A 72,089-nucleotide genomic window follows, 5' to 3' on the forward strand; every position below is an offset into this window, starting at 1 on the left:
ACATGTCTACAATGTGATGGAGTCTGTGGCTCTAGAATAGGCTTCATTAGTGGGCCCACATCCTTGACTTTGAGGAACCACCAATGTTGATGAATTGCTAGCTGTTAAGAGTTACCACACAGATCTTTGTGAGCAAGCACATTTATTATTAAGGTGAAAGCATTACAGAAAAAAAAGATATTTAAAACAATAAGAGAATTTAGACACTAGCTAATAAGCTTATCAGAGATCACACACCCCAACTCCAGCACAGACTGTGATAGAAGTTAGTCCTTCAAACCCCAGCAAAGGCTTTTTCTGTGGTTACCATTTCATAACAGCTTTAGTTCAGAACAAGCACACCCATTCAGAGACAAGTCTTTCCTTTATGTAGCTTGTGCCTTTGATCTTCAGATCTGAGGAACAGGTAATCAGCACACAATGGTCCCCTCTTCATGGTATAGCTCCTAAAACCTGGGGTTTTGCATAACTGGAGGTGGAAATTTGCATTTACCTCCCCCTAGAAATTTCCTTGGACACTGTCTAAAATTCCATTCTTGCCCATTGTTGGATATAGTCCTCTTACGTTCATAACACTTCCTAGGACTGACAACACACAACCTTTCCATTTAATACAGTAGACTACAAAGATGCTTAAACTTAATTCAGTAATGTTTTTCAAGGATATTGCAAGAAGTTCCCATATTTGTCACAGACTATGTAAGAAAACACTGGAAGAACCCAAAGAAGTTAAATATTTCTTTTCTCTATTGTTTTTCTTAGAGAATGTGAGAATTATTTAATTTGAATTTCTGCAACTGTCATGAATGAAATGTAAGTCTTCCTTAACCATACACACTTTTTGGTGGAGTGTGGGGTGAGGAATATGCAATAGTGGCTTTCAGTTAAAATACTTGGGCCCCAATCCCCTTTGCTTCAGTAGGTGTGGATGGTCAGGGGGATATGATACTGGACTAGAACTAAGAAGGGGTTCAATTCTTGGCTCAGCCTTAAACTTTTTCTTTGACCATGGGGAAGTCTCTTAATCCACTCTAAGCCTTAGTTCCCCATCTGTAAAATGGGAATAATATTATCGTGCTTTGCAGTCTTGTGTTCTTTCTATCTACGGATTTTTAAAATTCTTTTATTAGTACTAGGTAGATACTAGGACTGTGTGAACAATGTATCCAGAACCTTACCAAATTCAAGTTGGGTACTAGTTGAACAATTTTATCTACCTGGGCTCTTATATTGGCTCCCATCACTACCGTATCAGCCAAGTCATACCTTACCAGTCTGGGAAGGACTAGTGGATGAAAGTACCATGAGGAAGAAAGCAAAAGACTCACTGGTATCAAGAGCAAAAAGACCCTGCAGAATATAGTGTGTACAGCTCACATGAACTGAACCTTGCAGGGTCTATTCAGCTGTAATACAGACCTGTACAGGCTTAGACAGTAGGTATGGCTAGATATTGAACACAGTTGACATAGGCACAAATATGGAAACTGCCCAAAGCTACAGTCTGCAAAATATGACTGGAGCAGGACATGCTATAAATTGTGTTGCCTTTACTAGGGCTGAACCAAAGCTCACTGATGGCACTGGAAAGACTTCCATTGACTTCAAGTGGGCTTTGAATGGGCTTGCTGCACAGAGATATATTGACATTAAAGATTTCCAATTAAAATAATTATAATAGAGTTCTATGAAAATACATGTTTTCAGAGCATCTGGACAGTTTTTAATAGCCTTTCAACACATTACTCAGCTTTTTATCATAGATATTTCCTTCTGTATGTAAATTTTCAATGTTCTTGTTTATGCATGCTACACATGAGCAAGTGTTGAAAATTCATGTTAAAACTTGACTTGACTCAATTAGTTGACACTTTCAGATTTTTACATTATAGTTCCAGAAGTGATACTCCCAATTCATAAGATCCCTGGGAACACATTAGATAGGCTATTTTGATTATCTGGATGCTATTAACTGACATTTTTAGAAATGATATAACTTGCTTTATTTAGAACATTCCATCCTTTAAATAACCTTTGTAATGTTTAGGGACACAGTTTTATGAGAGATTGGCTATGAAACCTATGTTTGCTTATGTTAAGAAAATGAAATGACTTAGATTTTAACATCATCTGATTGTATTGAAGACGGGCAGAACTAATTACAATAGTTTACATTTAATAATATAACATAAGAGCAAAGGAAAGCGTTACATACCTTTATGAAAACAACATTAAGTCATCCTGATAAAATTTACCCTTGGAATTACCATGCCAGTATTATTTAACCGCTCAAAAAAAATCTCTCATCCTTGTTTTAGTTTATGGCATTCAAAAATAAAATTGAAATAGACTCAATTTTTGTTATATCTGCACTCTCTTTTCACTTTAATTATTTTATTGCTCCTTTTCCCCAGATTAGTTTTAAATATGTATACTTGAGAAATTAGAGTAAAATAGAAACAACAGAAATAAGCCAATACATATATAATTTTGACCTATAGCCTCTTTCATGCAATTTAAATCTCTTATACTTTCAAATTAATGGTAATTTATCTGAAAAAGAAACATATTAAATATTCCAACAATGCCTTTATTGCTAATCAAAGGAGAGTAGCAGTTTTATAAAATTGATGTTCCTGATTGTGCACCTATATTTCTATGAGCATGAAGATCTGTGTGAATATCCTGATGTTTATATAGTTTTGTGCCTGTACAGTGTATATCTAATAGGTACACATTTAAATCAGTAAGGTGACTGGTATGAATTGCATGCCCATCATGTTCTTTTAATTAATTCATGTAGTTTTGTACCCATTTTTCTTTTAAATGAGCAAATCACATGTTGCTCCCTGAGGACAATTTGTACTGAAACCGGAGCCTAGATGAAACTTGAAAAGGAGTACTTGTGGCACCTTAGAGACTAACCAATTTATTTGAGCATGAGCTTTTGTGAGCTACAGCTCACTTCATCGGATGCATACCATGGAAACTGCAGCAGACTTTATATACACACAGAGATCATGAAACAATACCTCCTCCCACCCCACTGTCCTGCTGGTAATAGCTTATCTAAAGTGATCATCAAGTTGGGCCATTTCCAGCACAAATCCAGGTTTTCTCACCCTCCACCCCCCCCCACACAAACTCACTCTCCTGCTGGTAATAGCCCATCCAAAGTGACAACTCTCTACACAATGTGCATGATAATCAAGGTGGGCCATTTCCTGAACAAATCCAGGTTCTCTCACCCCCACACCCCCCTCCAAAAAACACACACACAAACTCACTATCCTGCTGGTAATAGCTCATCCAAAGTGACCACTCTCCCTACAATGTGCATGATAATCAAGGTGGGCCATTTCCAGCACAAATCCAGGTTTTCTCACCCCCCCCACCCCCATACACACACAAACTCACTCTCCTGCTGGTAATAGCTCATCCAAAGTGACCACTCTCCCTACAATGTGCACGGTAATCAAGGTGGGCCATTTCCAGCACAAATCCAGGCTTTCTCAGCCCCCTCCCCTTTTCCCAGGGACACACACACACACACAAACTCACTCTCCTGCTGGCAATAGCTCATCCAAACTGACCACTCTCCAAGTTTAAATCCAAGTTTAACCAGAACGTCTGGGGGAGGGGTAGGAAAAAACAAGGGGAAATAGGCTACCTTGCATAATGACTTAGCCACTCCCAGTCTCTAGTTAAGCCTAAATTAATAGTATCCAATTTGCAAATGAATTCCAATTCAGCAGTTTCTCACTGGAGTCTGGATTTGAAGTTTTTTTGTTTTAAGATAGCGACCTTCATGTCTGTGATTGCGTGACCAGAGAGATTGAAGTGTTCTCCGACTGGTTTATGAATGTTATAATTCTTGACATCTGATTTGTGTCCATTTATTCTTTTACGTAGAGACTGTCCAGTTTGACCAATGTACATGGCAGAGGGGCATTGCTGGCACATGATGGCATATATCACATTGGTGGATGTGCAGGTGAACGAGCCTCTGATAGTGTGGCTGATGTTATTAGGCCCTGTGATGGTGTCCCCTGAATAGATATGTGGGCATAGTTGGCAACGGGCTTTGTTGCAAGGATAAGTTCCTGGGTTAGTGGTTCTGTTGTGTGGTATGTGGTTGTTGGTGAGTATTTGCTTCAGGTTGCGGGGCTGTCTGTAGGTAAGGACTGGCCTGTCTCCCAAGATTTGTGAGAGTGTTGGGTCATCCTTTAGGATAGGTTGTAGATCCTTAATAATGCGTTGGAGGGGTTTTAGTTGGGGGCTGAAGGAGACAGCTAGTGGCATTTTGTTATTTTCTTTGTTAGGCCTGTCCTGTAGTAGGTAACTTCTGGGAACTCTTCTGGCTCTATCAATCTGTTTCTTCACTTCCGCAGTTGGGTATTGTAGTTGTAAGAAAGCTTGACAGAGATCTTGTAGGTGTTTGTCTCTGTCTGGGGGGTTGGAGCAAATGCGGTTGTATCGCAGAGCTTGGCTGTAGACGCTGGATCGTGTGGTGTGGTCAGGGTGAAAGCTGGAGGCATGTAGGTAGGAATGGCGGTCAGTAGTTCTTACAACGACAATACCCAGTAGTTCTTACAACTACAATACCCAGTTTGAGTTTGTGTGTGTATGGGAGTGGGGGGGGTGAGAAAACCTGGATTTGTGCTGGAAATGGCCCACCTTGATTATCATGCACATTGTAGGGAGAGTGGTCACTTTGGATGAGCTATTACCAGCAGGATAGTGAGTTTGTGTGTGTGTGTTTTTGGAGGGGGGTTGGGGGGTGAGAGAACCTGGATTTGTGCTGGAAATGGCCCACCTTGATTATCATGCACATTGTGTAGAGAGTTGTCACTTTGGATGGGCTATTACCAGCAGGAGAGTGAGTTTGTGTGTGGGGGGGTGGAGGGTGAGAAAACCTGGATTTGTGCTGGAAATGGCCCAACTTGATGATCACTTTAGATAAGTTATTACCAGCAGGACAGTGGGGTGGGAGGAGGTATTGTTTCATGATCTCTGTGTGTATATAAAGTCTGCTGCAGTTTCCATGGTATGCATCCGATGAAGTGAGCTGTAGCTCACGAAAGGTCATGCTCAAATAAATTGGTTAGTCTCTAAGGTGCCACAAGTACTCCTTTTCTTTTTGCGAATACGGACTAACACGGCTGTTACTCTGAAACCTGTCATAGATGAAACTTGTCTACTGTGGAGTTATGAAACAAAAACTAACCTCTTATAGACCAAACCTCTTTGAAGCAGTTTGCAAATCTGAAAGACTTCTTAAGAACATCAGAAGATTTGAATGATGACAGCCATGGATCTCCCTCTTCCCCACACAACCTAGGTTTTCCTACATAATACATGGTGAGAATTAGGGGCCTAAAAAGGTGTTCATAGAACCCAGCATGCTGAGTGGGGATTTGCCTAGGATAGTCATTAGGAGATGCTGAGGAGAGGACTATGGCCTAAGCTGTGACCCTAACAGGGAGCTGGGTGCTAACTAGGGCTGGAAGGAGACACCTCCCTCCACTCAGGATTCACAGCCAGGAGCCCTGGAGTTAGGCGTGTAAGCCAGGTCAACCCTTTTTCAAGAAAAAAACAAATAGATAGTGGCTACACCTGCCTCCTCTTATTAGACCACTCACCCACAATATAGGAGACCTGAGTTCAGATCCCAACTCTGCTTGAGAGAAGCAGGGATTGAACTCAGGCCTGCTACCTCCTAGGTGAGTGGCCTAAGTACTGGACTATGGGGCATATCTCACTTTTCTTTTGGACCAGAGACAGATTCTATAACCTGGGATCAAGTTCCTACTTCTCTCAGGCAAAGTGGGGCTTTGAAACCAGGATGCCTACTTCCCAGTGCTCTCACCACTGTGCTGTTGGGTTTTGGGGAAACAACTAACATCATCACCTCCTCCTTGTTTTGCATGGGGCGTGATCCAGTAGGCATGCTCTAAGCAGCATCTGTGCATGTATACTGGATTGGGACCTGCAGGAAAGAGAAGTCGGGGAACACTTAGTTTGTGAATCCCATTGGGGTTTACATGTGAGTTAGGCACCATGCTGATCAGTGATGTTGGGGCTAATGCAGCTGTTTGTGTTTCCAGTGGCAGGAATTTTGGCATCATAGAAAATTTACCCATGGACATGTAGACACCTACAGGATTACGTGGCATCTCAGTAGGGATGTTGAGAATCTACATTTCGACTCAGTTGCCTAAAATTGGCAGTTAGGTAAATAAGTCCCCCTTGTGACTCCCATATTGGAGTTTTAGGTTCTCTTGAACCTGAAACTCTAAGGGCACCTCAATTGGAATCAGAGCACTATCACTACATCAAGCCTATAACTGCAAAAAAAAAGTCACAATATTTTAGTCTTCCTTAACAAGCACACACTTAAATCAAGTTACCTGATTAATATTTCTGATGATCTTTCCATTTGTATAAACATAATATTTTTTCAACTAAACCCCAATATTCATTTTTGTAAAATTATTTTATTAAATAGCAATACCACTGGAATATCTACCTAACAGTAACAGACATAGAGGTAATTTAATTTGCTCTGCAACACTTTGCCACTCTGATCAAAATACTGCAACTTTACTCACTAAAATAAATACAGTAGTAGGACTTGAAAATTATTAATTCTTAGTGGCAGATGAAGTAAGTGCTGCTATAGGTATCTGAAAAAATTCATTTCGCATTGATAATCTGTCTGCCCCATTCTATTATGGTGACATTAAACATATTAACCTCTCTATAATGAAGTCCTTCTTTGGGACTGATCATTTGGATATCAAATCTAGTTTTGGCTGAAACATGCAATTCTATATAAACATATTTTTTACTTTTCTTTACAAATGTTGATACTTTTCTAACCAATACTGGTTGAACTTTGCATGTCATTGGTCTGCAGTGATAGCAAATGCTATTTTTATTTATCACAAACTATGAAAAATGTAAACTAGACACATTACTTTGTGTGGTTTAGAGAAATGACCGTGTGATTTTTAGTGTGGAGAATTATATTTCATGTTCAGATCAACAGAAAAAAAGTGTAAAACAGATAAAACAAAGAAAGATGGACAAAAATGATCATGACTGAAACAGTGTCTTACCAGTCATAGACAGGATTGGCTACTTGCACAGAAAAAAACTGTAGGAATCAGTAGGTAGCAAAGAGACCAGATCACCTAGAAAATTGTGTGTGTTGAGGAGAAGATACTGGGGAAATGGCAAAGGATAAATAAGTAATAAAGAGAGTAGACGAGAAAGCTGGGCCAGGCTTGAGGTAGTACACTGCACAGCTGTGTGGATAATCCAACTTTCTTTTTTGAACTCAATATCTAACTTTTCAGGCTAGCAGAGGTTAGATGTGTTGAGGAAGAAATCCAAGCACATCTGAAAGAAGAAACATGTGCTTCGTATTGCACAAGAGAGACTTGTCTTTCCAGTTTCAGAATAGCAGGGGCAAGCTTTGAAGAGTGGGATGATAGATGCTGGGTTGAAGAAGCTGGAAAGTAGAAGGATAAAGGTGAGCAAATGGAGATTGAAAACAATGATGTTTCAGCATGAGTTTGGTTAGAGAAAACAGCCTTTCTTGGATGCTGAGAATGTGGATGTGGTGAGTGGAGGTTGAGGACATGGTAAATGAGACTTGTTTGTAAAGTATCACTGTACATGAGTACAGAAATCCATTACATTTTGTTTGCTTTCAATACTGGCATGTCATTATACTAAGGAAAATAGTTTCTTGTTATGAAAGGAATGCCCAGGAGATATGTCCTCTAATAGTTCCAATAACTTTGTTTCAGCCCTGTTGGCAGAAAGCTTGTTCCTTAGATCTTACCAAAGTCCCTCAGAGCATTCAAAACATCACTGACTAAAGTTAATATGGCTGACAAATCTCTAGATCACTGTCCATAACTTTTGTACCTGAGCTGAGCCCTAATTCTAAGGCTTCAGAGTTTGTCTTTCCCATTAGAGAGAACTAGGTATTCCTACTCCACGTCAAGTGTTCTTACTTGAGATTTTTCATGCTGCTGAAAGGTTGCTATTAGCTGGGAAAATCTGTCTATCTGATATACAAATTGCACAGAAAAAAACCATCAACTTTTGAATTTAAAGGAAGACTGTTCCTAGTTCAGGAGCAAAAATAACTACATATAAAAATCATTGGAATCAAAAGGGAAAACAAAGCTCCTTTACTAGTGATGGACAAAGTACAGAATATCTATAGTCATTCCTTCAGCCTTTGATGATGTTGACCATGAGGTTTTATTCACCTGGCTGAGGACTCTGGCAAAGAAGGACAGGATAGCATTTGAGTGATACCATTCCAGCATGTTTTCCACATAGGACTTTCACCTCTGGTATTTCAATTTTGTTTGTTCAATTTTGTTTATCCCGAGATCATAGTACATAGCCCATCTGTGATTTTGCCTGAAAAGGCAAACTATAGGGTATATTTGTGCTGACATATGAAACACAAAGTTGAATCTCTTCATATTTAAGTGATGTTTATCAATTAAATGTTGTATATTTATTTTCAGTAAATTATATCCATGTGCCCAGAGACACGTGATTGATGCACATTGACATTGTAAGTAGAAATTGAAAAATAAGTGACTGGAAATCATCCATGCTTTTCCTAGTATGCATCAAGCATTTGGCTGGCATTATTTTTCATAGATATTCAATGTGATTTATTGATGTGATTTTTCTGTTCAGTTTTGTGAATGTGAGATTCTGTTCTCCAAATTACAGAATTTCACTTTTCTTTTTATAGCAATAATTTCTCTGAACCTTCTTAAAATAATCAGGTCAATATTGAAGATTTTTTGTTTCTTTAGAGCAGGGAAATACTGCAAAAACTTCCCATAATTAGTCATCTCCTTATGTTAACTAATTCACTTTGACTGTGGGAGCACCTTTTGTACACAAAATGCCTGTAGAAAACATAGTGAAATACACACACATTAAAAAAAAAAAAGTTAAAAAGCCAGATAATGAACTTCTATGCTAAAACTATTAGAAATGTTAATTATACATAGAATCAATCTTAAATATTTTTGAGGCAATGTGATGATGAGCTAGCAGTGAAAGATTGGAATTGAAAAGTTCCTGGCTTATCATGGTGAGGATGCACTGATTTGCTGTGTGATCTCAAGCCATATCTGTCCATGAACCTCCACAAAGAGCTACTTTTCATTCAGGAAGATAGGGTGGAAAGAGAGAAGAGGAGAACCTCAAGGGCAGACAGGCTGAGAGTTCTAGGAGAAAAGATATTTCTCTTTCTGGTGAAAGAGAAAGTGGTTGCATTGTTCCTCTTAGTCTCTTGACATGGTGGAGATAGGGAGCCAAGTTCAGCCCTGATTTACACTAGAGATGAGTTTGGCCCATGGAGAATAAATCTTCAGTATGGGTGGGAGACACTTTCCTTAAATCTTTCTTTGTGACTGTGCAAGGGATAGCCACAAACTGTGCTTTTAAAAAGTTTGCTTCCTTTCTGGAACTTTTTGACATAAGTTTCCCCAAGCACTCTGTTCACTAATAATAGAGGGAAATAAAAAATCTGTAAGTTTTGAGCTGAAATGGAATTTAAGCAGTATTCACTAACACTCAATATTCAGCAGAAGTTAACTAGAGGCATTCTCAGCATCACAGTTTCTTAGATTTAATTGTTCACTTCAATGAAATAAAGAATATATTTAAAAAAATGGGCCCAATTTTTGAAAACTGGGTGCCTAAAGTGATGTTTCTAAATCCCCATTATGTAAATCCATATTAGGCTCTTAAATAGATGTGGCTTTATATTTAGAGATGCTTAGTAGCTGTAGGTCCCATCCAAAGTTAGTTAAGTACAGGTAAAGTTCCGTGATAGGATTGTGGGAATCTATGGTTTTAGTATAATAGTACATTGAACATGCTCTCAAAGCAAATTAATGAATTGGGCCTCATATCACTTATGCAAGATAAGTATTACTTCCCTTTTACAGATGGTTGAACTGAGGCACAATGAAGTTAAGGGATTTGTCCAAGGCTTAGAGGAAATTGATGGTATAACTGGTGATAAATCACAGATTTACTGATTCCCACTCCTATACTTCAACCAGAAGAATTTCAGCTTCAGTATCTCATTTAAATTTTTGTATAAAAATCACCAGCTACTTAACATACATTTATAAATTGAAAAAAAGTTAAGAAATTAAATTCTGCAAATTCGTTAGTGTTTTGCAGTTGCTTTGTATGTTTACATTAGATATAGAATGATTCTTTGCATTTATTTTTCTGTAACAGCACAAACTACAATAACATGATGATACGACTTTAAATGTCTGTAGTACCTTGTGGGGATCACAAAGCACTTTAAATATATGAATGAATTATTACTCAGATCTCTGTGTGGGAGATATCTCCATTATACAGATGGGTAAATAAGGCACAGAGAGGACTGGTGATTTGCTCCAGATGACAGATGAAGTATATAACAGAGGCAGGAACAGGATTGAGATCTCCTGACTCCCAGTGCTGTATCCATCCTTCCTCTCTGATAGATTGCAGAAGATGAGGAGAGAAAAAACAAACATATAGTGCTGTGAGCCTCAGTAGATAATTTGAGGGTTATAAATGTGGAAATCCCTAGTTGGTAACATAAACTCAGTCAGTCTGCAGATATTACACAGGCACAGCTGATGAACCTGTTGTTCTGTACTGTCTGGAAGAAGTTATATTATAAAATGGCACTTATTTGTATCCCCTGTGAGAACACAGCCCCTTCTGCTGCTTTCAGCTGATAGATCATTTTTTAATTAATTTTTCTTACTGCCCTATTTTTTTCCTTTTCACTTTAAAATTCTCCATTAACTTTAATTAACTTCACTAGCCTTGCAAGCATATGTGTAAATCAGCAAAAGGCATGCTGGTTTGGAGAGCAGGGTTTATCCAGCTTGACTACGAGTAGATTAGTAGTGAGTGCTCTCCATTTCAAATTTGAATTTTAAATTAAAATTTTGGGGGGTGAGGGAGAAGGGGTTAGAGAGACTATATCAGTGGCTTTCCAAGCACCACAAAGAAAGCAGGCCATCCCATAGCACTCAGGGAGAAAGGTCAGCCTACACCTGATACCAAAACAAATCAGCTTTGCAATGGCAAGAGCCAGAGTTGCTGAAGATGGAGAAGTCAGGCAAATGAGTTTCCATTCTCTTTCATTCCAATGCCCAATTCTATGGATTGTCCCTCCCTATAGTTGGAGCCATGCTGCCCATGGGAGTAAATTCCCTGATCAGGAGTCAATGGGGTAACAGGCAGCTCTAGTCTAAGATCTGTGTGTTTAAAACAAAAATATACAAAGATGATCTGGGAGCCAAGGCGTGCCCCTTCTTCCTCTTCTGAATACCAAGGTATAGAGAATGAGAGTCAAGAAGAGGAAGCTACTTATTACTATTGAGGAGTGCAAAAGGATCCTCCCTTCGTTTGCTAAGAAGTGAAGTGGGTCTGGCTCCCTCTAGCCCATATCACTGGGTCACATGGCCACTTGTTTCCTGTCCCAGGCTGATTTCTAGAATGGAACAGGTTTTTAAAATGTTTTGCAGTTCTGACAATCCCAGCAAGGCTGACTGCACAACCTAAGGCAAAACAGAAGTGTAAATACGGACAACCATGATATAAGGTTTTCGACTGTAAGCTCTTTGGGAGTGGGACTGCAACAACCTATATGTGTGTTGAGTACCTCGTGCAATCGATTCCAACCTGGTTGGTCTCTAAGTGCTGTCGCAGTATAAATATTTCATAATAACAAGATGGTGTGAAAAAGGAGCTCGTACCACAGCTACTACCAATATTATTCTTAAAACCAGGTGAGTTTTGGTTCCCAACATTTGAAGTGGAGTGCTGTCATAAATATAAAGGGAAGGGTAAACCCCTTTGAAATCCCTCCTGGCCAGGGGAAAGCTCCTCTCACCTGTAAAGGGTTAAGAAGCTAAAGGTAACCTCGCTGGCACCTGACCAAAATGACCAATGAGGAGACAAGATACTTTCAAAAGCTGGGAGGAGGGAGAGAAACAAAGGGTCTGTGTCTGTCTGTATGCTGCTCTTGCCAGGGACAGAACAGGAATGGAGTCTTAGAACTTTTAGTAAGTAATCTAGCTAGGTATGTGTTAGATTATGATTTCTTTAAATGGCTGAGAAAAGCATTGTGCTGAATAGAATAACTATTTCTGTCTGTGTATCTTTTTTGTAACTTAAGGTTTTGCCTAGAGGCGTTCTCTATGTTTTTGAATCTAATTACCCTGTAAGATATCTACCATCCTGATTTTACAGGGGGGATTTCTTTATTTCTATTTACTTCTATTTTTTATTAAAAGTCTTCTTGTAAAAAACGGAATGCTTTTTCATTGTTCTCAGATCCAAGGGTTTGGGTCTGTGGTCACCTATGCAAATTGGTGAGGCTTTTTATCCAACATTTCCCAGGAAAGGGGGGGTGCAAGTGTTGGGAGGATTGTTCATTGTTCTTAAGATCCAAGGGTCTGGGTCTGTAGTCACCTAGGCAAATTGGTGAGGCTTTTTACCAAACCTTGTCCAGGAAGTGGGGTGCAGGGTTTTGGGAAGTATTCTGGGGGGAAAGACGCGTCCAAACAGCTCTTCCCCAGTAACCAGTATTAGTTTGGTGGTGGTAGCGGCCAGTCCAAGGACAACGGGGGGAATATTTTGTACCTTGGGGAAGTTTTGACCTAAGCTGGTAAAGATAAGCTTAGGAGGTTTTTTCATGCAGGTCCCCACATCTGTACCCTAGAGTTCAGAGTGGGGGAGGAACCTTGACAAGTGCCTTGAACTGTTTCAATAGTCAGGACTGGACATGATCTTTGTGAGTCCTTCATGTTCCCTTGGGGCTGAAATGCGAAAGACTGTGGGTATATCTGTCTCCCCTTTCCTCTGAACCTGCCCAACTGGAATGATAAATACTTCCTTAAAGTATTGCTAGGGTCTGAATTAGCTCAATTATGTTCATATAAATTTTGTATGTAGCTTGTTTTCTGATTTTTCCAAAGTGCTGAACATCCTTCAGCTGACATTTATTTTAGTCAGAACTCCTCTGTGCTCAGAATCTTTGAAGATCATTTATTTGTTTGCCTAATTATGGGTTTTAGGAGGCCAACTTTAGGTATCCATTTTTGAAAATCTTGGTTGTAGTAAGTAAAAGTACAAATGGCATTTACCTCTCAGAAACTTTAAAATTTCCTCAGATCGGAAATCCTCTTTAAGGTAAAGTATTACTCAGATTCAAATTTTGTATTTATATACTATAATATCCGAGAGAGAACCTTGAGCAATGTGCACAGTGTTAAAACAGCCTTAAAAAAAAGCATTATTTGTTTCATGCCAGCAGTATTTGAATCACTATTATCATTGTTAAACCATAGTCTCCATGTATTTCCTCAAATGTCATTGTGCAGCTGTGGATTGTATGGAAAAGGATAATAATATGCATACAATACTTAGTAGAAGAAAAAACAAAATACATATTTTCTTTGTAATCCTAATAGACCACTTCTTTACAAAACATCAGGGAGTGTATACTTACAATGTGAATTACAGAAGCTACATTTTCCATTAATTATTTTGTAATTTGAGTTTCTTTCAACATCAGACATAAAAGTGAAGGGCTTTTTGTTTTTGTATTAATTGCTGTCTTTGTGATAAAGCACTTTTTGCTCCTGTGGCTGATAAAATAAATAACATTAGGGGTGCGTATGAGAATATTCCCTTAGGGTTCACTTCAAAGACTATAAATATGGCAGATTTTCATATGCATGAAGAATTGGTTTTAAACTGTGTGATATGTTGTTTCATAAACACTTCTGGTGCTCATATTAAAGTGCAACCTACAAACAAAATAGTATGCCCTTTTACATAGAATTATTATTTTTTAATCAGCAAAGCACACCTATTTTTGTTGTTGCGGTTTGCTCCAACCCCTCAGACAGAGACAAACACCTACAAGATCTCTGTCAAGCTTTCTTACAACTACAATACCCACCTGCGGAAGTGAAGAAACAGATTGATAGAGCCAGAAGAGTTCCCAGAAGTCACCTACTACAGGACAGGCCTAACAAAGAAAATAACAGAACGCCACTAGCCGTCACCTTCAGCTCCCAACTAAAACCCCTCCAACGCATTATTAAGGATCTACAACCTATCCTGAAGGATGACCCAACACTCTCACAAATCTTGGGAGACAAATCTTGTAGTCCTTGCCTACAGACAGCCCCCCAACCTGAAGCGAATACTCACCAGCAAACACCTACCACACAGCAGAACCACGAACCCAGGAACCTATCCTTGCAACAAAGCCCGTTGCCAACTGTGCCCACATATCTATTCAGGGGACACCATCACAGGGCCTAATAACATCAGCCACACTATCAGAGGCTCGTTCACCTGCACATCCACCAATGTGATATATGCCATCATGTGCCAGCAATGCCCCTCTGCCATTTACATTGGTCAAACTGGACAGTCTCTACGTAAAAGAATAAATGGACACAAATCAGATGTCAAGAATTATAACATTCATAAACCGGTCAGAGAACACTTCAATCTCTCTGGTCACGCAATCACAGACATGAAGGTCGCTATCTTACAACAAAAAAACTTCAAATCCAGACTCCAGCGAGAAACTGCTGAATTGGAATTCATTTGCAAATTGGATACTATTAATTTAGGCTTAAATAGAGACTGGGAGTGGCTAAGTCATTATGCAAGGTAGCCTATTTCCCCTTGTTTTTTCCTACCCCCCTCCCCCGACGTTCTGGTTAAACTTGGATTTAAACTTGGAGAGTGGTCAGTTTGGATGAGCTATTGATTGATTATTTTGTATATTATAGTATATACAATATATATATATATATATATATATATATATATATATATATAGTATAAATAATAGTTTGGATGAGCCAGCAGGAGAGTGAGTTTGTGTGTGTGTGTGTGTGTTTTGGGGGCGGGGGGGTGAGAGAGCCTGGATTTGTGCTGGAAATGGCCCACCTTGATTACCATGCACATAGTAGGGAGAGTGGTCACTTTGGATGAGCTATTACCAGCAGGAGAGTGAGTTTTTGTGTGTAGGGGGGCGGGGGGGTGAGGGAGTGAGAGAACCTGGATTTGTGCAGGAAATGGCCCGCCTTGATTATCATACACATTGTGAAGAGAGTGGTCACTTTGGATGGGCTATTACCAGCAGGAGAGTGAGTTTGTGTGTGGGGGAGTGGAGGGTGAGAAAACCTGGATTTGTGCTGGAAATGGCCCAACTTGATGATCACTTTAGATAAACTATTACCAGCTGGACAGTGGGGTGGGAGGAGGTATTGTTTCATGGTCTCTGTGTGTATATAATGTCTTCTGCAGTTTCCACGGTATGCCTCTGATGAAGAGAGCTGTAGCTCATGAAAGCTCATGCTCAAATAAATTGGTTAGTCTCTAAGGTGCCACAAGTACTCCTTTTCTTTTTACTATTACCATTATCAACCAATCAAAATGTTATTTTGATAGCATCTATTTTACATAAACTCATGTTGACTGGCATTAATTACATTACCCTCCTCAAAATCTTTATTAATTGAGTCCCTTATTTCCACTCCATTGTCTTGCCTGAGATCAGTGTCAGGCTGACAGGTGTCTATTTAGTAGCTTCTCTTTAACATCATCCAGAGTTGCTAGTGGAATGGAAAGTGTGTTGTCTTCACCAAATAATGAGACTTCTTCATTTGTGTTCCTTTCTCCCCCTCCCTTCCCGATACAGGACAGAAATAATTATTGAATATTTTTATTGAATATTTCTGCCTTTCTGCATTATTATTGATAATTCTACCATTTCCACTTTTAATGGACCAATACTATTGTCAGGGTTCTTCCCTCCCATCCTTATTGTCCTTAACTCCACGGATCATATATTTCTCCTTATGTCCCTTGGCTTTCCTCATCAATTTTCTACAATTTCTAACTCCTGAGTTATATTCAGCACTATCAACTTTCCATTTCTTCCATATGTTACATATTCATTTTAATTTGCATGGCTGTCCTCACATCTTCTCTAAGCTTCGTTGTTGTTTTTAATCAGCCTTCCCCAGCCATTCTCAGTTGTGGTATTGTTCCTTTTTAGTCATCTAGTAAAGCATTTTAAAATTATACCTAATTATCATTCACATTCTTTAAATTAAATCCTTCCTCCCAGCCTACAGAATACCAGTTACCAATGACCAGTTAGAATAGCTATTGTGATACCAATTATGAGTTAGAATACCAATTTACCAATTATTTTGATATATTATAATTTTAAAATATTGAAGTAATATAAAATTAAATATAAAATATATATAAAAGTCTACATTAAATCTAAATGTTTCAACTGACCTAAAACAAAAAAAAATGTTCAGAAAATTCATTTGATAGGAAACTTAAAATTTTCATTCTTATTCAGAGCAACAACAAATTTCAAAATGTTGACTTTTCTATGGAATGGAAATCAAATTTTGATCTGCTCTAGCTTGAAGTCAGAGGAGTTGTAAGTGCAGTGTAAAGAACAAACTTGTTTTGGGGCAAGTTGATTTCAGAAAAATCTGAAAGTGGAAAGGGAAAGTCCTTGTCAAATGTCTAGTCCTATGGAATTAGGAAGAATACTTGTTTGTATAACTGCTCACCAAGTCAGAGTAAAGATTTACTATCTGCATAAGAGTGATTTGCCTTGCATTCTGAAAATTTTTTATCAGCAAAATGAAATATACAAGACATGGTTTCTTCCATTTTCATTTACACTGAAAATCCTTTCCTCACAATTCTCTATATGTTACAATGAAAACCTCTCATGAAGTAGTCTATTATTCTCCATACACTATGGGTATGTCTACACTGCTCACTCCTTGTGGCAGCTTGTAGAGAGTATAAACTGCACACCTTCCTAGCAGGGGTATAAATAGTAATGAAGACAGTGAGAAACTGCTTAAGTGAATGGAGGAAATAATGCCTGAACGCTTAGGGTATGTACCCTACACAGTTCTCTATATGCACAAGCTGACCCCATCTACACTGCTGTTTTTCGCAGTGTAGTGTCCTGATGCCTTCCTGCCGCGGGAATATTTTCCCATTGCAGGGAAAGAATCTGGCTGTGGGGAAAGACTCCAGTAGCTGCACACTTCAGTATGGTTCCACCTTGCTTTCACTGTAGCATGTAATCATGCATATCCTACCCGCCTCTGCCAGTGGTGTGCAGTGTAGACATACCTTATAGCAAAGGAATTGGCTATGTGACAAAGCTTCCTAAAGCAAAATTAGAGTAGTATAAGAATCTTGGACTCAGAGTTGAAACCACTTAAACTTGTGTGCAGCCTACAGCTATTGCACTACACACAGAGATTAAAAAAAATCTGCTTATCCCGTGCTATCAAATGAATAATTAAACCCAAGAAGCTATAATTTAGCATTTTAGAATGTAATATTTTCTTTCCTGGCGAGGATGTATATGAGAAAACATCAGATTTTTACTTGTGGTGTATTCCTATCTTCAATCTCAAATACTATATTTCTATCACCTGTACATATCTATTCTCAATGTACTAGTTTTGCTTTGGAGCTTGATTCATTCAGCTCCTGGAATCTAAGCTGCTGATGGCAGAACATATGTCAGAAGGGGCAGTATTATGTAGTTCAAGCTTCCTGCAATCTCTGCTTCTCTGTGACAACTGAAACTGGCCTGCAAAGCCCAGAAATTATATGCGGGGCTCACCAAGACTGAGAGAGCCAGTGTATTTGGGAGTTGGGCTGCATCATTCTGACAGCTCAAAAAATGTCCCATTGAACCCTCTCGGTTGCTATGTAACATAGTTTGTCACCAAAAAAAATCCCATATTTTCCTATTTTGTAAAAGTCTCCTTCTGCCTCCCACCCCCAATGTAAAAATTTGACCTCCAAAATCATTGACATTTGAAATATATTCAAAATTCTGAACAAAAATTCCAAAACTGATCTAGTTTTAAGTTTGAAACCAAAAGAAACAGGGAACAGGAATCATTTATGACATTTTGGCAAATCAAACTGGGTTACAGTCAATGGACCAGATTACCAGCTAATGTCAATTGTCATGGTTCACTGAAGAAACTGAGCTATGTCAAGTTACATCAGCAGAGGTGACGAGCTAGTGCTTTTACTGATGTTCAAGAAAAAGCATTACTGGTGGTTTGCAACTGGTACAGTATTTACCTAAAAAGTGCCTGTGAAGCTGCATAAAGATCAGGCAGAGTTTCAGCCCTTCTGCTCTGAAGAAAACTTAGCACTATAACAGGGTCAGGGAGGGGATTGGGTCACAGTGCACACATTCAGGTATCAGCCAGCAAAACTGCCCAGCTACACACAGAGGAATAGACAAGTCACATCAACTCTTCCTTCCACTCCAACAATAATATCAGCTCAGTGGCACTTTTGCATTTTCTCCCATCAAGGGTAGTCCTTGTTCATGAGAAAAGCTCCCAGCCATAATCTGTAAAATCACTATCTTATCCTTCAGTTTCCTTCTCAAAACTCGCCTCTTTTGTAATGCATGTAGTAAACTGCAACCTAATAATGATTAGGGCAGGTGGCAAGCTGCGAATTCCTGCTTCTGACTGGCTAAAAGTAGTGCACATCCTATTATTTTTGTTACCCCATCTTCCACTGCCCTTACCCTGACCCTCCTTGTTTGCCTCATCTACCAGTTATGCCTTGTCTTTTAGACTGTAAACTCTGTCATTTTCTGCGTTTGTACAGCAGCCAGAATGTTGTGGCACAAGCTGTTTGAGGCCTCTAGGTTCTACCACAATATAAATGGTAAATAATAATCCTAAGAATAAGAATTGTATAGCTGCAGGCATGCCTCCAGCGAGAACGGGTAGGCAGATTGTTTCTCAGTGCTCCCCATAGGGACGGTACAGTTCTGCCCTCTCCCTATGCAGGGCTATGCCTAAATGTCTCACTTCAATACTTTGTGTTCATTCTGCAGTTCAGATACTCGTGTTAATTTTACTTTCTGGTAGTCACCTTTGTAATAATTGCTACAACAGTGTTGTAGCAGTCTCTACTCTGAGGGTGAGTGAAGCTGAATTTCTAGTGGTTTAGATTAAATTTTGTGTGGTTTTCTCCTAATTGTTTACAATGCCTTCTATCTTTTGTTCTCCATCGTTCTGATGTTATTAACAAAAGCTACCATCCCACCTAAACCACTTGTCCCACTTGCAAAACGTTCACTTTTGGCATCTCCATGGACTTCACATACCTACATATTCTTCAGCAGCAATTAACATGAAAGTCTGTTTTAATATAAATGACTAAATTATTAATAGAAATGGCCTTTTAAAATAAGTACGTCCTATAATGGTGTTAGACATGATTTCAAAATACTGCATAGAATAGTTGATGTTATAGCTCCTTTTATAAAACACTTATAAATTGGAGAACATAGTTATTTACACTTGCCTCTCTACAACATATCACAATACATTGTGTAATCATTCATTTAAAAGAGCAATTCTTATGAATCATTTATTATGATTAATAATACTCGCTACTTTCATTCAAAATGTTATTCATTTTTCTCTACAGTACTGGTCTGCTGTCCTATTTCAGATAAGAAAAGCCATTATAAGAACTGACAGCAGCTTTTCTTACTGAAACTGTGTGTCACCTTCAGTTTTCAATAAGAAGTTAGTATTTAAATGCTTAGCACCTGCACACACAATGTAGCACAATAGCATGGTGCATGGAAATGAGCAAATGATGCCCAATCATTGCTCATTGTGATTTTATTTGTGTTTACTTCTCCTAAACATTGAATTATTAATTTTATTTATATAAATGATTAATGCTTTGCAATGTTCAGTTCAAGAGCTATATGTGGTCATTAGGTTACATTCAAATAAAGGTGTGTGTCGTTTTTGAAGGTTTAAGATATGCACATATTTTGAGCCTCACAGATACTGAAGAATTGTTAGTATGAGATTTCCAAATACATACACATGGACATGAGGCACAATTCAGTATGGCAGTGAGGTGCCCTTTCTACTCTCACACCATAACATCAATGTGCCCCTTTTGGTACTGCCTCAGCAGCCTTGTGGTTCATCTCTCTACCACTTCTGATGATTGATGGTGTAGTACTTAATAAAAAAGTAATAAAAAAGAGAGAGAGAGAGAGAGAAAGGAGAAGAGTTTATTACTTATTTTGAAATGGTTACTTATTCAGTTTTTTGGATCCTTGTGAGAGTATAAGGGACGCCAGTCCTCTGAGGTCAAAGACCTGGAGCTAGCTAGCTGTCTGTTTAGCCCTACCTGTTGTACCTAAGAAAGAGCTGGAACTTAATTAGCTCAGGGGCTAAAGGTAGTGCTCCCAGTGGATGGGTATTGGAGCTACTGCAGATAAGGAATTACTCTAGAAAAACCCAATGGACAGGAGAATAGACTGTTTGGAGCCCATATTTGCTGAGAGTTTGAGGTGAAATCCAGTTACTGGGTTTACTGGTGTGAGAGAGTCTTAGGAAAGAGACTACTTTTTTTGCACAGACTTGGAGTGAAGAGTTAGAAAGGATTTGATTCTTTTGTTAAGAGGGCTTAAATAATGCAATTACCCTTTATTGAAAACAGCTTTTCTGGATTCCTTGTAGAAAGCCCAGATGGAATTAATCCCAGGGAGTAAACTGACCCTGCAAGAACAAAGCTGGGTCTGATAGAAGAAGGGTGCTGGCCTCTGAAAAATACAGGTTTGAGATATTTGAGTGAGACTGTACTCTGCTATTTTTATTTTTATTCTGATCCCATGTTTCACTCAGAGCACTCCAAGAAAAATATCTAGGCTCAACTTTTGTAGGCAAGAGGATCATTAAATGGTTGAGACAGCAGAGCTGTTTAAAACCTGAAAAAAAAATAGTGTCTGCAAATCTGTCATTTTAGGTTATTGTACCAAGTCCATTACCCTGGTTACTAAACACAGATAAGGGTCTACAGAGTAAGTCTACCATGTGTTGTAGAGGGTATAATCTTTGAACAGGGATTTGAATGAAGAGAGTGGAGTTGTTAGTGGCACAAGATAGAGTGAACACCATTATACTACTACTAGAGACAGAAGTCCTCTCTTAAGCCACAAACCAGGAACAGTGATTGTTTAACTGTTCATGTCCCACGTGTCACTATATCTGTGTCCTTTCCCAGTGTACAATCTGGATTGATGCACAGCTACATTCCCTCAATTCACCAACCTAGGGTGCATCGTGACACTGTTTCGCTGTGAGAGCAACCACTCCTGATCTGCTTACACACAGTTTCCAGTATGTAAATCACTCCCAGATATACCACATGAGTGTTATAGCCAGCCACTCATGAATTAATTGTGGCTAATACCAGCAAACTCCCAATCTCAGACTTTCCCCAGAAAATTGCATCTTTTACAGCCCAGAACCCTCCTGGACAATACAAGCTCATATAAAGTACATCATTTCATTAATAAAAAATGATATGCACAAACCTTGTTATCTCAAATAAAGTCCCCCCAAACATTTCAATTTAAACACACGCAGGTTTATTAACAACAAGTTAACAACAAGTTTATTAACTACAGAAAGATTTTAAGTGATGACAAGTAATGAGGCATAAACGTCAGACTTGGTTACAAAATAATAAAAGGTAAAACACAACCAACACCTAACTTAACAAGCTAAGTGAATTCAAAGCAAAGAGTCTCTCTCACCACATGGTGCAGCAGTCTTACTGGCTGAACTCCTCTCAGATAGGTTTCAGAGTAGCAGCCGTGTTAGTCTGTATTCGCAAAAAGAAAAGGAATACTCGTGGCACCTTAGAGACTAAAAAATGCAGATAGTTCCCGCAGTTCAGTATTAATTACCTTGTGCCTCAGGTGTTGATGTTGTGAATAGAGATAAGAGAGAGAGAGAGTGTTTGGGGGTCCCTGTTCTCCTTTCTGATGGCTCTTTTTCTTTGAAAATCATCTCTAGCTGAGGTTCAGGAGACAGCCAGTCTGTGGAAACAGGAACCTTCAGCTGTTCGTTGCCCAGATGTAAATTTCTCGCTATACTCTTTTTCCTGCCAAAGAATGGCCACATCCGATGAAGTGAGCTGTAGCTCATGAAAGCTTATGCTCAAATAAATTTGTTAGTCTCTAAGGTGCCACAAGTACTCCTTTTCTTTTAACTAGGTGATGGTCCATTTGATTTCATTGACACCTGACTGAGGCATCAGTTTGCCTTTTGTCTCTGAGGAATTGGCTTGTGCCTGCTTTTCTAAACTTGGACCATGTCTCAACAATGTCATACAGCAGAATCGTATAACTTTACATATAATGGTGCCCCACATATTTTACTAGGACAATAATAATCAGCAATTACGAGTTTTCAAATGATACCTCACAATTTGTACCAAATTGATCATAGTCTTTTAAAAAGGGTGAACATAAGGATACAGTCTACTAACTCAACCTCGGAAGGAACACTTCTAGGTTTGAGAGGGCGGTTCTGCAAGTCACGAGTCTCTTGCATGGTGCTGTTTATTATAATGTGGACAGTGTCTGCTAGGAACTAGAATGAAACCACCACCTTATTTAATATGTTGTAGACCACCAAGCATGCACTGAATGATGCCTGCTGAAGGCACAGCACTAAACTATTTGAATGTAGATTATGCACAAATACTTTGTTCTCAAGGGCATCCTGACATACAATTATCTTCAAATATTTCATAGTGGTTACTTGCTAATGTACTGTATCTGGATTTTTTCCCCACCAAAGAAAGCTTTAGAGAGAACTTTTTAGCAGCAAAGAAAGAAATTATTTGGAAAATATTAATAAGCATGTCTAATGCCTGATGCTTGAAAGTATAGCTTTAAGTGTTTGATCCTTAGCTAAACTGCAGTCAGTTTGAATCACTCAAAGAGACACAGTGAGTGAAAGAGAAAGGGAAAAATTAAAAAAAAAGGTTTATAGAGGGTCGTTACTTGAAACAAATGGCACTACTTGTTATTTTAATCTACTTCTGGGAATGATTGAAGATATAACCTGTTTATGTTTGGACACATGACATTGAGGGTGAAATTCAATTGTGGTGCATTGGCACATGGCTCTTCATTCCACGTAAACCCCACAATGGGAAGGTTTGGCATGGGTTGGGGAAGGGGCCGCTGATTCCCCAGTTACACAGTTCCTGTATTGTTAATCACTTTAGCAAACTAGCGAGGGAGACTACCACTTCTGTACCATTTGATAGGCTGGATTAGCAGAAGTGGAGGGACCGTGTTGTAGTTTGGGAGGCTGACTTCCATTCCAACAATGACCACTTTATACTCTACACTTAGCCTTCAGTTTAGTCGAGGGATGGGTGAATTTCACCTTCAGATCATATGCTTTATGCTTTCCTGCGTGTGATTACATTTGCAATTCATTAGTCCATTTTCTGATTTTTAACCTTTATTTCAAGTGAAGTTCAAGTGAAGCTTGTGAAAGAGGCTGAATTGTCATTCCTGGAGACTGAAATATCTTATTTATTCACCTGACAGATTCAGCCTTAGCAGTGGCAGTGCAATCTTCCCTCTCTTCAACATTAACCCATCAATATGCTTGTTTCAGAGGGACCTCCCCAAAGGGTGAGAAGAATGTTCAGTCATCATTTAACTCTTCTAGTACTAATCACAAAGCTTTGCAGTGACTAATATGGGAAAACTGAGTCCCTTTCTCCCTCATGAAATAAAGCATCTAGAACCTGTGCACAAGTCACATTTAACACTAAATGGTCAAAATTATATTGATTTCAACTGCTTCACCTTGAATTTTGCTGCTTGGAAGTAATTGAATGGTGTTCAAAATGTTCACATTAGACCCTGACGTGACAAAAAAAATGCACTTTATAAAATCAGTGTAAAATCAATGCAGCTAATTTAAAATTGATAAAAACTGATTAACCGACGAGAACCGATAGCTCTCAAAAAGTAAGTGTAACTGGGGGATCATTATCCAACAGAGGTATTTTTAGTGGTGGCTCCACAGGGTCTGGTTCTTGGCCCAATCATATTCAATATTTTTTTCAATGATCTAGAAGAAAATATAAAATAATTAGTAATGAAGTTTGTAGATGCTACAAAAATTGGTAGACGCTGGGGTAAATAATGAGGAATACATGTCAGTACAGATAATCAGGATCACTTAGTAAGGTGGATTCATTTGAACAATGTGAGTTTTAATACAACCAAATGTAAGTGTGTTCCACATTCTTTCTTTGTAGATGCATGACTTCCAAGATGAGAGTCTGTATCCTGGAATGCAATGATAAGGAAAAGGACTATGGGGCTATGGCAGATAACCAATTAAATGTAAACTCACAGCTAAAAAGGGTGAACTTAATCCTGGGATGTATAAACAAGGGAATATTGAGTAGGCATAGGAAGATGGTATTATCTCTATAGTGAGACCAATGCTGGAATACTGCATCCAATTCAGGGGCCCACAATTGAAAAAAGAAATTAGAAAGGATTCTGAAAAGAGCTACTGAATTGGAATTCATTTGCAAATTGGATACTATTAATTTAGGCTTAAATAGAGACTGGGAGTGGCTAAGTCATTATGCAAGGTAGCCTGTTTCCTCTTGTTTTTTCCTACCCCCCCCCAGATGTTCTGGTTTAACTTGGATTTAAACTTGGAGAGTGGTCAGCTTAGATGAGCTATTACCAGCAGGAGAGTGAGTTTGTGTGTGTATGGGGGTGGGAGGGATGTGAGAAAACCTGGATCTATGCAGGAAATAGCCCGACTTGATTATGTAAAGAGTTGTCACTTTGGATGGGCTAGCACCAGCAGGAGAGTGAATTTGTGTGGGGGGGTGGAGGGTGAGAAAACCTGGATTTGTGCTGGAAATGGCCCACCTGTTGATCACTTTAGATAAGCTATTACCAGCAGGACTGTGGGGTGGGAGGAGGTATTGTTTCATATTCTCTGTGTGTATATAAAGTCTGCTGCAGTTTCCACGGTATACATCTGATGAAGTGAGCTGTAGCTCACGAAAGCTCATGCTCAAATAAATTGGTTAGTCTCTAAGGTGCCACAAGTACTCCTTTTCTTTTTAAGAATGAATTAAGGTCTGGAAAAAACCTGCATTTCAGTAAGAGACGTAAGAAGCTCTATCTACTTAGTTAAGAGGTGACTCAATCAATCTGCTAGTACCTATGGGCAGTGGAGATTTCTTATAGCAGACAGCTCTTCAATCTAGCAGAAAGACATAACAAGATCGAGCGGTTAGAAATTGAAGCTAGTCAAATTCAGATGGGAAATAAGTGCAGATTTTTAACTTTGAAGCTGGAACAGTTTACATAGGCATCTGGTGAATTTTCCATAACTTCAGGTCTTTAAATCAAGACTGGACATCTTTCTGAGTTATGCTGTCACTCAGACAGAAGTTGTGGTCTTGATGCAGAGAACAGGGTGAGGTTCTTTGGCCTGCTATGCAGGAGGTCATGCTAAATGATATAATATTCCCTTCTGGCATTAAAATCTATGACCCATGAACTCATTCCAAACTAACCCATAGCAAACTTCTATTGAGGGTTTACATTTGGCTACTAATGGACATGATTCTGATTCAAGTCATAAGCAAAAAATACAAGGTGCCTTATAGTCCATTTACCATTCCCTTGAGTTATCCAGTCCTACATCCTGAAATATTTGAAAATCCCTGTATATAACAGGCAATTTCTAGGCACTATGTAAAATAGGAGACATGAATGCAGTGTTTCTATGTAGTCTGGGCCTTAACTCATAATGTCCTTGCTCTGGTGGACAGTGTTTTGTAATTCAAGATATATTTCTAGATACGGACCATTTTATCACTTTGAAGAATTTACCTCCTATTTACAGTGGATCTCTCTTTCTATATACTTACCTCCTATGCCCAGTACAGAAGTGAAGGAGTCCTGTAATCCCTTTGTCATTATGTTGAAGTGAATCTTCATGAACTCTGGAAATGAATTGATGCATGTATAGCATGGAGGAGGCTGACCATTTGAAGCAGCTGAATGGAAGCAGACAAGACACTTGTTAAATAAATTTACATAAAGGTTGATTGTGGATAACAAGTGAAACTAGACAGTGTCAATTTCCTGTGTATATATTTTTATACTCCAGAAGTCTTGTTTAACAATAGCTTTCATTTTTGTCTATTTCGTAACACTTTCTCAAGTTCTTCCATTGAGCTATCAAGACATATTTTTAGCAAAATGTTGGCTAAAATAAGATCTATATGTTCACACTTGATTTACACACAAACCAGAGATTGGATGTCCAAGGCTATTTTGTGTTGTTATAAACATCTAATTGAATAAGCCTCTGTATAGTGTCAAGATTTATTACCATCTTAATGTTTTTGAATTCTCAGCTGTCTCCCTTGTAGTCTTCATTTTCCATACACAAGGTTTCTTTAACACCTACTTTAGTATGATAACCATCTTCTCTTAAGTATTTTTCTGTCTCCTCATAGGAGAACTTTGCCTGTTGTCGATGATTGTCCCCTACCTGCCCCAGTGAATACTGAAATAATGAGTTTATTTATTTTACTGCTGATAGTGCCTGTACTGGTGCAAGCTATTTTTTCCAACTTTCCAAGGATGAACTGTCTCCTTCACTAATCTCTTGTTTCTTATGTATGTGGGGGGGGGGGAAAGTCTTAATTATTTCAACTGGCAGAACAATGTATTTACATTCTCCATATTTGGTTTTATTTTCACTTAATACCATCCTGTTATCTTTCTAGTTCTTGTTTCTAGTTCTGTCGGTTTCATATTGTGTCTCATATATGCTACGTTCTTGTCCTTGATTGCATTATGCAAGTCTTTTTCATCTATTCTGGGAATCCAATCCCTACCGCCACTTGTATTGCTAGATGGCATGCAAAACCAGAGTCTATTGTACGTTCATATGCTACGAACATACACTCCTTCCTTACTAGTTTCCAAACACTAGTTACATTTTCATAATGCATTTAATTTCCCCCTTTTAATTCTCTATTTTATCTTCTTCATTTCAAATCTAACTAAATAATGGCCCCTCTTACACTTTCCCATTGTCAGTAGTCTCTAGTGGCTTAGTGCACTCTAAATTGGTACTAAGATTTTTTTCTATGTTCCCTAAGAAATGACCCTATATCGTCTCCTAACTCTAGGAATTGCTTGATTTATAATTGTCCCTTATTGTACCAATTTGCATCAGCATAGTTAAAAATCAATTAATGGTATTACAGTAACTTTTCCTTTCACAAACCTGTCTCACTGAATGACCAGGCTGTATAATACTTTTCTGTTATCAGCTGGACCTATTTCATCTGTTAGGCAAGGACTGGGGGCAGACTGTGCCTTTTCAATATGATCAGTAATATTCTCTTCTCATATTTTTATAGTGGTGTAACTCCATTGATGTCAGTGGAGTTACTCTAGATTTAAACTGATTTAACTGAGAGGCGAATCTTAAGGAGGTGTTCCGTTGTCTCTTTGGGTGACCAGTTAAGCTATTTCTTGCATCCACCTTGCTCACACCTTTTGATGCTAAACAGGTCAATATCTGCACTCAGGAGAGCACCAGCATTGAGACTGTGGCTGGCCCTTCTTTTTATAGCAAGTGTTTAATTCTTTTTCTCAAAAATGTAAATTGATGCAAATAGATCACTAGGAAGAAAACAAAGCCAAAGCCAAAATCATACTTTCAGCCCCAAAGATCATCACTGTCCCTTCAAATCCTAGGGGTCTGAAAAAAAAACCATAGCAATTTGTTTTCTGATTTTTGGAAAGAACCCAAATCATTTTGCAGATGTAGGAAGCAGTGCCATACAGGCTACTGGTAATAGCATTTGAACCACTGCAGGCTTACTACAAGATCATTATTTGGGGCTAAACTCCCATTGACTTCAATTGTGCAAGATCAGGTCTCTGCTGAGCAGCCAGCATGATGCATGTAGATGGCTGACAATTTGAGGCAGATGAATAGAAGCAGTGGAGACACTGGGCATTTTATGTAGGTGCCTTATAAGTCCTGTAAAAAGTGGATATTGGCACCTAGCTACCACACACATTGGTGTTTGGAAATTAAAACCAAAACAAAACTCTTCACAAACGTTAATTACTTAAAGTGCTATATTTATGTCTTAAAACTGAGCCAATGCACATACAACTCCCTGTTGGCTGGGAGCCCTGGAGATTCTGGTCTGCAGTTGCACAGTTGTTAGGGTCATTGGGAAGGAGGGAAGGTGTGGAGGATATTGAGAAATCCCATTGTCCGAGATGAAAGAGAATTGCTGGACCTCAATACAAAGAGCAGGGCTGTAAGGTTTACACAGATGGGCTATGAAAGAGAATTCACCATCGTATCAGGTGTTCAGAGGTTTTATTAAGCTTCAGACGAGCATCCTACCGTTCAACTGTTTATCAGAACCAAACCTCTGAAAATTTGGGGGTTCATCCAATGTAGTGATGCAATGATCAGGAAAATTTTGTTTACACTGGATTTCTTTAGTTCAAAAACTGCATTATGAGACTGAGAGAAATCATATATCTTTCCATGCACTGCTACAGGCTGGGGACTGACCGGCTGAGCAGCAGTTCTGCAGAAAAAGATGTGGGGATTACAGTGGATGAGTGATGGATATGTGTCAACAGTGTGCCCTTGTTGCCAAGAAGGCTAACAACATATTGGGCTGCATTAGTAGGAGTATTGCCAGCAGATTGAGGCAAGTGATTATTCCCCTCTATTCATCACTGATGAGGCCACACCTGGAGTGTTTTGGACCCCCCACTACAGAAAAGATGTGGACAAATTGGAGAGAGTCCAGCGGAGGGCAACAAAAATGATTAGGGGCTTGGGTACTTGACTTATGAGGAGAGGCTGAGGGAACTGGGCTTATTTAGTCTGCAGAAGAGAAGAGTGAGGGGGGATTTGATAGCAGCCTTCAACTACCTAAATGGGGGTTCCAAAGAGGATGGAGCTCGAGTGTTCTCAGTGGTGGCAGATGGCAGAACAAGGAGCAATGGTCTCAAGTTGCAGTGCGGGAGGTCTAGGTTGGATATTAGGAAAAACAATTTCACTAGGAGGGTGGTGACGCACTGGAATGGGTTACCTAGGGAGGTTGGTGGAATCTCCATCCTTAGAGGTTTTTAAGGCCGGCTTGACAAATCCATGGCTGGGATGATTTAGTTGGGGTTGGTCCTGCTCTGAGCAGGGTGTTGGTCTAGATGACCTCCTGAGGTCTCTTCCAACCCTAATCTTCTATAATTCTATGATCTCTAGAGATTAGCTTGCTGCCTCTGAATATGAAAAATATCAATATGAAAATTCACCAAAATTTGCTGGTCTGCCAGGAAGAAGAATGGGACCTAATGCTGTAAGCTAATCAACAAACTTTAACGTTTAAAGCTCATTAGCATCAGTTGAGTCAGCATCAGTAAAGATCATCCTAATGAGCAAACCGTATTTGATTGCAATGGCTGATATTTATAAACTTGGGAGAAGGGGTGGGGAGAGATAGTGAAATTTGTTAATCTGTTAATTCTGAATCATAAATCATTCATTTTCCCTCCTGAGTGCATTGCATTTTATCATTTACAAATTAGCATCTTCCTAGCTCTTTTTCAAAATCTTGCTATCACAAATTTAAATTTGCAGTACAACCTTGCTACTTATGACATAGGAATATACTAATTCAGGGTAAACTTTGTAATGATATAATTAGTTTGTAAAGCAATATTTACAGAATGAGCATGTAGAATTACATTTTAAATACAAGAGAAAATTCTGTTATAGTAGTGGGATTTTGGCATTGACATCAGTTGAGTGTCAATTCAATGTATATAATTCAATATTCATTGTACATTATAGTGAGATGTGTCCATCCATTGCATGTCCACCAAACTGAACACTGAGATTTGCATGGTCAGCTATTCAGACCCAGAGTAGGGTGGTAGATAATGTGGTGACAACTCCAGCAGTGACATACTAGTAAAGTTATTTTTCAATTCAGTAGTTTTCACACCTTAATTAGACCAACAGCAAAATATAAGCCATGAAATTCAGAGTTCTCAAGCATGCACTGGGTTCATGCCTGCTGTGGAATGCATTAGTATGGTGTAGTGTACTCCTTTCTCTGCATTTGCCCAGGTCAACTTTGGGACATCGTCCCATACAGGGCCAGCCCACAACATTTTGGCACCTAAGGCGGGAAGCTCAAATGACTTCTCCATATCCCCTTGCTTGAGCCAAAACTTTGAAAGGTCTCAATTCTGCCTTCTTCCTGTTCTACTCCTCTCATTGGGGTAGGTACTGCTCTGCTACCTACCCCAATAAAGGAGAACTGACAACTTAAAATGCCTTGTTCAAAAAGTTTAAGTAACACTTAACCTTCAAACGCTTAAACAGTAAATGTAACTTTTCTTGTCTGCATAGTAACCACTGGCATTTTTATCTGTTTGAATAATCAAAGTGTTGCTTTCCTTGCCTTCTTGGTTGCAAAGATTTGAACTGCTTCCTGAAGGTCCACAGTCTGTGCCAGATCATGCTTTATTGAGATGGCTGCAAGCCTCTCCTGTGTCATTGTGGAGCATAGATGTGTTTTTATTAACTTCAGCTTGGAGAAGCTGTGTTCTCCAAGGGCAACTTTACAGGAAGTGTTAGAAGTATGCGCAGAGCAACAAAAACATAGATGCTTTGAATTACATTAAAAAATTCAGCAGCCTCACTAGAAGCTGATGTTGCATCACTGACCACCAAGTTCAATGAATGAGAACTGCATGGGACAAAAAAAGCTCGAGGGTTTAACTCTCGGATCCATGTCTGCACTCCTCTGTTCTTTCCTCTCATGTTGGCACCATCATCGTAGCCCTGACCTCTCATGTCAGCTATCACAATTCCCGTATCTTCCAGCTTTTTAAGAAGCACATTTGTCATACCAGCTCCTGTAGTATCATCAATGTCAATAAATTCTAGAAAATGCTCTGACAGTCACCATTACAGGGACATTTTCACTAGGTTGCATTGTTGTTACAAAACGCACCATTAAAGTGATTTGTTCTGTATGGCTGATGTCAGGTGTGCAGTCCAGAATTACAGAGTAATATCTTGCTGACTTCAGATCTTCCACAATCTTCTGTTTGACTTTTATTGTCAGTAACTGTATGATCTCATTTTGAATTGTTTTTCCAAAGTAGTGATGTGTTTACATTTCTTGGGTGGTGACTCTTCTTAGATGCTCCTGGAGTACAGCATGAAACTCAGCCATCAGCTCCACAATTTTAAGGAAGTTTCCATGGTTTGGCACATACAGTTGATCTGAAGTGCCACACAGTGCTAGGTTTTGGGTAGCAAGCATTCTCACAATGGCAATGAGCCTTTTCAGAACATTTTGCCAGAGCCCTTTCAGAACATTTTGCCAGTAAAGAGACTCCGATGCAATCTTCTCTTGATGCTGATCATCTATGGTGGCCTTTAACCTTAGTCTCATCTCAAGCTCTTTCCACCTATGGAATGCTCTCTGGTGATTTGCTGCCTTCTCATGGCATGCCAGATTTCTCACCAGATTTTTCCAGTCCTTTGTTCCTGTAGAACTCAATGTGGCTGGAATATCAGACTGGAAGAGTTTGCAACAAAAACAGTATGCAGCATTCTGGGTTTTTGAGTACATAAACCATGGCATCTCCACTTTGTCACCATTGGGGATTTCATGCCAGTCATGTGTTGGATGGAAACTTCTATTTTCATTGTGTTTGGGGAGTATGACATTTTTCACTTGCTGTGGCCCATGCAGTGCAAGGAAATCCCTCAGGCTATTGCTCAAGTGGGTCCACAGTCCTGGATCATCTAGACTTAAGGAACTAAACTCAGCAGCAGCTGTTTCTTGCGCCTCCATCACACTCTTCTCTGATCTACACTTTTCTTCAGGAATGTGCATGGTTACATTAATTTGAGATGGAGATGTGGATGCTGCAGTAGCTGCCAGGTCACCTGCACTCTGACTAATGGGAAGATCACGCATCTCCTCACCACTCACCACTGGGGCCGGAAGGCTCATCGTGAACATTTGTGTCTATGTATCTCAGGAGAGCTCCTTCCTGCTTAGATATAAAAGCTTCCACTGCTTTCTTTCTTTTTTCTGAATGCTGCCCCAGAGGGGCTTTTTCTTCTTTCACTCATGATTGCTGTTCTGTGCCAGCTATAATGGCTCTCAACACTCAGTTGAAGGGGACAAATACGCCAGCTGGTAGCAGGGCCTGAGTGAGGGAAGATATCAGCGTCTTAAGGGCCTAATTGGCTCCTACTACTTCAGCTGACTACCTGTTCTCATCAAGTGGGTTCAGGGAAGCAGCAGGAAACAGGAAGCTCCCTGAGAAGCCGGTGTTAATCAGTCCAGGCTTCTGGGAGTGCTAGAGAGGTACATAAGAGGCTCCTCCTCCTCTCTCTCCCTGCAGCTCCTGCTGCTTTCTGTTATTCCCTCTCACCTTTTCTCCTGCCTGCCTGTTATGTCTTTTGTGCCCTCCTTCCTCTAGCACATAACTCCATCATCTCTGTGCACCTAGAGCAGAGAGAATACATATGCACCAGCAGCAGACACAATTTTCTACACTTTGGGTCCTAGTGGCATCCCCCTACCCCCACTGTCTAGCATCTGAGCAGCCGTCTCAGTTCTCCTTATGGAAAGGCCAGCCCTGGTCCCATCCTTGTGTCCTCTTTAAGCATGTCTTACAGCTCCAGGGGTTCTAGGCAAGGGGGAGTGTCTGTGCTTGGGGGAGCATAGGACAGTCATTGTACCTGGCTGCTGTACAGTGAGCTGAAGGAAATGCTTCTGGTACTTTTATTGAACCCTTTCGTACACACTGAAACAGGCCCTGTCAGGCCCATAGTGTATGCTATTTAGTATTCAGTTTTACTGATATAAAGAACTTTTGTGCATTCCCTCCAAACAGAGTATTTCTGGATAAAAATCCTAGAATTTCTGTAGCCAGAATTAAGATTTTTGACTACTATCAGTCTTGTCCCCTAAGGAATTGTGCTGCCTCCTAGCATGGGAGAACAAATGCTAAACTTCGTTTGGTTGAAATCTGCTGTTTCCCTGAGAATCAGAATGGGAATCAGAGAATGAGAATTTGTCTCTGATTATGTGGTAGTATGTGGTACTCTTTGACATTACATTATAACAATTTAATTTTTATCCTTTCCCTCTCCAACTGTAATGAACTTTTCAACTAGCTTTCCTTTTTTTGCAAAAAGTTAGTGTTTCTAGTTTGTTTTTTATCCCTACTGTAATGTGTATCTAAATAGACAACTTTGTATAAATTTATCTACTCTTCCCTAAACTACCTGGAAATCTCTGACTCTCTTTTACTCTCCCCCTCCTCTTTTTCAAAGGCAGAGATTCTTCCTCAAACTTCTGAAGAAGTTTCTCTTACCTTCTGGTCAGATCTTTCATAGTTCCATTCAGGGACTAAAGCGTCTAGGAATAAAGTTGTCTTCTGGTTCCATTTTATTTGTAAATCTGGTCAAACAGTAAAATTAAGAAAATAAAAACCAAATATTGCAAATATTTGCAGGAATAAAAGAATCACATTTCATAGAATAATATCAGGATTGTAAGGGACCTCAGGAGGTCATCCAGTCCAACCCCCTGCTCAAAGCAGGACCAATCCCCAATTTTTGCCCCAATCCCTAAATGGCCCCCTCAAGGATTGAGCTCACAACCTTGGGTTTAGTAGGCCAATGCTCAAACCACTGAGCTATCCCTCCTCACCTTTGGATTGCTGTGACTCATTGTGTCACATTATTCATGCATATTTGGAAAACTACTGTGCATTTGTATAACACTTCATGAATTCCAAACATGTTCTCACATTTTGACATGAATAAATATTGTTTGAAAAGACAAGGTGATCTCTGCTGTTCTTCTGTTTTTAAAAAGTCATGGTTATCCAATCAAAGAGCATAAAGAAATCTCATATGACTTCTGGGACTGATCACAAAACATAGATAGCAAATAGCGAATGGTAAATTAATAACAGGTTTCAGAGTAACAGCCGTGTTAGTCTGTATTCTCAAAAAGAAAAGGAGGACTTGTGGCACCTTAGAGACTAACCAATTTATTTGAGCATAAGCTTTCATGAGCTACAGATGCATCTGATGAAGTGGGCTGTAGCTCACGAAAGCTTATGCTCAAATAAATTGGTTAGTCTCTAAGGTGCCACAAGTACTCCTTTTCTTTTTGGTAAGTTAATAGTTCATGAACAACTTATAAGATAAAAAGTATTTGCAACTTTTCTGCAAATGCTTTCAAATATTGAATCTAGCTGAAAACATCAGGATTTGTTTGTGAATTATTTGCTAACCAAAAAATGGGGCTAAAGCCCCAATTCTGAAAAGGGATCTATCCATGTGGATACTTAAGCCTGACTTCAGTGGGACTCTGAGAGTGTTTATCCCTTTCTAGGATCAGGGCTTAAATTGGTAATGAATATTATTTGTAAAGAATAGTCCAACCAGTTCTATTTATTTGTAGAGGCAGATATTTTACCTTTCTTCAGAGCTATAGTTGCAATTTTACAGCTGTGACCAATGGCAATGGCACCATTTTCATTGGAATAGGCCTCCCGAATGCATCAATTTATTCTGTGGACTATAGAGACAACACCAAAACCTCTTTTCCATGGAGGTCCTGGGCCTATCTAATAGTCTGGTACTCTTCTTGTCTTCTGCAGAGCTGCTTTTGTCACAGAGATTATGAACAATTTGCAACCAGCGATGATTCCTGCTAACCCGATCTAGAACTCTTGAGGATTTTAGAGGTTCCTTGGACTAAATAAACAACCAGTCTCACTCTCTCTTCTATATACTCTGCATAGATGCTTCTTCGAGTGTTTCTTTGACATACATTTAATTGTGATCGCATTTTTGGAAAACACTAACCTGGAATGGTAGAAAACATGCAAGACAAAACATAACTTCCAAGTGATCAGAAGAGATTACAATAGTGGCAGCTCCAGATAATGAACCACATGAAAGCAACTGGAGAGAATTAATTGTATTTTATCTTCTTAATAATGTATTACTATTTGATTAAACAAGTATTATAGTTGCCACAGACAAGGTGTGAGATTGCCATTTGGAGGCCTGGGAAGGGGATGGGGGGACTTCTATCACAAGAAGTGGTTCTCAACATGAACAAGGTAAAGAATCACTGCCCTAAAGTCTCATTCAAGAATTAGTCCAGCTAAACCTTGTGTACATGACATATGAGTGCATAAGAGCTTGAGGTGATATGACTACAGACCTCTTTAGGTAATGAACGACCTCTAGGTACATGGGGTAAAATCTTGGCCCCACTGAAACTAATGGGTACTTTTTCCATGTATAGAATGGTGACAGTGTCCCACCCTGTATGTTTTTTTTATTAATATGTCTATTGGACTCATTAAAGAGCAGAAAGGTACATCTGTTTGGACTATGTTATGCTTTTGTCATCTGCTTTTCAGTATGGCTGTGAAAAGCTGGGGCCAGGAATCCAGTTACCTAATTCCTTTCCAGTTTCAATTAAACTGTTAATTAATAGATATTTGTGTCTGACATTTAGTAAAAATGTAAATAACATGGAGGGAACAAAACAGTACACAGCACTAATGAAGTCAAGCAGCAGGATTTTTTTTTCATCTACATGTAAGTGGGAGGTGAGGGAAGGAGGAATATAGGTTAAAAAGAATCAGGTAGAGGGAAGTGTTTAACAAGAAATTAAATTATTCTGTGTTTTTAGTGTTTCATTAATTTTAAATATATGAAATCACTGGGTGGATAAAATATGTATGCTCATGCATATAAGAATGGATGCTCATGTTTGGTTGTTGTCATGTTGTAACCTGAAATTACTTTGGGAGGGATTATTTCCTCTAGATCTTCGCATGGATGAGGACTGTCTGTTCATACATTTCCTCATGTCTCCTACATGGAGGATGGCAGGCACTTTCAGCATACCCCAAATGGTGATGAGGTGCCTTTATCAGGTCTAGGCTCATTGTTTGGATGTTCCAGCTCCCTATTTAGAAACAAAGACTTTATTGCTATTATCTCCTTTCCCACACAGTGGAACTTCCCTTCATGTGTATCCCCTGGGACAGCAGGGGTATGGGAAAGCTGGCAGGGGTGACAGTGGCCTTTGCTGGATTCCCTGGGGTCTGCTGGGTTTGGGAAAAGGACCTTCTGCTTTTTCCTTGAGGACACAACAGAAGGATTAGAAAGAAACATCATGAGGAAAACAAGAATGTATAAAAGTAAAAGATCCAAGACTTGTTTCCCCCTGAGTATTCTAACAGCAACTTGACAGCTTAAAAGAAATGCCTTGGACATTCAAGATTCATTAACCATATAAAACTCTTAATGCACTGTATTAACCAATTACCATATTAATATCATTCTTTTCTTACTAGGTGGGTAGAGTGGAAAGTAAAAGACAGACATGTTGCAGCAATACCAAGAACGAAGTAACTTAATATTGATGTACTGGAGTGGAGACACTGAGCATACATTTCAGTGACAGTATGCTCTAAAGAATCTGATACAGTATGGAGAGCTACATTTGCTGACACAGAGCATTTTAAAGAGTATTAATGAATTTGTCTATATATATCTCCCACAGCTGGTTTAGAGCTGTGCAAATACCTGATTTTTCAGATCAGTTACCAAATTAAAAAAAAATACACACAACTTTTCAGGTCAATCCAAAACACAAAGATTTTGGTGAAGCAAAATTTTGAAAAATGTTGTATTGGTTGATCCAAAATGAAACATTTTGTTATGATTTTGTGTGGGTTTTAAGCTGTTTAATTTTAAAAAATTAAAAATTGGAAACAAAATGTCTTTCTGAAATAAAAAGTTGAAATGTTTGACTTTAATATTTAAAAAATATATATTTTTGTCAGCTGAAACACTTTGTGAAAACTAACCAGAATCTGAGAATTTTCAGTCAACCCAAATCTTCATATTCATTTTTGTTTATTGTGAAAAAAGAATGGCTGGAATAACTTTGTCCAGTTCTAGGATGGCTCTCCTCGGCAATTCTCCTTATATGAGTCTGGTCATTCTGTCTGCTTCATACATCCAACCCTCTGAAAAAGTTTGTACCAAGCCAGATGCTACCTTGCTACCTATTTCCATTTTTTTATAGTAGTAGCTCAGCAAACCACTAGGAAGTCAAAATATTCTTTCCTTTTCTTTATGCAAAGGTGTCCTTAAAAAATATAAGAAAGGTGAAAGACAGAGACAGGTCATTACATACTTATCAAATCTATTGCAGAGAATCCTATGTAGAAATGAGTGACTTTTTTAACTCCTCAGAGGACATGTAAGGTCTACAAATAAAATCCCCAAGTAATTTGTAGGAGGTTCCAGAAGGCTCCTGTATTTCCACTTCTTTCACCCAATCCATTAGCTATCAAAGCCTTTTTGGGACCACAACTCCCTTTCTCAGCTCGTTCTCTTCTAAGATTAAAAAAACCTTCTTTATTATGTGATGCCTTAAGAAAAGGCTTTCACAGCTTCTTCCTAATGTAGGATGGATCTAAAGCAGTCCATTGGTGTAAGAAACCATCTAACCCTGCCCCATCTGCTGCAGTTCAGGTTAAAAGAAGCCATAAGTCATTACACATTCCATAGCATTCTAGTCTGGGAGTTGCTACAGTAAATCTCTCTCCTACTCCTAGGGAAAGACACTCACAAGAATCCAGTCCATGGATTTCCTGGTCGATAAGGCTGATGTCAGCCCCTGTACATGTGTCTCCTTAATACCAATTAATCTGGAACTCATACTATGTTTAGCTATCATATTATTTTTGTGTATAAACAGCTAATGGGCTGCAGTATCCTAGGATCCTATCAGGAGTAAAAGTAGGGGAAGGCAGAGGTGTTTAATGCAACAGTTGCTCACTATTCTCTCACTATGAGGGAAAAAAAGTCATGGCTGAATCCCTTATTCACTTTATCTCTCTGCTAAAACAATGTAGGTCTATCAATATAATCTATCTCTATCTGCCTATATACAAAAGAAGCAAGTCAGAACAATTCAGAATTGCTTTAACTTGGTCCTTCCTCTCTCTGCACATAGGTTGCAGCAGATATTTGCATTGGCATTTGATGGGTTAATGTATCTTAGGGCTCTTGAGTACTTCTGAGCAGTGTTCCCATGTATGTATGTATTTTAGATTGGCTATAGATAGTCTAAATATGTGAATTGTGGATAGATATCTAACTAAGAATAGGTATCTAATATTAAGCACCAAAATGTGAAAATTTTGGCCTGCTTCCTGTTCTAAATAATTGGTAGGTGGTGAATCTGCTAACCTACTTAACCTTGGAGATATATTTTCCCCCTATACCTGCTAATAGATTTTTTTTTTTAATTCCAGGTCCCCTAGGTATATTTCATTTCGTTGATGACTCAGAATGATGCTGCTAAATGATGGATAACAGACTACAAATGACTATGATTTTAATATATGTATAAAGAGATTTCTCCAGAGATTTTTCAGCCCCCAACTAAAACCTCTCCAGTGCATCATCAAGGATCTACAACCTATCCTGAAGGACAGGCCAGTCCTTGCTTACAGACAGCCCCCCCCAACCTGAAGCAAATACTCACCAGCAACCACACACCACACAACAAAAACACTAACAAAGGAACCTATCCTTGCAACAAAGCCTGTTGCCAGCTGTGTCCACATATCTATTCAGGGGACACCAGTATAGGGCCTAATCACATCAGCCGCACTATCAGAGACTCCTTCACCTGCACATCTACCAATGTGATTTATGCCATCATGTGCCGGCAATGCCCCTCTGCCATGTACATTGGCCGAACCGGACAGTCTCTACGTAAAAGAATAAATGGACACAAATCAGATGTCAAGAATTATAACATTCAAAAACCAGTCGGAGAACACTTCAATCTCTCTGGTCACTCGATTTCAGACCTAAAAGTGGCAATTCTTCAACAAAAAAAATTCAGAAACAGACTCCAACGAGAGACTGCTGAATTGGAATTAATTTGGAAACTGGACATCATTACATTAGGCTTGAATAAAGACTGGGAGTGGATAGGTCATTACACAAAGTAAAACTATTTCCCCATGTTTATTTCCTGCTATCCCTTCCCTCCACCACCACTGTTCATCACACGTTCTTGTCAACTGCTGGAAATGGCCCATCTTGAATATCACTACAAAAGGTTTTTAATATCTCACCTTACTTGATCACTCTAGTTACAGTGTGTATGGTAACAACCATTGTTTCATGTTCTCTGTGTATATAAAATCTCCCCACTGTATTTTCCACTGCATGCATCCGATGAAGTGAGCTGTAGCTCACGAAAGCTTATGCTCAAATAAATTTGTTAGTCTCTTAGGTGCCACAAGTACTCCTTTTCTTTTTGTGGATACAGACTAACACAGCTGCTACTCTGAAACCTTTTAAAACTTTGGAACATACCAGTTCATCTGAAAGATTTCACAGATAGGGTGGTCTTGGGAAAAGGGTATGTACACCGGTGAAAGATGTTCATGAATATTTTATAAGTCTTTCCCCTCTGAAAGTAGTCACAGACTTCCTCTACTGATAAAACAAAACAAAACAAAAAAACAACCAAAGGCTTTAGAGTGGATCCTGCTGAATGTTGTGCTTATTAGGAATCACTGTAGATGTTGTCATAATATACTGGCCAGAGTATAGGAAATATAAATAAATGGGGTTTTGTGCTAGAAAACTCCAAATGAGTAATTTTAGAGCAAACATAAAGCATATAAATGTCCCTAAGAACTTTAGTGGCTGAGACTGAGTCGTGAACATCCTTCTCTATTAAATTAGTATTTGATGAAGGTGCGGGTTTTGGTGTTTTCAAAGTGACTTTGGGAGAACTGTCTCCCATGAGCAAGACAGCTCTCCTTAAATTAGATATTCAAAATCAAACTGGAATTGAAGGTAACACAATAAATAAATAAATAACCTTACACACACACACACACACACACACACACACACACAACTCAAATGTAAATGGTTATGCTCCTGATGAAAGGCCCAAGAATGTAAAGTGTGTGTTTGTTCCAGCTTCATGTCATGTTAGTTAAAGCTGTAAGGGTCACACTTTCTTGAGATTGTGTTGTGGTGAGATATCAGGTCTTTTTTTAAAGAACTGCACTCTTGTGGGTAAAGGAGATGCTAGACTCAGTCAAAGCTAATAATTGTGCAGCCAGACACAGCATTAATGGAACAGATTCTATTCCAATTACAAATGTATTGGGAAAATAGACTGTGGCTCCCAAAATTCTCAAAGCAAAAAAGATGACCCTAAGGATACATCTATACTTGGAGCTAGGGGGGGGTGGCGGGTGGGGGGTGAGTCTCAGCTCCAGTAGACATACTTGCACTAGTTCTCATTGAGCTCAAAATAGTAACCATAGTAGCATAGGCAGCGGTGAGCCCTGACTTACACACCCTCAGCCTGAGTTTACAGGATGGTTGAGATGATAAATAATAGGCCAATTGTCCCTGAACACTTTATAAATGAATAAATTAAATATATATTAAATACATTAATTACAGAGGTGATATTCACTAAACAGATTAGCAACCTTTTTGGTTACCTTAAATAAGAGATACTGTCTCTGACTAGTGAGGGAAGAAAGGCTATCTCAAGCAGAAAATTCACCTCATTAAGTTAGAGAGTCAGGTTTCTTCTTGTGTGTATTTTTTGTATTTGATTGTTTAAATTATGTAGGGAGTTTTCCTTGACCCTTAGGCCTTGTTTGCAATTGAAAGTTTTACCAGTCATACCAGTATGCCACATGTGGACATTCTCATTTGTATGCGAGTGGCTTTTTTTAGTTTAGCTTAAACCCCTTCTGAAGTGTGAGAAACTAAACCAAAATAGGAAGTTTTATATAGGAAGTTATATTTATATAACTATATCACTTTAAATTCACACCTTCGGTTATTCCAGAACAAAAAATCCTATGTAGATAAGGCTTTTGAAATCAGTGACACCCTCCATCCACTGGTCTGACCTGACTGTTTTGCTTAGATAGCACAAGGCAGCATAAAGCTGCCATACATGGAAATTGTGGGGATTCCTCCTGCCTTGGGAAATCCACAGGTGATGTAAAGCTGCTTCTATATTATGCCCTTCTCGGCCTCTTACATACGGGCTGTGGCTGAGCAAATGGAGTTGTGGCTAGGTTAGATTGTAGAGGATATGACCCAGTGTTTTTTTCCCCTCTACTAAGTCATTCCACTTTAAGAATTCCTTTAAAGAAAGAGCTTTTGTACCTTGCAGGAAGTATTCTGGATATACATCTCTTTATCCTACCCCTCTGCAATGTGCTGCACTGTGCTAATTTTCTATTCAGAAGAATCTGAAACTAATATGTACATTCTATTAGGAAAGAGAACAGAACAGATGTCAAGACCAGACCCATTTTAATCTGACATTTAAAAAATGGGAATGGAGAGACTTCTACACTGCATACATAAATTAAACCAAAAGCAGCAACATAAAGTTAAATACAATATTGTTACTGGATCTAAAGTGTTTGTTGTGTGAATCTAAACTATATGTAGTCTCTTGCATGTTCTGCATTGAATATCTTGGCAGAGCTGCTATTGAACAGAATGGGAGGTTTGCTTGAGAATAACAAGGAAAAAAAGGCAGAAGACAATATAAAATTCCCATTGACTCCAGTGAGCTTTGGATCAGGCCCAGTGTTTAAAACATAAAATTGAGCTCTACTCTGTAGATCTGGCAGTAGAGGTAAACTGACAGCATGCACCTCATAGACAAAAACAAATGAAACTCCCATTCAGAAGGCTTGAAAAAACCAAACTAGATTGGACATTTTTGCTTTATGAAAGATACATCAGCTACTTCTTCTGGTATTGTCTTTAACATAAGCTCCAGTGAGGATCACCTGAAGAGAGTCAAAGTAAATGCTTAAACTGGGAAATTTGACAGATGTACACTTTTAAAAGAACCACTGTGAACTAAGAATACCATAGAAGAATTGTTGGGTAAAAAATCAAGATAGCTGACCTTTCAAGATCATTAAGGGATATTTTTATGACAGTTGATATTTCTTAGCAGTGAGTTTATCACCACAAGAAGTATATTTCTCAAGTCAAAAAATGCCCGTTTTATGATGAATTTCATTTAAACAGTTTTAAGGGCTGTGCTTACAAGGTAATAACTTAGAAGCTTAAAGGAGTATAATATCAGTTAAAGATGTGCAGGTTTTAAGAAAGCTGGAGATTAAACTAACCATAAATTCTTAAAATCCCTTTTCAGTTCAACTTGATCCATTTACTCTCCTCTCATCCCCCAGTTTTCTAGAGAGGGATGTTCTTTCTTTATCATACATACGCACTATTACATTATGTGATGCAATATACGCTTTAGAATTGTGCCATATGATTGTACAAAACAAAATGGTTGTGCATTTCTTTCTCTAGGCAAATTAAAGGTAAATATATATATTTTAATCAAGTGGGCAGAACAGTTGAACTATCTGTCGTGAATAAAGATACACAGGGTTAAATTAATCTCTTTTATAACTTCATTGACTTGTATTCCATTACACTTGCTGGTATTCTCTGCAGTACTGGGGAGGGAAGAGAGACCCACACATACTGGTTTAAAGAAATGGAATAGCTGACTACCAGTTTATGAAAAATAATGAAGCAAATCTTCCAGGGGTGTGGCATTTCCAGTGAGTCTTAAGGCATTTGTCTATTCATTCCTGAAATGGATGATATTGTGGGAGATGGTCTGATTGCTGTGGGGAAGCTACTCCCTAGGCAAGACAAGCCTGGGTGGACTTACTGACATATAAATATATATGTCAGTAATATATAAATATATATATTTATTTATATATATATATATATATATATTTATATTTATATATATATATTATATATATATTTGCAGTTAGAGCAGAAGAATGAGGTGCCATGAGCAACAAAGCTCTCATGAGAGTCAGATCTTTCCAAGAAGGAAAGAGGAAGATGGTCTTGTGATACAGTGGTTAGTACCCCAGTAGGTGAAGATCTCCTATCACAGACAGGAGCCAGTGGAGTGCTATACCTAGACAGATATCTGGTGAGGTAAAGGCCATCTAGACAAGGTCTCAGAGCCCATCCCATTATTAGAGGTCCATGGATGTGAAGTCAGAGTCAAAGACAAAATAATCTTAGAATGAAGGCTTGTCTTCTTTTATATGAATGATATCTGCTATGAGACACATCTGTTGTTGAAACATGCTTCAATGTGCCCAATACATCAGACATAAAGTGAAGATATCAGATAAGTAGGGTTGTGAAAACTATGGCATGGAGGAAAATAGTATGTTTTGGTGTGTGTTTCTTTTTTACTTCATGTTTCTGAAATATTTACGTTCACATCACATATTTTAGAGGGATAGTCTGTTGGTTTTTTTGGGGGGGTGGAGGGTATAGCAACATTGAACTCTGATTTCAGTTTATGAATGAAATATATTTTAAAAATAAAGTGATGGAAGGAGGTTACAGAGGGACTTGACAGCAGGATAGTGACACTACTGTCACAGTCTCTGTGGAAATCGGGCTTGATCTAATTAACAAAGAACTAGAGCCACACAAGGACAAAATTAGGGTGACCAGAAGTCCCATTTTTAAAGGGACAATCCTGCATTTAAGCCCTCCTGCAGGCAGGGCCGGATTAACTCTCCTGTGGGCCCGGGGCTATTATATTTTTGGGGGCCCTGTATACAAGTCTTTTTCCTAATTTAAAACAAAATAATCATAAATATGGCATCAAGGCTATTAATGCTATACTAAACTTACCTTTTAATTAACATAAAGCTGTTTTGTGGTTACATTTCAGTCTTAAAACATGTAGAATAAAGTTAATTCAAAATGGCCTGCTTCTTTCCTTAGAACAAGTGGTATATTAGTTTCTTTCTGGGAGGAAGTTTGAGTACAGGAGGGGGCTCCAGGCTGGGGCAGAGTGTTGGGGTGCAGGAGAGGGTGAGGGGTGTGGGCTCTGGGAGGGAGTTTGGTGCAAGAGGGGATTCTGACATGGGGCAGGGGGTTGGTGTAGGAGTAGGAGTATTGGAGTGCAGGAAGGGATGCAGGGTTTGGGAGGGAGTTTGGGTTCAGGAGGGGATTCTGACCTGGGGTAGGGGGTTGTGGTGCAGAATGGGGTGTGAGGTGCAGGCTCCGGCCGGAAGGTGCTTACCACAGGCGGCTCCCGGCCAGCAGTGCAGCCTCTGGCTGGGCCGTCACCCCAAAGACCCTCCGGCCCAGGGCCCTGGCCAGGAGGAGGTGAGTCCTGTGTGTGCCAAAGCCCTGCACAGCGCAGGCACAGGGAAGCCTCTCCGCGCCTCAGCTAAGCTCTGGAGTGGCGGGGAGGATGAGATTTCCAGCCTGTTTGCACTCCAACCCTGCAGGCTCCACAGCAGCCCCCTGGGTAAGGGGTTAGCACCCTCTTAACCCCTCCTCCCCCCGGGTCCTGCCCCCAGAGAGAGCGGGGCTGCTCTGTCCCCTAGGCACCCTCCCCTGCTGAGCCACCTCTCTGGCAGTCAGATTCCCTGGGTCCTGGTGCACAATGCAGCCTTAGGGATTAACCCATTCCTGCCCATGCTATAGCAGGAGGCGACTGGGTTATGCTGGTGGCCAATAGCAGCCAGGAGGTGTTAGCTGCCTTTCAACACGGTGCGGGCAGGAAGGGACAAGCTGCTTCCAGCTACAGGGGAGTGAAGGGAGGTGGAGGAAATGAGTTCTGCAAAGATGGGGACCAGGTCATCCATTCCCCACTCCCCTGCAGCTGGAAGCAGCTCCTGTCCTTTCCCTCTCACATAGGGCTGAAAGGCTTCTGCTGGCCACATTCTGGTGTAAACCCTGGAAGAAATCTGCGGGGGGGGGGGGTGAGTGTATGTGACCCTGCGTTGTCTCATATGTTGTCTCGGGAAGATGCAGCGCCAAGTACCAGGAGAGGAGGGTCTGTCCTGGGGGCCCAGCCAGGCATGGAGGGTGGAGAGTGCCAGGCAAGGAGGTGAGGGTCGGTCAGTCATCCCCGCCCTTTCCCCGTGTGAGAGAGGTGTATGGAGTATGTCTGTGTCACCTTTCCCTGTGTGAATCCTAAAACCTAAAAGGTAAATTAAAAGAAATCAACTATGCAGTATTTCGTTTTAACAGCGGCTCAGTCAACTTGATGTTAATTTGAACATTTGTACTGCATAGTTCTGGCTGATTGCTGTTGAGTTTGCTTGAGTACAAGTAATTTTACCAGGTGTCCTGTATTTAGCATAGGTAAATATGTTCACCCTAGACAAAATCAAAACAAGATTTTAAAAATGTGTTGAAGCTTTCCCTGTATGCTTGTCTACATGAACACTTAGTTCGCAGCAAGCTGTTGTGTAAATACACCTTGCTCTAGCATGCCAAACGCTAACATGTGTGGACCCTGCTGCCACATACTAAAAGTCCCATAGAGCGCTTTGATCTGCCAGGCCTTGAAATGGGTATAAATTAAAGGGAAACAAGGAACTTCTATTTCCAGGTAGATTTACATCCCAGCCTGCCATAAATTGTTTGTATAAACAAGCCATTACTTAGCCAAAGTGACTGATCCCAAATATAAAATCATAGGTTGACCCTCAGAGTAGGTAGAACAGGAAATCCCAATTTCCCTCCTTCTCTTCTGGCATTTGAAATTAAAACTCTATATTTGTCCCTCAAATGCATGATTGCAAAAAGTGGTTATGTCCCTCACTTCATTGCTTCAAAATGGTGGGGGAATGGGGAGGAAAAATCACAGGAAACAAAATCGCAGGATACAAACAAAGTTGTATTTTAAAAAAACAAAAACAAAAAAACCCTCTCTTCCTTTGCAGCCAGTTTAGTGTGAATCCAGTATGTTTTTAGGCACATCTGGATTGGTTTATTTAAAACTCACAATTGAATACATGCCAGAAGAGCAAGAAAGTTGGTAATAATGTATGGCTACCTAATGGCAAAAGCATTATGGACCTAATTTGTTAATAGACTAGAGGATCTAAGTTATTCTTTTTGTGTTTTATTTACAGATCTGTAAGCTTTTGCTTCTAGACAATGCGTGCTTTTTTATTTTTGAAGAATAAATATGTTTATGAAGTAATTCATATTTTCATTTAATAGAACAATAGAAGGTTTTTTGTTATATTTCATAACACCTTTTGGTTTTTTTCCCCAGGTTTATTTTTGAAGGAAGTAGAAAATCAGTATCTTTTTCTTGTTGAGGAAAAATCACAGCTACCCTAGAGATAACCCCTATAAATATGGATTTGGGGGGGAGGGATAGTTCAGTGGTTTGAGGATTGGCCTGCTAAACCCAGGGATGTGAGTTCAATCCTTGAGGGGGCCATTTAAGGATCTGGGGCAAAAATTGGGGATTGGTCCTGCTTTGAGCAGGGGGTTGGATTAGGTGACCTCCTGAGGTCCCTTCCAACCCTGATATTCTATGATTCTATGTTTCTTTGGACGTACCTTCTGCACAAATGAGAAGATATAAAAGGAAAGGTGATTATGCATATTTGAAAAGTAATGTGATTTTATTCCCTGATTTATAAACTAATTTAAAATTAGGTTGTTCTACACCTTACTCATTTCCATGCATTCCGTTATGCAGATCATTAGAGCAGCCATGCAATATTTGCTTCACATTAGAATGCAACAAATTCATTTCTGTAGGCTACCAAAAAATCACATTCCATAGCTCACTTCATCCAGGTTTTGGATGCAACAGAGTTGGAATGGAATGCATTCCAATCAGAAAAATGTGTTGATGCTCTGGCTGCCAAAGATCAACCTGGAAAGCCAAAGAGGAGCAATGGTTGAGCCCAGAGAAAGGGCACGGTGAGTAAAAGAGGTAAAAGGGAATTAGCCAAAAGAGGTGCCAACTCTTGTATAGGATCCTTATGGCATAGAAGATAGAGCCATGAGTACTGAAGAGTCATAAAGGGCTATATTGTGACTTTTAAGCCATGACCCATGTTAGAAAGGGTTTGTAGATACAGGGGGCCTCTTTTGAGAAATTATGACTTGTCTGATGCTTCCACAATTCTTTCTGGGAGGTGCCATGCTGCAGTGACAGCCTCCACCTGGTGTAAACTGCATGAATTCCCTTTTGTAATCAGCCTGTTTCTTCTGCACCCTTTCCCTGCTTTCAGTAGGGGCTCAGAGATGCATTAGCGGGGAGCATATTCTGTTCTCCCCAAGAGGAGTGTGACCAGCATTTTTGTAGAGGTTCAAGGGGTGAAGGAAAATGCCCTATATATCCTCTCCACACCTTTATGCATACATACATGGTGCACCCAATCTCTCTCACAAAGGTAGTCATAGAGTACAGGCCAGAAAGGAATACTAGCTCATCTAGTCTGACCTCCTGTATATCCCAGGCCATCACCACTCAGCCCTAAACTGGTCTTTTTCAGTTCAAAGTAACATTTTAATTTTTTGATTAAAAATTTTGAAATAGACTCCCACTTTCTCTCTTTAAATGTTGTCACCTTTTTCCCGCACTAAGAAAGGCAAAGGAAGGGAATTTTTTTTTTAAAAAGTAATAAGTAAAAATGATGTGGCATTGGGGAATATCCACTTTTTCTTCCTGATTCTACCGCCACCCTTTAGGAAAATACATCTGCGTTGTTTCGAGTCTGTCAGCTTTTAATGCTCTTTAAATGAGACAAACATGTTACTTTCTCTCTCCCGCCCCCTTCTAGTGGTGGTGGTGGGGGGGGAGATTTCTCTGTTGAATGGGGGACTAGTAAACCGAGAGTAGGCGGCATTTTTCCACAATTTCAAAACACACAAAAACACAAAATAAAAAAAAAATCCAAAACCAAATATTGTTGAAAATGTTTTTCAGGAAAAAAAAATTTCCAACAAAATGTCATTTTCAATTAATTATTTTTCATCAAAAACTCTTCTACTAGCTCTGTATGCTTATATAATCACAATCAACGAAGCACATGCCGGTGAGGGGGTCTTTAATGATGAGAAAGTATAATTACCAAGCATTTACAAATAGTAATTTGCTTCCCAGTTGTTTGCTAATGTTGTAATTTTATGCTGAACAATGATAAATATTAAAATTTATAAAAGAGAAGCAAACAATTACAGGCTATAAATATATGTGTGAAGACCATGGTCAAAGCCCTGGACTAGGACCTGGGAGAGCTAAGGTTTAATTCCTGGCTCAGTTCCAGACTTCCTATATAACTTTAAATAATTCACTTAGTATCTGTGCGCCTCAGTTTCTTATCAGCAAAACAGAGATAACAGTACCATTTGTCTGCCTTTATATAGAGTATACATTCTTTGAGCAGTCACTCTGTTACTATGTCTATGTATTATATTTGGCACAGCGTTGCTGGCCTCTTGCTTAATGCTATTATAAACATTAAGAACAGATAAGTGCAGCACAAGGTGTTCAGATGTCCTGCTGTGACTATTCAAACTAACTGTCCAAGCTATGTTTTTAAAGTAGCCTTTACTAATGTTGCCACTGATAAATCTTGCACAAGCACCTTGAGTCAGTAATTAACAGCCTAATGAGAGAAAGGTTCAATACATTTCAAATTCAACACCAGTTTTTAATATGTCCACTATTCAATTTGACAGAAATAACAGAACAGGCTCAAGTGGTTATGACAATGATTCCTGTCACCTGGAGTGAAAATGGGATTCAAAAGTATTGTTTGGAGGAAGCTAACAGATATAATTTTTTCTAGGAAGATACACATTGTCCCAAGAAGTTCCCATCTTCAAAGTTTCGGGCCTGCAGAAGTAGTGAAATGTTAATTGAATGTGGTGTTTTGTGGTATTTCCCCAAGGAAATGTGAATGCACTTTCAGGGAGGGAAAAAAAAAAAAACAGTCAGGTAAAATGCATGGACATAACAGTAGATTTAATAACAAATAAAGTAAAACTTTTTTTTTTAGAGTGGATTAAAGTACATGAAACATTTTCTACCAACTGGATTTTACATAAGACCTGCACTATAAATCAAACGTTGCTTGTGCTTACATACACAGAGAAAGAGATGTTTCTTACTTTTACAAGGTATAAAGTTTTAAACACATGGAAGACTTGTCATGATCCATGTACCAGACGTGTATGTGAAGCCTCAATTTACAATACAAAAGTAAATCAGACTTTTGATAGGAACTGGTGCACAGCTTTTCCCCCACGCTATTTGATGGAAAGACAGGTGATTAATGGGACTAGATCCATGCCATCTAAGACCAGAAGGAAGCTATTTAAGGTTATCAGCAAGACTGTTTGAATTTCTCTAATATATATTTATTGTAGAGGGTTAGATAAGGAACACTCAGTATTTATAGATCCATATTGTAATGTTTTTTTCCAGAATATAAATAGTGTTCTGTTGGTAATAATTGTATACAGTTCCCCCCTTTGAGTTACTGGCATTCGTTGTACATTGTCTTTGGGATAAATATTGCCCTTTTCCCTGTGTAAAGCCTGATTAAACATGTCTTGCGAAATATGAACTAAGAATTATTGGTGGGCAGCCTGTGGTTAGTTGCTCAGTATAGGGGTGTAGAGTTGAAGATCAGTCCAGTGCCAGGCCAGGTCAAAATCACAGAGTTAGTGTCTTAAGAATTGGTTTCAGGCTAGACCAGTGTCTTGCACCGGGGGTCAGCAATGGTCCAAAGCCAAAAATAGTAAAAACAGATCAGGGTCAGGAGTAGGGCTGAGGCTGACAGTCTGGGATCCAAGCTTGTAACAGACAGAAGCAGTGAGCAGGGTCTGAGTCAGAAGCACATTGATGATCTGCTTTGCTCAGACAGCTCCCAGAAATGACTTCCTGGTTTATACAGAGAGTGCCAGCTGATCAGGGAATCGTGGGTGGCTACTGCTAATGCCCCTTAAGACTGAACTTCCTGGAGGGCTTAGCCTCTCGGTATGTCTCAGTGACAGCTCTTCCTGGAGCTTTGGTGCCAATGAGGAAGTGTCGCCTGCCTCATACCCTGCATTCCCTGTTCTGGACCCATGGTTTCTTACAGGTAGGGATTTCTACCCCCAAAACCATGGGGGTACCTGGGACTCCTTTCTGTTGTTAATACAGGTGGGTGGAATTTTTCACATTTTGGAATTATAATTGTTTTTTTGTTAACATTCTGAATTTAGACCAATAAAGAAAAAAAATCAGAAAATGTTTGTGGTTCCCGGGCACTCCCATGTTTTCCAGTCAGTTGTACTCCTTACACACCTTGGATAGTGGCCTCTGGTGTCCCAGCACAGCTCAGGGTGTTTTTGAATGTTTTAGTCCTATAGCTCTGCATAGTGGTGTATCAGTAGGCCACTCGCCTCTTGTTGCATCAGTGCAGGGTACCATAGAGCAGAGTTTGACACAGGGGAGTACTTCTTTTCTGTGGCACAGAACCTCAGTGGTTCCACTGATCGCAGTTAGGGCTCAGAGGGAGAAGGACAATGTTCAGCATTTTATCCTGTATTTTAATTGTCAAATGTGATAAGTATCTTTTTGATTTCCCCCAGCTTTGTGCTGTGCTAGGGGATTGAATTTTCTGAGATTCACTGCTGAAAGTCACAATACTATTATATCTAAAATAGAGTTTCATAGGTAATTCAATAAGGAAGCAGTCAGCTGGCAAGTAGATCCACCATATGAAGAAGTGGCCTCACTTGCTGTCAACATTTAATATAGAGAGATCACTGGCCAGACTTCCTACCAGCAAGTTCTATGGAGACAAAAATTGAAAAATCCTGATTTCCAAAAGACTGCCCTTTATAAAAAAAAAAAGAAAGAAAGAAAAAAAGAAAAAAAAGGGAATCCCAGTAAATAAAGGTAAAAAAGGAACACAATGAGAACTCTGTGGCCAGCAGAGTTGAGGACAGTAAAAAAGTTATAAAAAACTCCTAACATTGGCATTGGTCCATTACCAGATGGAAATGATAGAATTATCAATATTAATGCAGAAAAAGCAGAAATGTTCAGTAAATATTTCTGGTTTGTATTAGGTGGAACAACATATCATAGAATCATAGAATATAAGGGTTGGAAGGGACCCCAGAAGGTCATCTAGTCCAACCCCCTGCTCGAAGCAGGACCAAATCCCAGTTAAATCATCCCAGCCAGGGCTTTGTCAAGCCTGACCTTAAAAACCTCTAAGGAAGGAGATTCTACCACCTCCCTAGGTAACGCATTCCAGTGTTTCACCACCCTCTTAGTGAAAAAGTTTTTCCTAATATCCAATCTAAACCTCCCCCACTGCAACTTGAGACCATTACTCCTCGTTCTGTCATCTGCTACCATTGAGAACAGTCTAGAGCCATCCTCTTTGGAACCCCCTTTCAGGTAGTTGAAAGCAGCTATCAAATCCCCCCTCATTCTTCTCTTCTGCAGGCTAAACAATCCCAGCTCCCTCAGCCTCTCCTCATAACTCATGTGTTCCAGACCCCTAATCATTTTTGTTGCCCTTCGCTGGACTCTCTCCAATTTATCCACATCCTTCTTGAAGTGTGGGGCCCAAAACTGGACACAGTACTCCAGATGAGGCCTCACCAATGTCGAATAGAGGGGAACGATCACGTCCCTCGATCTGCTCGCTATGCCCCTACTTATACATCCCAAAATGCCATTGGCCTTCTTGGCAACAAGGGCACACTGCTGACTCATATCCAGCTTCTCGTCCACTGTCACCCCTAGGTCCTTTTCCGCAGAACTGCTGCCTAGCCATTCGGTCTCATCATATAGATTCATAGATTCATAGATACTAAGGTCAGAAGGGACCATTATGATCATCTAGTCTGACCTCCTGCACAATGCAGGCCACAGAATCTCACCCACCCACTCCTGCGAAAAACCTCTCACCTATGTCTGAGCTATTGAAGTCCTCAAATCGTGGTTTAAAGACTTCAAGGAGCAGAGAATCCTCCAGCAAATGACCCGTGCCCCATGCTGCAGAGGAAGGGGAAAAACCCCCAGGGCCTCTTCCAATCTGCCCTGGAGAAAAATTCCTTCCCAACCCCAAATATGGCAATCAGCTAAACCCTGAGTATGTGGGCAAGATTCACGAGCCAGACACCCAGGAAAGAATTCTCTTTCCATTCCACTGCTATCTCAAGAGGATGTTAAACAGAAGCTACTTAAGTTACCCATTTTAAAGTCAGCTGGTTCAGATAACTTGCATCCAAGAGTTTTAAAAGAGGTGGTGAGGAGCTCCTTGCACCATTAACGTTGATTTTCAGTACAGTGTCGAGCACTGGGAAGGTTCCAGAAGACTTGAAGAAAGCTAATGTTGTGCCAATTATTAAAATGGGATTACCCACATAATTATAGGCCTGTTGGCCTGTTGTTGAGCCTGGGAAGATAAAGGAGTGACTGATATGGGACTTGATTAATAAGAATTAAAGGAGGATAATGTAATTAATGTCACAATCAATGTGGATTTATGGAAAACAGATCATGTCAAACTAACTTTATTTTTTAATGAGACTATAAGTTTGGTTGATAAAGGTAATTGTGTTGATATAATACGCTTAGACTTCTGTAAGCATTTGGCATGGTACCTCATGACATTTTGGTTACAAAATTAGAACAGTATTAAATTAACATGGCACACATTAAATAGATTAAAAACTGGCTAACTGATAGGTTTCAAAATGTAACTGTAAACAGGGAATCATCCACAAGCAGGTATATTTCCAGTAGTTTCCTACAGGGATTGGTTCTTGGCCTTGCATTATTTAACATTTTTATAAATGATTTGGCAGAAAACATAAAATCATCACTGATAAAGTTTGGAGGTGACACAAAAAATGAGTGAGTGATAAATAATGAAGAGAACAGGTCACTGATTCAAAGCAATCTGGGTTGCTTGGTAAACTGGGTGCAAGCAAACAATATGCTTTTGCAGATGGGTAAACTAAATGTATGCGTCTTATAAATGTATGCATCTTGTAGGATGGCGAAACAATGACTGAAAAAGATTTGCGGGGGCATTGTGGATAATCAGTGGAACATGAGTTCCCAGTGTGACCCTGTGCCAAAAAAGCTAATGTAATCCTGGAATGCATAAACAGATAAATCAGGAGTAGGAGTGGAGCGGTTATTTTACATCTATATTTTGCACTGATGTGATCGCTGCTGGAATATTGTTTAATTCTGGTTTCTACAGTTCAACAAGGATGTTGATAAATTAGAGAGGGTTCTGAGAAGAGCCACAAGAATGATCAAAGGATTTGAAAATATACCTGATAGTGATAGACTCAAGGAGCTCACTGTATTTATCGTAACAAAGAGAAAGTTAAGAAGTGACTTGGTTACAGTCTGTAAGTACTTACATGGGGAACAAATATTTAATCATGGACTATTCACTCTATAAGAGAAAGGTATACCATGATCCAATGGCTGGAAGTTGAAGCTAGACAAAATTAGACTGGAAATAAGGCATAACATTTTAATGGTGAAAGTAATTAACCACTAGGACAATTTATCAAGGGTTGTGGTGGATTTTCTCTCACTGCAAATTTTTAAACTGAGATTGGATGTTTTTCTAAAAGATATGCTCCAGGAATTATTTTGGGGAAGTTCTGTGGCCTGTGTTTTACAGGATGTTAGAATAGATTATCACAGTGGTTCCTTCTGGCTTTTGAATCTATAAACTAGATTGTGATATCTCCCTCCATGGATGTGCAAATTTACAGTGTCAATGGCCTTCACCCTGACCCAAAACAGAGAGAGGGTAGGTCAGTTTCCAGGGCTCTTCACTAAGAGTGCTGGAAAGGTTGTGAATCAGCGACAGCTGTAGGAGTGTTAGTTTTAGGGATGTGGATACTTGTCCACTAGGAATTTGACCAAAATGAACAGTCTTCTTTCATTTAGGCCACAATTAAGAACAGCCAACAGATGGAAGTAATATCGCTTGTTACCAACCTGGGCTGGATTTGAAACAGTGTCCTGGAGGTGAAACACTCTTAAATTTAACAATCCCTGAATTATGAAGTCTTCCTGTACTCTGCCATGCAATATCTCATTTTTTCCCATCCTCTGCTAACATTCCCTTGGGTTTTTAAGATTCTGGTAACCATACTGCACTGTAGAATTTATATTAAAATTCCTATTTACAAGGTGTTTTAATACCTCAGTTGACAACTGTTTTCAAAGGTGCTCTTTAGCAAACAGTAAAAACTAATTTGAACAGTAAGTGCTGCCATTCATAACTCGTGGCAAGCTGCATATTCACCAGGAAGGGATAATATACAATATTTGTACATAGAACAGGGCCATTAGCTTCCTATGACATTAATTTCTCTCTGAAATCCAGGTTATATATTAGAGATAGATTTCACTGATAACTATCGGGGCTCTTCTAGGCCATTCTCAGTCTGAATTGCACTTTGAATTTAAGCTATCATACTACTACCACATTTTTATTGTAACGGGAGTCTCTACATCCACTGTGGACAAGTCTGTATTTGTTTAAGAACAAGATGTGAAACACTATGACATACTTTCTTCTCAGTATTCTTTTAGATTGTTATGTAAATTTTACAAAATGCTTGGCCTGAAGGAACTGTTAACCTGGTCCAAGCGTAGAAGAGAAAACCTATGTCCGTAGGGAACAATTTGCCCCGCTTCATGCAAATGGCACTCTTTTTAACAAGTAAGGCCAAGAGGACTAGAGATATGGGAAGTAGATGGCTGAGCCCTAAACAGAATGTATAAACACCTGAATTCTGTCCTCTACTTTCATGACCCAAATTCTATTCTTAGCACCTGTTGTTTACATCTCATGCCTAGGAAACCTACAGATACATTTTGCAACACACATAATTCCACCCACAAAATTAGCTCTTAGGAAAAGTTTTAATATTAATATAAGGAAAGTTTTAATTTTAATTTCCCATACATTCCTAGCACTGCAGGCCCTAATCCTGATAACACTTAGACAAGCAGAGTAGGAACGGTAACTTTAAGCAGAGTAGGGACACGTCTATAGTTTCTTGTAGTTAAGCAAAGGCTTCTGTGTTTGTAGCACTGGAGCCTATGTCTCAAATTATGCCTAATGTTTAAAAATAGACTCTCTAAGGTCTTGATTTGCAGAGTGCCGCACACCCTAAGCAGAAGCCCTCCGTTTGTAGTTGAATGTGCTCAGCACATCCAGGAGTTGCTCAGCATCCTGCAGGATTGACAACTAAATCTAAATTTTCTGGTGATATAATTTATTTAATAATAAATAATAAAATCTCTTATCTGATATTTTAGCCCTGATGCTTGATTATATTTTCTGGTATCCTACTCTTGCCTAACCGATTTAACATTTGCCATTCATGGCACAGTATGGTTTTGTTTTCATTCTGAGAAAAGCAAAAAAAACTGCTGAAATCTACAGAAACATATATATTTCAAATATAATTGTACTCTTTAGTTAGTATGGAAATCAGAATTTTAAACAGGGTACAATCAAACTGTAAAATATGATCGAATGATCTAAAGAAAATATATAGAATTTGTGTTTCAGAAAGGTAAATATTCTTAAGGGTCCGAACAAGACAAAAAGTTTGTGGGGCAGAAGTTTCAAAGTAGATCACTATGCAAATACTTAAATCCTATTTACATACAACAATATTACATAGTTTATATATTTCTACGGTATGGTATTCCTGCCATAACTGGGAAGTAAGCAAAATATTTTCTTGCCTGCTTCCTCAGGTCTAGATAGTGTCTGTAGCAGTGGTGCAACTTACTGGTACGGTACTTACTTTAACACTTACTGGGACGGTACTGAGGCCTTGACCCCGTCTCCCCCTCTCAAAAACTGTTCCATGACTAGAACCCTGTGTGGATACAAATTTATACCTGTGGATGCGGCTATCCGCAGATAGAAATTGATATCCGTTGAACTGCAGGGCTCTCTCAGGTACCACAGCGGCAAAAGGAGCAGAACGTGGGAGCACCACTCCCAGGAGCCAGTGCCCCATGCCGGCAGCTTCTCCAGCACAGCTGGTCCGCCGCCAGCCCTTCCACCCAGCTGCGTCTCCTGTCTGGGGACTGTAGAGCCCCGCCGGAGGACAGGGATGGGGGCAGTACAGCTGCGCCAGAGGAGCTGCCGGTGTGGGGCGCTGGCTCCTGGGTGTGGCGCCCCCACATTCTGCTTCTTTCACCGCTGCGGTTCCCAGGAGAAACCTGTGGTTCTGTAGATACTGATTTCTATCCACGGATATCCGTATCCACGGGTATAAATTTGTATCTGCCCAGGGCTCTGCAATTCACTCTTGAAAAGTGTCTTTCCGGTACAGCGTACCGGCAATAAATGTCTTAATGGTACGGCATACCTAACTGTACTGGCTTACATGCACCACTGATCTTAAGGCACATCCCTGAGTATGGGGATTTATGCTGCACAATCCCAAGAGGTTAACCAGGAAGAAATTGTGCCCTAAAGACACCTCTTACAGAGCTCTCTTTTCCTACTGGGTGGTAGTGTGATGTATCAGCCCTTTATGAATCATAGAATATCAGGATTGGAAGGGACCTCAGGAGGTCATCTAGTCCAACCCCCTGCTCAAAGCAGGACCAATCCCCAATTTATGCCACAAATCCCTAAATGGCCCCCTCAAGGATTGAACTCACAACCCTGGGTTTAGCAGGCCAATGCTCAAACCACTGAGCTATCCCTCCCCCCCATATAGTGGCGTAAGGTAAGGAGTATACTATGAAATATAGTATACTCCTTACCTTAGGCCCCAGTCCTACTTCAGTTAACAATGCTCCATGGAATTCCTCCAAACTTGATTTTAAATGTTCAGTGCCTTGTTTCTGTATTATCCTTCTAGTCAAAATGTGGGATATGATTTATAAAGGTTGGTCATGTAAGCCTATGGCATCCACAAAAGGAAATATTGTTTTGGTAAGAAAATATTTCACATACCAGGAGGAATATAACTAACCTCTGAGGATGCCATACAAATCTGATGGTGACAGAAGATCAAGTCCTTACTTTGGCAAAACTCCCATTGACTTCAGTAGGGGTAGAAATATCTACTAACTTTATCAGTGCAAATTAGACCTGAATGAGGATTACAGAACTGGGCTTTTCGTGAGGAGTACCGCTGAACTGGTATCTTCAGAATAGCATGGTGCCTCCTAGTCACACAGACATGTGCATAAGTGCACTCAGGTTCCTATGAAACATCCAGACTCATATAGACTTATTTAAATGTAATTCTTATTATGGTAATTTGGGTCAGTCAAAATAAAGGGTGATGCACTTCTCTTTGATATTTTTACTCAGACCCCAATTCAACAAAATACTTAAGCACATGCATAATTTCCATTGAAGTTAACTTCCATTGAAGTTCCCATCAAAGTTAAAAATTAACTAAACTATGTTGTTGATTGGACCCTCAGTGATTTTTTGCCACAATATGTCGTGAACGTTTTAACAAAAAGTCACTGATTGTTTTTCCTTTCATTGTTTTTGATGGTCTGTGTTTTTGTTTGTTCGTTTTATTGGGGTGGGGGGTAGAGTTTGTTTTCTTTTCTTTTTTTTTTAGACTCGATTTCTTCCATTCTCCTTTTGGGGGAGATAGACAAGATTTTCTTGCCAGGGATTTTCTGATAAAATCTATTTTGTGTTTTTAGATCTTTTCCACAGTACATTTGAATTGTTTTGTGTCTGAAGTTAGATGCAGAGCATGCCTAGCACTAATTGTGACTGCCCCTGGCTTGGAAGCTGAAATATCAAGTGTTGCTATTTCATGATCTCTTGGATGGCCTCCTTTGCATCTCAAAAAACAAGAATGTGGGCTGCCTTAATGCTGTTTATAAACTAATAAAACCAAATATTAAAAGTGCCAAGCAATGAATTGTTTAATTAGTGGCACTCTGAGCACAGAGTAAGAAAGAGAATGTACAGTAATTAATTTTTTCCCCCCTGTGGTTAAAGGACTCATCTTTTAAACATATTTTTGTCAGTCTCTATCTGATTAGCATGTTTTGTTTGTTTATTTTGGAAAATGGACTTTAGCGGCCTTAACTAAATCCCTAATTGGATATTTGTTTGCTTAAAAAAGCATGATATGATCTGGCACAATTCAGTATGATGATTTATTATTTAATTAATTTATAAGATGTCTATCACTGTACTATGTGGGCACTGGTAACACCATTAAAATGTCAATGCTGGAGAAAGTTTTGAGGTAATAGTTATTACTGCAGGCAATAATCACTGTGGTATTAGAACAGTGTGCCTACATTTAGTCACAGATACAATATCAGGATTGGTGTATGCCCAGACATACCCAGTTAAAACAGTGCCAACTTCTGTGTGGGGACTTATATTGATTTAGTGGTTTAGTTTTATGTAAAACTAAGTAACATCTCAGCAAAGTCAACTAAGATCAAAACTGTGGAAAATGATTATCTAATAATGATTCTTTAGAAATTACCAGCTATGAATAACTTAACTCTAGTTTTGTTTCCATCAGCATTTCATATATCTCAAATGTAAATTATTCTAGATACATATTGTAATAAATATAATAGATGAGTTTTCACATATGTGAAATCATTAAAAATGGTATTTTACATAGCTTTAACTTAGAGATCCAAATGCAAAATCTAGCACTAGAAATGTCATGTGGATTTGTGTCATACACTAATAGACTGGAAGACTTTGTGTCCATAAACTGTTTTTTTTTCTTTTTTTTCCCTTTATCTATAATGCAATATGGATAATATATTTCATTTCACAAATAATCAAAGTATAATCCAAATAAAGTACAGTTTTCTTCCTTTTATTTAACTGTTTTGGTATACCACGTATAGGAGAAAATACAATTTGTGCTTAGAGATGCAAATGCATGAAAAATTTATATTGATGTGTTATTTTTCTTAAGAGAAGTCATGGCTATGTAGCTGTGGCATATTTCCCTTCGAGAAGATGCGAAACTATCTGACGGAAATTGCTGCAACCCGTTCTGCTTCCCTGTTTGGAACTTAACTGTAATTTACCCATTCCAACATGTCCTCCTCCTTCTTGATCCTTGAGGTTCTCCCCTCCTTCTCAGATCCTATGCCTGCTCCTAGCTCTTTATGACAGACCTTTGTCCAAGAGTGAGATCTTGAGTGGTGATTAATGCTCCAGACCCTTGTTATCCTTCACTAGCTCCCCTTGGTGATGAGGAGACTTGCTGTATTTGGGGCAGTCTGCCTAAAATTATTCTGCAATTCAAATATTTGTTTTAAAAACAGGATAAATACAAATAATGAGAAAAAATGGTGTTAGAACAAGAGACTTGATTTGCAGAATTTACCTATATTGAAACTTCTCATGAGTTAAACTGAATAAAGCACTCTAAACTTAATTATAGAAACGAAGAACAGAAAATATTTCACAAAAAGAAAAGGAATACTTGTGGCACCTTAGAGTCTAACCAATTTATTTGAGCATGAGCTTTCGTGAGCTACAGCTCACTTCATTGGATGCATAAAGTGATGAAGTGAGCTGTAGCTCACGAAAGCTTATGCTCACATAAATTGGTTAGTCTCTAATAAGGTGCCACAAGTACTCCTTTTCTTTTTGCGAATACAGACTAACACGGCTGCTACTCTGAAACCAGAAAATATTTCATCGCTGAAATCAATCCATTCCTGACTTCAAGAAAAGCTCTGTGTAAGATCAGAAGCTTGTCTCTCTCACCAACAGAAGTTGGTCCAATAAAAGATAGTGCCTCACTGACTTTGTCTCTCATATTGTCATGACATTCAGAGTTACCTTCTCCCATCTGCATCTAAGTTCTCTCTCTCTCCCCACCCTCATCTGCAATGTGTTTTTCAGGTCTCATGGCCCTTTGATATTTAGGGGTTTTCTAGAGTTTGTTTTTATACCAGACACTCCCATTTCTGTGTCCCAACTTTTCCCTGAGTTGTCCTTTGAAGCAAGATATGCACAATAGATGTTTGTAAATCTTTGCATCCTCCTATCCTGGGGAAAATGGTTGTCAGAGATGCTAATTCACCCCCTCCCCATTCAAACATTTAGCATTTTATTCAAGCAGGTAGCTTCTGTTCATCTGGGCGACCTCCAATACACATCACTTTGTCTAGGCAAAGAAAAGTAATTTACAGACATCAATACATTTATGTTTCTGTAACTTTGCTCAACATTAAATATTGCTTGAATAGATACCACACAAAACTCTTGGTAAAAGCAGATCTATCAAAGTTTTAAATGATGTGGCATTATTGTTTGTAGTATTGTTGCGGCTGTGTTGGTCCCAGGATATTAGAGAGACAAAGTGAGTGAGTAATATCTTTTATCTTTGTAAGCTTAGAAGCTTGTCTTTTTCACCAACAGAAGTTGGTCCAATAAATTATCTCACCCACTGTGTCTCTCTAACTTGGCATTATTATGCTATCTGACATTTTGGGTATACTGTTTAACTTGAATTCATTGCTTTTAAAGCCAATAAGATACCTTTGTGATCTTCTAGTCTGAAGTCCACATAATACAAGCCATACAATTTTGCCCAGTGATTCTTATTTCTAGCCAAATAACTTGTGGTTGAACTAAACATATCTTAAAAACAAAACAAAACAAAAAAATCTGAAGTGAAATCCTGGCCCCATTGAAGTCAGTAGGGCCAGGATTTCATCCCAGTCTTGATTAAAGAGTACAAGCGATAAAAAAAAAATATTGCATCACTTGGTAATCTCATCCAGTGGTAATTATCCTCTTGGCAACTTTTCATCTTCAGTTTTCATCTTTCAGTTTTAATTGAGCTGATTTCAACTTCAAGCCATTGCATCTTGTTATCCTCTTGTCTGCAAGATTTAAGAGCTATCTACTATCAATTATAAAGCTGATGATCCATAATAGAGTAATACAGTGTGCTAGCTTATCCACTGTGACGTTGGTCTTTTTCACCCCCCCAGCATTTTCCACAATTTTGAGATATCTGCGTGGCTCCCCTACACACTCCAATTCACAGAGGCTATGGAAGATTTCTTACCAATGATCTCCTTTCTTCTAACAACATCTCCCACAATTCTACCCACCTTGGATGGCATTTTGCCCAAGAGTCAGGTATTTGATTTGTGTTGGATCGTTATGATGCAGGCCATATGCCAATTACACATAGTTGTGGTGTTCTCATTGAAGTTACTAATGTCTTTCTAGGAGTTCTAGGCAGATTTGGAATGCAAGCTGGCTGCAGGCAGGAGCAAGGAGGGGCAGCCAGCACATGTAGTGCTAGAACTTCCGACTGCCTAAGTGAGCTGCAGCGTGGGGAGGTTGAGGCTGGATGTCTCCGAAGTGTGGGAGACTCTACTGGCAGAGTGGAGATAACTGGTAAGAAATCTTCCATTCTGCACACAAATGACTGTGTTTTAGAAAATGCAAATGCTAGTTGTTGAGATTGACAAAGCTGATGAGAGGCAGCAGATTAGATATCAATGTAGAGTGCTGTGTTAAGGAAATAACAAAGCAAACTGAATATATGGGCACACTTGTGTGTATATATAAGTGGAGAGAGATGTGTAGTTGACAACATATGGGGCAAAAAATAATGGAGAATTTTTTTTACATAAGGTGTAAATGGGTAATAGTGGAAAAGGAAGAAGTCTTTAGATATGTAACAGCCATATAGTACCTGAAAAATGTTTGTGGAGAGTAGGGGAAACCAAGGATATGGTATAAGTCTTGCTGTTCTAATAAAACTCACTTTTTTTTTCTTTTGATCACCTTTTAATTCAAGAGCACAGATCAGGGTTTGAAGCAGTTTTTAAGTTTTGTACTGAATTTAACACACATCATTAGAATACAAGATGTCTGCCAGTTTCAAGGGGCAGTTGCACTCTATAGTATAAAATAGATCAACCAATAATTCTCAAACTGGGAGCATGACCTCCCAGGTGAGGCTCTCATCTTGACCAAGTGAGATGCCATGATATGAAAATTGATATGAAAATAGCTGTCTCTTTATTTGTTTTTTTGGGACTTAACAAAAGCAGAACCACGTTCTGAATATCTACCCCTGAATTTGAAAGTTGGGGTCTGAATAAGCCTGAATTTTTGTGGGTATTGAGATCCAGAACACTGAGTCGAGATCAGGTCTTATGTGATTTATGTCCAGTTGGGGTCATTTCTGTGTTTTGCAAATAGAAACTATGCACAACCCAAGTTGAGGCCCTGTCCTTCTAAACATTCCTTCTGACTGGAGGTCCTGCAGACTTCTAACCCTTCCCAGGATCTTTAATGAGGTGCTGGTTGGCTCTTCCCCACCCTCACTCTTTCTTCACACCAGACTGCCATGTCTAATGGCAGTCCCCTGGGTCCAATGGGAATATTTTGGCACATAATAGCTATCTGAGCCTTCCCCACAAGCTCACAGGAAGCAGGTCAGCCCATTCCCTAATGTCCAGTGGAGCTATAGATCCTGCCCAAGCCTCTCTATTTTTGTTAGGAACCCCCCTCTAGGTTTTACATATCTACTGGAGGGGTTTCTTAAACTCTTTGAACATCCTGTATAAGTGTTCAGTGATAAATATCATTATCAATTTAGAATATTGCTTTTTTGAGACTGGGAACTACTTTTATTTTTGACTGTAAAGTAGCTATCACCCCTGTGGTGCTAGGTAAATGAAACATAAGTAGTCTGTATGTCTAGAGTGATGAATGCTGTGCAACTTTTTCTCATGTGGATGTGTAAAATGCTACGTGCGAGTGAAATGGTATCTCATTTCAGGCAACTGACTATTTATGGGAAAGAATGTGTAAAATCCCTCATAAGTATCCAGAGGAATACAATGGGCTTGCTCAATACTGTTTTCTCTCTATAAAAAGTATTCAATATATATTCAATATAAGTCCTGCCTCACTTCTGTGTGTGCTTTCATTCCTGTCAGCTATCAAGTAAAACCAGTCTACAGAGTATGGTAGGATTTATAACATATCTGTATGTTACACATCTGTCAGTAATACAGGTGAAACACCCACAGTTCACATGGTTTCTATACATACTCTTCCCAGTCTACTTTGAGTAGAAAATTTGTTGTGCCCTGAAAATGGGATCCATACTGTTTGAAGCGTCTTACAGAAAAGTTCAAGCTATTTATTCGAAGTGTGGTACAGCACTTCCACATAGTATGCAAGGAACCTTTCAAAGCCCTTGTGTATCTTTTCATCTTTAGCGGAGCTGAACATTCTCACTCCAGAAAAAAATGGTTCCAAAATGTCTGCCTGATTTTTTTCCCATTGAAAAAGTCAAAAAGTCCTAACTGATCCAGGTATGGTTTGTTCCACTTATTATCTCTGCTCCTCTGAAATGGGGCTGCAAAAGTAGACAGAAATTTTAGCGTATTTTTCAGACAAACCCACTAAAGCAACAAAAGGCACCATCGGGAATAGAGTAGAGGCAATCAGGGGAATAGTTTATGAAGAGTGTTGCGGTAAAAAGAATTCTGAGTGTAGTGCTTCAATTAAATATGGGTTAGGAGTGCAAAAAGGCAATACAAATGAGAGTATATAGAGATTTTACAATTAATGGGGAATTGTGAAAATAAGTCTGGGAAAAAATTAGAAATGACTTGTATGATTTAGTAACTTCTGTCTGTTAACCAATATACCCATTTATTAATCTCTCAGTACCCCCACAAACTACAACTTAACATTTCCTTGGTTCCTTCTTGTCTAGTCTCTCCTTTGCTACCTTTGGTAGAAGTGGTTCAGTAATAATCATCATTCAGGTTAGTGTCTTGAAACAATATTGACTAATTGCATACTGCTGATCAGTGCTGGGATCAATCACTTTGTCACATCACATCAATCACTACTGCAAGTTTAAGAGTAAGTACTTCCATGGCAATGTCACTAATGCTTTTTACTCATCTTGTGCAAAGCTTAGTTCTTTTCCCAGACATCTGGGGATAAGGTGGGTGGCGGTTCCATATCAGTGTGGCTCTTTGTCTTCCTTTCATGACTGGATTACATAGAAATTTAAAGAACTTTTGACTAATTACTCTCATAGGTAGTTTACCACTAACACAAATGGTCCATTTGTGTGTTGGCCCCCGGCGTGTGGTGAGCTCTTATTGTTTGAGCTAAATGAATGTATCTGTTAACTCCAGCAGTAGAGGCACATGCTTTCAGGTCTTGACATCAGTAGCAGACTCATAAAATTATTTACATGGATTAGCTACAAAAGAACAAAAACTCAGACTGGTATTTAATGTGGGTTGTGGAGTGATATCGGGTTAGTTAGGGAATTTGTGATTATGTTTTGAAGGAAATTAGTTGAACTAGGGATAGTCTATTTGATGATGGTGATGAATTTGTAGTTTGATATTGTGGATTTTAATATCTGCATGTTCTCCATGGCAATGACCTAAAATAAAAATGTGTTTTTTCATGATTATGACTTTCCGAGACTACTGTGTTTCTGAGCAATTATGCAGCTATCAACTCAGGAGAAAATGCTTTCTGTGCAATCAGTATTAGGTTTTGGAACTCACAGCAGAGGAGATTAGAATGACCAGAGGTCTCTCTGCCTTCAGAGGAAAGTGCAAAGTCTCTTGTTTGGCTTACTTTCCCATAGCCAAATAAACCGTCAAAAAGGGGGATGAAGAGAAAAGAAAAGGAAGAAGGGCAGTGAGGAGGAAGAAGGAGAAAACAGCAACAAAAACACTGAATGGGAAAATACCTGTGAAGAAATTAGTTTCACTGGCTTTTATTTTTTTTTTAAAGAGAACCACAGCATTAGGCTTGGTTATACAAACATAGCTAGAACTAAACAAAGAGCCCAATTAATATAATAGTTAACTTTAATAGATTTTAATTTTCCTGTTTGCTCTGTACAGTGGCTTCCTCTATAGGTTATATTTTTGGTCTTTTCTTTTTTTAATTTTTGCAATGAGCATATCAGCTATACACTCCCGCTCTATTAAATGCATCTCCTGTACTGCTTCAGTTGATCTTAAGATCACATCTGTTTTACACTTTGGGCAAGACGATGACATTTACTTGTCATTTCAATGTTTCTGGGAGCTTTGCTAATTATTCAGTACAAAGTTTTTTGTTTCATCTAAGTTGATTCGATATGGAACTCTTGTCCTTAGAACAAGACTAAACATGCTATTTACTTACAGCATATCAGTAATGGCAATGAATGTTATCCTCCAAGCTAGTGATGGAGATCATGCAAGTGTCTTTCTGAATGTCACAGTGAATTATCTCTTTGTGCTACCAACACCCAGTGCAAAGCAGCCTGCATGCCACATATGGAGTGTATCACCACTGCAACAGAAGGTTTAAATAATGGTGTGCAGATTTCCTTATATGGTAGTGTACCCAGAACTGTCGTCTGATTCATGGGCCCATTTAGCAGATGGTAAATCACAACAGTTGTATTTACAGCTGTTTACTTGTTGATAGGAAAATGTTTATTAAGAAAAAATAAAAATAAAGTTTCTAATAATGGATGATTATTTATGGAGTGTAATGTTAAAAACATAACAAAGACCCACTTGTTTTATTGTGATGCCAGGTCTCTTCTGATACTTGATTATACTTAAAGGTAAAAGAAAAAAAAGTATATGCTTCCAAGTATATTTTTCCATGATGACTTCTGAATCACCTGTTCCTCCCACATGCTCCTATCTTTCAGAAGATATCTGTTTACTTTGTTGCATTAAAAATTATAATAATCCAGTTCCTACAGGCATTATGCTGTGCTGCAGGGAGAGTACAGGTATGTCCCAGGCCTTCTATGGACCCCACCAATGTAGCCATTCCGTTATACCCCAACACCAATCCTAGCACACGCTCACTTGCTGTAGAGGCAAACTTGGGAGCAGAGGCAGTGCTAGCCCATTGTGGGCCCTACGCAGGAGTATTCCCCCTCACACACACCCAACACATACTAAAAAGAGAATAGGTCCCATTTTGCTGCTTGGGGTCCCAAGCAATTGTTAAGTCTGCTTATGCTCTGCTTGGGAGTCGATGAGAAGCAGCCCAGGTGGGAACTAAGTAGTGGCAGTGTCTTGGCATTCTGGAGCTTTAGCTCCAGACACAGAGGGGCAGCAAACCGCAATAGTTGGTAGCCCTGGAGATGTGACTTGAGGTGGGAATCGCTTGCAATAAAGCAAGTAAGAAGGCAGGACACTCCCTCCCAAACATCAGATAATCAGAATTTCCTGTCCTTAGTCTCCCACAAGGAGTGTCTGCCAGCAGTTGGTTTAAATGAGGTCAATGCTTATATACTATTCGGATTGATGCTCTATAAATAAATACCTTAGGCAGCCACAGGAGCTCCAAAAAGTTTTGGCTGACTGACTAAGCCTGAGCTATTCTCAGGCGCCAAGTGTATCTCCAGGAGACAGCATTTGCCTGTTTGCTCGCTCACTCCTTTAATGATCTGGAGGGAACACATGCATAGTTCTGACCTCTTGCTAGTGACCTTCCCAATCTGACCACCCAACATGCTTACTTTATGGTGAGAATAAGCCCCATTAACTTGTATTTGATAGTCTGAACCAGAGCTGGACAAAACATAACATTACATCTCAGACAGAGTGAAAACATAGCTAATTCTCAGCACAGTTTTGTTAAAGTTAGTGTGGTTGCACACTGTCAAGGTTCCTCCCCCACTCTGAACTCTAGGGTACAGATGTGGGGACCTGCATGAAAAACCTCCTAAGCTTATCTTTACCAGCTTAGGTCAAAACTTCCCCAAGGTACAAAATATTCCACCCGTTGTCCTTGGATTGGCCGCTACCACCACCAAACTAATACTGGTTACTGGGGAAGAGCTGTTTGGACGCGTCTTTCCCCCCAAAATACTTCCCAAAACCTTGCACCCCACTTCCTGGACAAGGTTTGGTAAAAAGCCTCACCAATTTGACTCGGTGACTGCAGACCCAGACCCTTGGATCTTAAGAACAATGAACAATCCTCCCAACACTTGCACCCCCCCTTTCCTGGGAAATGTTGGATAAAAAGCCTCACCAATTTGCATAGGTGACCACAGACCCAAACCCTTGGATCTGAGAACAATGAAAAAGCATTCAGTTTTCTTACAAGAAGACTTTTAATAAAAAATAGAAGTAAATAGAAATAAAGAAATCCCCCCTGTAAAATCAGGATGGTAGATATCTTACAGGGTAATTAGATTCAAAAACATAGAGAACCCCTCTAGGCAAAACCTTAAGTTACAAAAAAGATACACAGACAGAAATAGTTATTCTATTCAGCACAATTCTTTTCTCAGCCATTTAAAGAAATCATAATCTAACACATACCTAGCTAGATTACTTACTAAAAGTTCTAAGACTCCATTCCTGGTCTATCCCCGGCAGAAACCAGTATAAGACAGACACACAGACCCTTTGTTTCTCTCCCTCCTCCCAGCTTTTGAAAGTATCTTGTCTCCTCATTGGTCATTTTGGTCAGGTGCCAGCGAGGTTACCTTTAGCTTCTTAACCCTTTACAGGAGAGAGGAGCTTTCCCCTGGCCAGGAGGGATTTCAAAGGGGTTTACCCTTCCCTTTATATTTATGACACACACGTATAATTATGGGCAGAACACGGCATGGAGCGTGATTACAAGTTGCATCCCCTATAAAAGTAGTTCATGGTTCTCGGAGAGATGGCTGGCCACATGGTGCTGGAATGTGCTAAATCACATTCAAAGGTAGTTACCAGAAAAAACAAAAAAAACTTATCCAATTTATTTTTCTCCTTAACCAATTGTTCTGCCCCTGGTCATTATCTGGTCACAAATGGGAAATATTCCAAAGATAGGTATCAGAGGAGTAGCCATGTTAGTCTATATCCACAAAAACAACAAGGAGTCTGGTGGCACCTTAAAGACTAAGAGATTTATTTGAGCATAAGCTTTCGCAGGTAAAAACTCATTTCTTCAGATGCATGGAGTGAAAATTACAGATACAGGCATAAATATATATTGGCATGCCATAAATATAAAGGGAAGGTAACAACCTTCCTGTATACAGTACTATAAAATCCCTCCGGGCCAGAGGCACAAAAGCCTTTTACCTGTAAAGGGTTAAGAAGCTCAGGTAACCTGGCTGACACCTGACCAAAAGGACCAATAAGGGGACAAGATACTTTCAAATCTGGGGAGGGGGGGAGGGAGTTTTAGGCTGTCTGTTCTGTGTGCTTGCCGGACACAGATCAAGGAAGCAAGCAATCCAACTCCATTAGAATCAGTAAGTAGTAGCAAGGGAATGCATTAGCTTATTTTTGTTTTGGCTTGTGATTTTCTCTGTGCTGAGAGGAAGGTGTATTCCTGGTTTTCTTTTTGTAACTTTAAAGTTTGACCCAGAGGGAAATCCTCTGTGTTTTTGAATATGATTTCCCTGTAAGATTATCTTCCATTCAAATTTTACAGAAGTGCTTCTTTTACCATTTTTCTTTATAATAAAGTTCTGTTTCTTTAGAATCTGATTGGGTTTTTTTTAGTGTCCTAAAAAAACCCAAGGTTGGTCTGTGCTCATCTTGTTTATTCTCAAGCTTCCCCAGGAAAGGGAGTGTGGGGGGTTGCGGGGATATTAGGGTGTGTAGGAACTCTAAGTGATCCTTTCCTTGAGTTCGTCTAAATCTCTTGGTGGTGGCAGCATTACCTAATCCAAGGTACAAGGAAAAATTTTAACCTAAGCTGGTAGAAATAAGCTTAGGGGGTCTTTTGTATGGGTCCCCACATCTGTACCCTAGAGTTCAGAGTTGGGAGGGAACCCTGACAGCACATGAAGAGAAGGAAGTTACCTTACAAGTGGAAAACCAGTGCTGACAAGGCCAATTTAGTCAGGGTGGATGTGGTCCACTCCCAATAACTGATGAGGAGGTGTCAATATCAAGAGAGGGAAAATTGCTTTTGAAGTGAGCCAGCCACTCTCAGTCCCTATTCAAGCCCAAATTGATGGTGTTAAATTTGCAAATTAATAGTAGTTCTGCAGTTTCTCTTTGAAGTCTGTTTTTGAAGGGTTGGTTTTTTTGTTTTTTTGTTTTTTCTGTAGAATGACTACTATTAAATCTGTCCAGGAAGTTTAAAGTGTTCACCTACTGGCTTTTGTATTTACCAGTCCTGATGTCTGATTTGTGTCCATCTATCCTGTAGAGACTATCTGGTTTGGCCAGTCTACATGGCAGAGGGGCATTGCTGGCACATGATGGCATATATCACATTAGTAGATGTGCAGGTGAATGAGCCTCTGATAGTGTGGCTGGTGTGGTTGGGTCCTATGATGGTGTTACTAGAATAGATATAGGGACAAAGAAGGCAACAGGGTTTGTTACAGGGATTGGTTCCTGGGTTAGTGTTTCTGTGATGTGGTGTGTAGTTGCTGGTGAGTATTTGCTTCAGGTTGGGAGGCTGTCTGTAAGCTGCCTCCCAAGGCCTGTGAGAATGGGGGATTGTTTTCCAGGATAGGTTGTAGATCGTCTATGATGCATTGGAGAGGTTTCAGTTAGGGGTTGAAGGTGACGGCTAGTGGAGTTCTGTTATTTTCCTTGTTGGGCCTGTCCTGTAGTAGGTGACTTCTGGATACCCGTCTTGCTCTGTCAGTCTGTTTCCTCACTTCCTCAAATGGGTATTTTTAGTTTTAAGAGTGCTTGATAGAGATCTTGTAGGTCTTTGTCTCTTTCTCAAGGATTGGAGCAAATGCCGTTTTTGGCATGAAGAGTAGTAGGCTGTATGTCGCAACTCATTATTTAAGTATAGGGAGGATGTCCAGTGCAGGTACTCCCATAGGAAAGGTATACAGTGACTGGATAAATTGCTTGGAAAGGGACTTAAAAAGAGGTGTTCAATAAAGGAACGAGGGGTGGCTGGGGACTCCTATGATTGGTAGCACAGGGAGCCCACCTTACTCTTCCTATGAGGGGGCTGGATGGTAAGGTCCCGACAAATGATTTCCTGGAGAGACCTGGATAGAAAAAGAAGGGGAGCTGTTCAAAGCCCCCTGGCTAATTATGGAATAAACACGGGCTTACCTGCACTGTACACTTTTAGCTGTTGGGTAGTCCCAGACATCTAATAATAAAGTTGTAGCCTGATTAAATCCAAATCATATGTCTGCTGTCCTTCTTTCAGTATAGCCAGACAATTTGTATGTGTGATGCTTTGCTTAGGGTTAGGAAATATCAGCTACCAAACTTTTTACATGATACTTCATTATTTTTAAAGAGCCATTGCTGAGATCTGTGGTCATGCACTGGAATGTTCGAGATATATGATGAAAAAAGACCAAGTTCATAGTGCTTATATAAAGGGCCAGATTCTGATATCCTTATTCCTGTTGATTAGTGTTTACTTCATAATTGGTCCCTTTGTAGTCAATGGATCTACTCATGTAGTAAGGTGCCATTCAATAGGACTACATTTATCAGAATCTATTCCTTTCTATTCAAACTGAGATGTGGTTGTTCTTTGAAAGTCAGTGAGCATCCAAGATATACTGTAATGTACTTTTTAAAAATGACTTATCTGGGGAAATAAGTCTTGGGAAAGGCTGGAAGACATCTTTTGTTTTTTAATAGTACACACTTAAAAATAGTGCCTGAAGGCTATCATTGTTTATTCATTGCTGTTCAAACTTCTTTGGTCTGGAAATTAAGCTGGAACTCTTGCAAGAATAGACTTACTTGTGAGATTTCCAATGCTGTGACTGCTCAGCTGCAAATAATATCTACTGTAAAACTTGTATAGTTCTTTCCAAATACTAACAAACCCTCACAATGGCTTGGTAATGTAATAAGTAGAGTTGGGTATTTTTTTTTTTTTTGGTGAATAGTAAATTCACCTGAAAATATACATTTTGGGGGGACTGAAATTCTTGAATTCTGGTCAAATTTAGCAAATAGTTTTGGCCTTAAAAATCAGAAATGGTTGGTTTAACATTTTTGAAACAACCTGTTTTGACACATTTTTTTCAAATAGACATTTCATTTTGAATTTCTTTCAGTTCATTTTGGTGAGAAAACTCAAAAAAATCAGTTTTCGTTTGAAACTAACTCTCTCTCCCGCCCCATCTCCAGTTTGGGAATCAAACTGTAAAATCAAGTAATTCACTAAGCTCTAATATTAAGCGTTATTAGCACCATTTTTCACAGATGATAAAACTAAGGACGATACGCTCTTAATTTCTTAGGTTTTCAGATTTCATTGTCTTTCACACCACTCTAGCTAAATACATCTAAGAATGGCCATACTGGGTCAGACCAATGCACTATGTAGCCCAGTATCCTGTCTTCTAACAAGTTTCAGAATGGTAGCCGTGTTAGTCTGTATCAGCAAAAAAAAAACCAAGGAGTACCTGTGGCACCTTAGAGACAAACAAATTTATTTGGGCATAGCTTCTGTGGGCTAAAACCCACTTCATCGGATGCATGCAGTGGAAAATACAGTAGGAAGATATATATACACAGAGAACATGAAAAAATGGGTGTTGCCATACCAACTGTAACAAGACCAGTTAATTAAGGTGGACTATTATGAGCAGGGGAAAAAAAACCTTTTGTAGTGATAATCAGGATGACCCATTTAAAACAGTTGACAAGAAGGTGCAAACACCTCCCTATACCGGAAACCTACTGACCGCTATACTTACCTACATGCCTCCAGCTTTCATCCAGACCACATCACACAATCCATTGTCTGCAGCCAAGCTCTACGATACAACCGCATTTGCTCCAATACCTCAGACAGAGACAAACACCTACAAGATCTCTATCAAGCTTTCTTAAAATTACAATACCCACCTGCTGAAGTGAAGAAACAGATTGACAGAGCCAGAAGAGTACCCAGAAGATACCTACTCCAGGACAGGCCCAACAAAGAAAGTAACGGAACCCCACTAGCCGTCACCTTCAGCCCCCAACTTAAACCTCTCCAGCGCATCATCAAGGATCCTCAACCTATTCTGAAGGACAATCCCTCACTCTCATAG

General features: G+C 39.4%; 1 long non-coding RNA gene across 1 annotated transcript; it reads right to left on the reverse strand.

The window, feature by feature from the left end:
- Positions 1 to 22,446: 22,446 nt before the first annotated feature.
- LOC142071862 (uncharacterized) lies at positions 22,447 to 44,652 on the reverse strand. Its single transcript, XR_012668081.1, has 4 exons — positions 44,335 to 44,652; positions 33,488 to 33,573; positions 25,951 to 26,079; positions 22,447 to 24,113 (listed from the first exon to the last, which is right to left on the reverse strand). It is a non-coding gene; the product is annotated as an uncharacterized LOC142071862 (long non-coding RNA).
- Positions 44,653 to 72,089: the final 27,437 nt, after the last annotated feature.

This window comes from Caretta caretta, chromosome 4 (assembly GCF_965140235.1).
Source record: "Caretta caretta isolate rCarCar2 chromosome 4, rCarCar1.hap1, whole genome shotgun sequence".
Taxonomy (NCBI): Eukaryota; Metazoa; Chordata; order Testudines; family Cheloniidae; genus Caretta; species Caretta caretta.